This window comes from Lepidochelys kempii, chromosome 6 (assembly GCF_965140285.1).
Source record: "Lepidochelys kempii isolate rLepKem1 chromosome 6, rLepKem1.hap1, whole genome shotgun sequence".
Classification (NCBI taxonomy): Eukaryota; Metazoa; Chordata; order Testudines; family Cheloniidae; genus Lepidochelys; species Lepidochelys kempii.
Window position 1 is genome coordinate 82147923 of NC_136385.1, and position 72089 is coordinate 82220011.

The window sequence follows — 72089 nt, forward strand, 5'->3', positions numbered from 1 at the left end:
AGCATCTGTGGCTTCTGCACTTGGAGGGGTTTCTACATGATCCTTCTTGGAGGAACAGTATGTGTGTATGTGTGACTTACGGTTCAAAGGGAGAGGTGATAAGAAAGAGGCCAATGGTGCAGGGGGCTAATGATCCAAGTTGTAGTAATACTGGGTGTGATGTTGCACCCCATAATACTTTATAGAAATATGCTTATGAATGTAAATATGACATAACTGGAATATGTTTTATGCTACATATGCCATGCAATATATCTCTGCAATGGTTATGATCTACTGAATATATTCATCTTATTTGTATGCATGTATCATTTTTGTATTCAAAGTTATGAATGTTGGCTGTGTACTTATTTGATTTTAAGTAGCCTCAGTGAAGCATTTGTTCAGCTTCTTGAGAAACGACTATTCTCAGAAAGTGCCCAATCAAGAAACACTTAATTTGACAATAGACTTTGATAGACGCCAATCTACATCTGAGCTTTCCTGGGAACATTCCTGTAGAGAACTAAGTCATGCCTGGACATGTGACTTGCCCTGGTGACTCCAAAACTCCATCTTGTAGAGGGGATTCTACACAGGGGGAGGGAGGGGTTTTCACCCACAAGAGAGAAACTATATAAAGTCCTGGGAGACACCTCCATTTTGCCTTCAGCTGACTCAGGTGGTAGCCTCTTCCCCTGCCCCCCGAAAGAATACCTGAAAGAAACTGGAACAAAGGACAGTAACTACAGGGGTGTGAGTTATTGCTGGACCCAGACTAGAAGGAGGCTAGTCTGTAAAAGAAGCTTATTGGAACATCTCTGAGGGTGAGATTTCAACTGTAATCACTTTCTTACTGTATTAGGCTTAGACTTGCGTGTTTTATTTTATTTTGCTTGGTAATTCACTTTGTTTTGTCTGTTATTACCTGGAACCACTTAAATTCTACTTTTTGTATTTGATGAAATCACTTTTTACTTATTCATAGAATCATAGAATCATAGAATAACAGAGTTGGAAGGGACCTCTGGAGGCCATCTAGTCCAACCCCCTGCCCAGAGCAGGACCAATCCCAACTAAATCATCGCAGCCAGGGCTTTGTCAAGCCTGACCTTAAAAACTTCTAAGGAAGGGGATTCCACCACCTCCCTAGGTAACGCATTCCAGTGTTTCACCACCCTCCTAGTGAAAAAGTTTTTCCTAATATCCAACCTAAACCTCTCCCAATACATACTCTGGATTAATTATTAATTAATCCAGAGTATGTATTAATACCGGGGGGAGGGGGCAAACAGCTGTGCATATCTCTCTTTCAGTGTTATAGAGGTGAACAATTTATGAGTTTACCCTGTATAAGCTTTATACAGGGTAAAATGTATTTATTTGGGATTTGGACCCTATTGGGAGTTGAATATATGAGTACTGGAGACAGGAACACTTCTTAAATTGTTTTCAGTTAATCCTGCATCTTGTGGGGGACGTGGTTCAGACCTGGGTGTGTGTTTGTAGCAGGCTAGCATGTCTGGTAAAACCAGGCAGGGTTCTGAAGTCCCAAGCTGCCAGGGAAAACAGGGTTAGAGGTAGTCCCAGCACATCAGTAGGCAGTTCTCAAGGGGGTTTCTGTGCGCCAACCCATCACAGTGGGTTTAAAAGTAAACCTCAGACACAAATCAGAGCATATTTCTGATTTTTTAAAATATAGTAATAGGACAACTTATTTCTAAATAAACATTTACATACATAATTTATTAAATATTTAAAAGCTTTTCTATCAGACTGCTGGTTTAAAAGTAGAATGAATTTTCCAAGCACATTCATTATCTGAAATATATGTAGGCAAGGTAAAATTTACAAAAGTGCCCAAGTGACATAAGTGGCTATCTGCCATTTTGAAAAGTGACTACGGCAAGTAGAAGTCTAAATTTCCTGAACCTGAGCTCAGAGCCACCTCCCTTCTCAGAAAAGCCAGCCAGAGGGAAAAGGAGGAGTTATGTTGCAATTTGGGCCCCCTAAAACCACAATTTGGACCCCAAGTATCACAATAAGTAGCACTATAGTTATAGTTAACATGCCTGCAGTAATAGTACAGAGTAGCTTATTGGTCACTATAGAAAAACAGAAAAGAAGAAACACAAAATCTCAACACAAAATAAAAATAAGAAAGAAAAGGAAATTATGATAGCTGAATCAGCATTATCAGCTGAAACACATCTACAGTGAATATAGGGAAGTTTGTACAAGCACTTTAAAATGCTATAGAATGGAATGCCTTCTACAAATGGTTATTTTATTCAAATTTATTATGATTTACAGACATTTAATTGTATTATCATTGTTAGAGCTGTGCAGGAACTGGAATTTATGTTTTACAGAAAATTCCACAAATTCACAATTTGTTTTCATACTGAATCAGAACAAAACATCAACTTTTTAAATTTCTCAAAAAATAATTTTCAACAAAACTTCATATCAGGTCAATCAAAACAGTCTGATAAAATTGAAATGTTTTGTTTTGATTTTGAATTCTTTATTTTTACATTTTTTATAATATAAAATAAAGTGCATTTTGAAATGGAAAATTGAAATATTCCAGGCTCAGAATGCTGAAATTGAATGTTTTGACTTTATCATCTAAATGTGCATATTTCAATTTAGAAAAATGGTATTTTCCGATCGAAAAACATTCTGCTGGAAATTTTTAAACTAGCTCTCATCATTATCATAAAATGACAGCTGCCAGCTTCTTCTCTGGTGGTCATTTTACAGGACAATAAAAAGTGCACCCACACCTTTTAAACTCAGAGATTGGGTCAGGAGAGGGGGTAAAACCGCAGGGCTCTTTTGACAATTGCTCCCATTTATCCCCACCTTCTCCTGGTCACTTTAGCCTCCTTGTTGGCTTGAGGAGCAGGGGTAGTGAGAGAAGACAGGCTTCCTAGTTGATTGGTTCGATTGAAGGGTGCAGCAAAATCTCATTGGTTCCCCTGCATATGAGAGAAGTGCTTATATGCCCTTTCCCCTGTCTGAGACGTCATTTTGCAACTGAGAACAATACCACACCATAACCTTGGGATTAGAGTGGGGTCAGCTTTCCAGGCCTTTCTGAGGGCATCATACTAGTTGTCTTTTGGTATTGGGAATGAATTTTTCCCTCACTGTCAGATGGGACTGGATGGTGTGTTTTTCATTTTCCCTTTTGCAGGCTCAGAGACCTGGTGGACAGGTTAGATTGTAAGGGTAGGATGTCCAGGTGTCCAGTTTTTTACTGGAAAGTCCGGTCAAAAAGGGGATCTGATGGTGTCTGGTCAGATCTACTGACCAGACACCCAAAATCTGGTTACTGTGGGTGGGGGAGGTTGGGAGGCGCCAAATCATCACACACGCTAGCCCCTACTCAGCCAGGGCCACCTCCTACCTACATCAGGCAGCAGCAGCTCCCAGCCCTGGCTCTGCGGGTGAGTCCCTCACAACCCACGCAGGGAGGGAGGCAGTGGGGAAAAGCAGTGAGTGATGAAAGAAGGGGGAAAGAGGAGCTAATGTGCGGTGGGGCCTCAGGGGGAAGGGGCAGGGCAGGAGCGGCGCCTCCTGGGAATAGGCAGGGAAGGGGAGGTTCTGGCACTCTTGCTGGAGTGTCCGGTTTTTAAATATTACAAAGCTGTCAACCCTATGGAAGGGGTTCATTTTGTTGAAACTTGGCAGGTTTCTAGTGTAGGTATTTGTTATCTAGGGGAAGCCAGAATAAACCAGAATTAGAATCAGGATTAAGAGAGGGCATCACCAAAAACAGATGGGGCTCCTAATGTCTTGTACAGTGAGGAGCCACCCTTTTCCCCCAGACCTTCATCCCTTATATAAGCAGTGGGTAGTGGATCCCAGCAATGGTGCTAGGACAAATTAAAGTTTCAAAGGGACTGTGGACAGACCTTCCCCAGATGGTATGGATTACCAAAGGAAGATTGATCTGCGCTGAATGAGTTGCCCAACAATTCCCAGATCTGTTAAAGTAATGGGCTCGTCAAATGACATTTTTGGTGTCTTGTCTTCATTCCTGTGGTGTCTGGGACAAAATCTCTGCCATAAGGGATGATCCTGAATGCTAGCTGAAATGTTAAAAGTGGCCTTTACTATAGTCAGGTTTTTAATGTGTCCATTTCAGTGTTTATTCAGCATCAATATTCAGTGCACTTGGGAAACTGTTAATAGCCAGAGAGCAAGTGGGAGTACTGAACATTTTTTACAGTATATGCATAGATACTTTTCATCAAGAAGATTCTGCTGCAGACACGAATAATACATTCGCAGCACTGATATTCATGGTTTTGTGATTCATAATATCAAGATGAGGAGAAATTCTGTGAACATGACTCTCACAGCAGCAAGTAGGAACCCTGACTTTCTTAACAGATAAATGACTGGCCAAACAGATAAAGCATTGCTTGAAATGCCAACCAGTGATACTCCTTCCTTTCTATCATTGGCTACATTCCTAGTTTCAGGGTTGTTGCTTTTTAAATAATAATGTAGGTGTTGTAAATCTTGGAAGAAGAAATAATTACTGCATGGCTGTGCTGCCATGGGGTAGAAGCTATAGTACATAGTGTTAAATGGCATTTTTTGGTGGGGTATGCCTCATGGAAACAAAAGGCATCATGTTATCTAGCATGCTGTATCTATATTTATGATCCATCTACTTCTAGACTGTGCTGGGTAGGTGGCTCACTACATTATTATATTCAATTATTTACAGTATTATATATATATGGTAATGATCAGTAATAACTAATGTGTCCTTGTAAGTGATGTGAGATCACCCTCCCCAGATAATAATGTAGACTGCAGAGTTCCTTGATATACTGCAGTTTCCAAAAAAACCCTCTGTGAATTGCAATATTTTTCATATCTCTGCACTCTAATCAATTGCATTCCTCACCATGACATAACCGATCCCTTCCCTCACTGTTTCCCAAACTTTTGAAGGTGACGCTGAGGAAAACAAAACCAATTAAACCCTTTAATATCATACCCTTTAAGGGAGAGATGCTTTACAAATAAAATTATGGAATTTGTAAAACATGGATTTTTCCCATACTTTACTATCTATGAAAGGGCAATGGTTACAGCTTTCCCCACTTTGTTCTATAATTCTTGTAGGATATATACATGAACTTGGAAAATCAATTGCCTTCCTACTCTTTCTTTTTTAATCTCCAGGTGCTCCTCCTTCAAATTATGTTGCAAACCTAAGAAGTATTTCTATGATGCTGTTTCCAAAAAAAAAAAAAATCAGAATAGATCCAGTATGGTAACGCTACCAGATTCTCCTATAGTGGAAGCTTACTTACAGGACAATAACAAATGCACTTCTTCCCCTTCCTTGGCAGTGGGAAGCCTCAGAGGTGGTCTTGTTAAGGGAAAAGGGAATTAAAGGGGGGTATTAAAGGACCCCTGCTAATGACAGAAGTTCAGATTATCCCTGATTTAGGGTCTGTCACCTATGGTCTCAGTGAAACAGAAGAGGGACAAGATTAAAGGGGAATGAAAAGGCAGTTTATTGGGTACAGGTAAGTAAAGAACACTTGGTGGTTTGGAATGAAGAGCATGAAGCCCAGGCCTACTAGCCCTTACAGATATTATGGACTAACAGTCAAGAAATCTATACTTTACAGACGAGACACCAGTCCCAGAGGGAGGGTCGTGTCCGACTGATTGTCTCAGCTCCAGTACGATGGACAACCCGACCTTCTACTGTGCTTGGTGATGCACACAACATGGCTCCCAAAATACAACGTTACAGAATTCAAAATGGCGATTGTGAACAAATCTTTAAAACAATACCATGACACAATATACAGTTAGAATACATAATACAGTGGTTCTCAAACTATTGTACTGGTGACCCTTTTCACGTAGCAATCCTGAGTGTGACCCCCCTTATAAATGAAAAACACTTTTTTATATATTTGACAGCATTATAAATGCTGGAAACAAAGTGGAGTTTGGGGTGGAGGCTGAAAGCTCACAACCCCCTATGTAATAACCTCATGACCCCCTGAGGGGTCCTGACCCCCAGTCTGAGAACCCCTGACATAATATAGGTTTCAGAGTAGCAGCAGTGTTAGTCTGTATTCGCAAAAAGAAAAGGATCACTTGTGGCACCTTAGAGCCTAACAAATGTATTTGTTATAAATAAATTTGTTAGTCTCTAAGCTGCCACAAGTACTCCTTTTCTTTTGACATAATAAAACAGTTTTCCCATACAGTCTGGGCCAGCTTGAGGAAGAATAACATGAGGGTCCTTTAGGGATTGCTCCCACTTCTTCTCACTCTTCCTGACTGCTGAATGCTCTCATGGAAATCTATCAATGCCATGTGGACAGATGGATATAATGATGTTTGATTTTTGGTAGGGCAGAAAACAGAAAAGAAAAATAAATCAAAGGCAAGATGGTCAAGGAAAATAAATAGTCCCTTATAATAATTAGTTAAAAACAGGAATTTGGGAGTTGTAATAGGACATTTGAACTTGTATATAGGCATCTGTTTCCCGCCTACTTACAAGCTTGTGGTGGAAAATAGATTAATCCAAAACCTGGTATGTTTAGTAGTTAAACTGCATTCCCAGAGCCCCTCTTTTCCAACCCTGTTCCATGAGAGCAGTGGGGTTGCAAAACATCCTGGCTAAACAGGGCTGGACAGCCAGAAGAAACACTAGCCCTTCCCTATGTGGTGGGCCCTTATCCAACCCACTGGATGGTCTCTTCCTCTTAACTTCAGCTCCAGCAGTAGCAGTGTATCTGGCTGTCCTGGTTCACAGACAGTGCCTGTGCTTTATTACCCTTCTGAAGTGAGTCCCAGTGTGGAGGGCTAGTAAAAGTTGCTCCAAACAGACTTCAGTCTAGTTACACAGGGAACCCTGATGTTTAGAATGGTTATTTGCCTGTTCCACCCTTTTTTCCATGTGCAATTTTTGCAGAGAGGATTGTGGCAGTTTAATAGAGATGGAGGAAACAATGTGTAGCCATATTTCCTTTCATTGGAATTTCCATGGCTTTGATGTGTTCCATGCCATGCAGTAAAGATGAACATGGGATCCGACTTCATACTGGGACATGTATCTATACAAGCACTAAACGCCTCTATGAATCAGATATCATCTGCATGTACCCTCATACTAAAGTCCATACATGTCTCCTATGGTACCATACCATACCATACATGTCTCCTATGGTATAGTATTGCCGTAGTAGCTATGAGAGGGAGGGTGCCCTTCCTCTGAACGACCTAGCACTGATCACTATTAGGAACAGGATATTGGATGAGGTGGACCACTGATCTATTCTAGTGTGGCAATTAAACTATTCATAGCTTAGATAGAACACAATAACATAAGAATGGCCATACTGGGTCAGAGCAAAGGTCCATCTGGCTCAGTGTCCTTTCTTCTGGCAGTGGCCAATGCCACATGCTTCAAAGGGCCTGAACAGAGCAGGGAAATCATCAAGTGATCCATCCCTGCAATCCAGTCCCAGCAGTCAGAGGCTTAGGAACACCCAGAGCATGGAGTTGCATCCCTGACCATCTTGGCTAATAGCTATTAATGGGCTCATCCTCCATGAATTTATCTTATTCTTTTTTTTAATCCAGTTATACTTCACAACATCCCCTGACAATGAGTTCCACAGGTTGTCTGTGAATTGTGTAAATAAATGCTTCCTCTTGTTTGTTTTAAACCAGCTGCCTATTAATGTCATAGGGTGATCCCTGGTTCTTGTGTTATGTGAAGGTGTAAATAACAATTCCTTATTCACTTTCTCCACACCATTCATGATTTTATAGACGTCTATCATATCTCCCCTTAGTTGACTCTTTTCCAAGCTGAACAGTTCCAGTCTTTTTAATCTATCCTCACATAGGAGCTGTTCCATAACCTTCATAATTTTTGTTGCCTTTCTCTGAGCCTTTTCATTTCTAATATATCTTTTTTGAGATGGGGCAACTAGGACTGCATGCAGTATTCAAGGTTGGGCATACTATGGATTTATACAGTGGCCTTATGATATTTTCTGTCTTATTATCTATCCCTTTCTTAATAGTTCCTAACATTCTATTGGGTTCTTTGATTGCCACTGCACATTGAGCAGATGTTTTCAGAGAACTACTGACTCCAAGATCTCTTTCTTAAGTGATATCAGCTAATTTAGACTCCATTATTTTGTATGTATTGTTGGGATTATGTTGTCCAGTGTACATTACTTTTGATTGATCAACATTGAATTTCATCTGCTGTTTCGTTGCCCAATCACCAAGTTTTGTGAGATCCCTTTGTAACTCTTCATAGTCTGGTTTGGACTTAACTAATTTAAGCAATTCTGTATCATCTGCAAACTTTGCCACCTTACTGTTTACCCTGTTTTCCAGATCATTTATGAATATGATCCCAGGAAACCCCTCTGGGGGATACCTCTATTTACCTTTCTGCATCCTGAAACTGACCATTTATTCCTACCTTTTGTTCACACAGTTACTAATCCATGAGAGGACCTTCCTTCTTATCCTATGACTGCTTAATATGCTTAAGAGCCTTTGGTAAGGGACCTTGTCAAAGGCTTTCTGAAAGTCCAGGCACACTGTATTCACTGGATCACCTTGTCCGTATGTTTGTTGAGTCCCTCAAATAATTCTAGTAGATTGGTGAGGCATGATATTCCTTTACAAAAGCCATGTTGACTCTTCCCCAGCAAATCTTGTTAATCGATATGTCTGATAATTGTGTTCTTTACTGTAGTTTCAACCAGTTTACCTAGTACCAAAGTTAGGCTTACTGGCCCATAATTGCCAGGATTGCCTCTGAAGATGTTTTAAAAATTGGCAGCACTTTACCTATCCCCCAGTCACCTGATACAGAAGCTGATTTAAGTGATAGGTTACATACCACAGTTAGTAGTTCTATAACTTCATATTTAAGTTCCTTCAGAACTCTTGGGCGAATACCATCTGGTCTTGGTGTCTTATTATTGTGTAATGTATCAATTTGTTCCAAAACCTCCTCTACTGGCATCTCAGTCTGGAACAGTTCCCCAGATTTGTCACCTAAAAAGGAATGGGACAGGTGTGGGACTCTCCCTCACATCCTCTGCAGTGAAGACTGATGCAAAGAATTTCTTTAGCTTCTCCACAATGGCCTTGTCTTCCTTCAGTACTTCGTTAATATCTATATCTTCCAGTGGCCCCACTGATTGTTTGGCAGGCTTCCTGCTTCTGATTTTCTGAGGGTTTTTTTCTGTTAGTTTTTTACTAGTTGGTCTTCAAATTCTTTTTTGTCTTGTCTACTTATACTTTTACACTATACTCATAGTATATATTCATATGAATCATAGCCTTTTTTTGGAAAATAAATATATTTTTCTGTATCATAAAATAAATATTGACTTATTTTATCCACAAAGTGATAAAATTCAAAGAGATTAAATTAAAGGACTTATGCTTTTAAAAAAAATCTTATATTCACTTTTATCATTTTAAAATAAAAAATGTTTCCAGCAGATTTGGATTATGTCCCTCTTTGAAAAAAAATAATTTGAACAAAAACTACAGGGTTTTTTTTAAGCACTACAACAAACATGTTTTCCTATAAGAAAGACAACATTTTGTAGTCATCATAGGTGTATTCAGTATGCTATGTCTCCTCTTTTTATCATTACAATTTCTGCCTGGTAAAAAAACAAAATGATCACACAAATATAAAAAAATTACAATTTAAAATTATCTATGAAGTGACTTATAAAGAACAAAGTGAAAGCTGGACTTATCTGACAAATTGTAGATAAAAATTATTTAAACTGTCAGATCAGGCAAAGTTTGCATTGTTGAGCTGTACTGGCATATTTAATGATGTGAGGATAGAGAAAGGTAATGAATAAATGGAAAGTTAACTGACTAGAAGATACACTGAAATATCTAACCAGGATCCCCATTGAAATACTATCAGCTTATAAAAGACACTGCAAATACGAGGATGGACATAGTTTTAATCTAGGGTTGCCAACTTTCTAATTGCCCCAAACTGAACACCCTAGCCCTGCCACTTCCCCAAGGCCCCGCACCCTGCCCCACCCCTCACCTGAGGCCCTGCGCCCCGCTCACCACATTTTCCCTCCCTCAGCGGCTTGCTTTCCCCCACCCTCACTCACTTTCACTGGGCTGAGGAAGGGGGTTGGAGTGTAGGAGGGGGTGAGGGCTCCAACTGGGGGTGTGGCCGGGGATGAGGGGTTTGGGGTGCAGGAGGGGGCTCCAGGCTGGGGGGGTGGGGCCAAAGGATTTGGAGTGTGGGAGGGTACTGCGGGTTGAGACTGGGGGTTGAGGTGCAAGGGGGAGTGAAGGCTCTGGCTGGGGGTGCGAGCTCTGGGGTTTGGCGACTTGGATAAGGGATTCAGGGTGCAGGAGGAGGCTTCAGGTTTGGGGGAGGTTCAGGGTTGGGGGAGGGGTTGGAGCATGAGTTTACCAGGGGTGGCTCTTGGTTAGTGGCGCACTGAGGCTAAGGCAGGCTCCCTGCCTGTGGCTGGCTCTACACTGCGCCCTGGAAGAAGCCAGCAGGTCAGGCTCCTAGGCAGGAGGCCAGGAGGCTCCACACACTGTTCCTGGACAATGAGAGTGCAGAGCCAGTGCTCAGAGCGAGGGCAGCGCATGGAGCTCCCTGGCCCCCTTGCCTAGGACCCAGACCTGCTGGCCACTTCTGGGGTGCAGCATGGAGACAGGACAGGTAGGGACTAGCCTGCCTTAGACCCACAGCACCATTGACCAGACTTTTAACAGCCTGGTCAGCGGTGCTAACTGGAGCCTCCAGGGTCCCTTTTCAACCAGGCGTTCCAGTTGAAAACCAGATGCCTGGCAACCCTATTTTCATCAACTGTGGAAAAGTTCAAAAAGTTCTGAGATCTTGAGAAACCCACAACTGATCGGACACCTCGCCAAACCTTATCTGACCTCTAAAACGTTGAGATCTTCTCTCTCCTATCCTCATTTCCAACCATTTTCTTTGATTCTCCCAAGTCTTTCTCTTCTCACACCCTTTCTCCTCAAATGTGGATGCCACTCAGTGAACCCCTAATTCGATTGATCCCTGCCCTCACGAGAACAGAGAATTCACTGAATGTCTCCTGTCTAAAGCACCCAAAAGTGCATTGCACACAAGATTTTAATAGAATAGCCATCTGAATCCAGAAGAGAAGGCCAAATCTTTTGGAATAAAACAATATAGGGGTTCTGTTTGTAGACTCCCACAGCACTTAACCAGTCCTTCCACAAAAGGTTTGGTTGATCTCCAGGAAATGGTTGAACTTCAGGGCATTTTGTAAACTAGAAGATTTGGTTTGCACTTCCCTGGTTTCCATTCTAAAAATATCCTTCCTAATCAGTAGGTGAAAGTCACCCTTTTGCAGGGATCCAGCACTATGCCCTGATTTGGTGGCTTAAGTGGTGCCTCCTCTTTGTGCAGACCTCCGCACAGGACTGAATTTCACCCTGTCTGTACACAAATTAAACTACGCATTCTCATCTTGACCAAGAGATTGAAGATAGCAGCTAATGCATGATGATGACAAAATCTCTTTTTTTTGTCTTTTTTTTAAAATTTATATAGACCTATTTTAGCATGGCTTGAAAAAGTAGATACTACTAAGTATGTCAGACTACTTGCAAAGCAGAGTTTCAGTATTTGGCTAGATTATCGGGCTCAACGGGTAGTGATCACTGGCTCCATGTCTAGTTGGCAGCTGGTATCAAGTGGAGTACCGCAAGGGTCGGTCCTGGGGCCGGTTTTGTTCAATATCTTCATAAATGATCTGGAGGATGGTGTGGATTGCACTCTCAGCAAATTTGCGGATGATACTAAACTGGGAGGAGTGGTAGATACGCTGGAGGGGAGGGATAGGATACAGAAGGACCTAGACAAATTGGAGGATTGGGCCAAAAGAAATCTGATGAGGTTCAATAAGGATAAGTGCAGGGTCCTGCACTTAGGACAGAAGAACCCAATGCACAGCTACAGACTAGGGACCGAATGGCTAGGCAGCAGTTCTGCGGAAAAGGACCTAGGGGTGACAGTGGACGAGAAGCTGGATATGAGTCAGCAGTGTGCCCTTGTTGCCAAGAAGGCCAATGACATTTTGGGATGTATAAGTAGGGGCATAGCGAGCAGATCGAGGGACGTGATCGTTCCCCTCTATTCGACATTGGTGAGGCCTCATCTGGAGTACTGTGTCCAGTTTTGGGCCCCACACTTCAAGAAGGATGTGGATAAATTGGAGAGAGTCCAGAGAAGGGCAACAAAAATTATTAGGGGACTGGAACACATGAGTTATGAGGAGAGGCTGAGGGAGCTGGGATTGTTTAGCCTGCAGAAGAGAAGAATGAGGGGGGATTTGATAGCTGCTTTCAACTACCTGAAAGGGGGTTCCAAAGAGGATGGCTCTAGACTGTTCTCAATGGTAGCAGATGACAGAATGAGGAGTAATGGTCTCAAGTTGCAGTGGGGGAGGTTTAGAGTGGATATTAGGAAAAACTTTTTCACTAAGAGGGTGGTGAAACACTGGAATGTGTTACCTAGGGAGGTGGTAGAATCTCTTTCCTTAGAGGTTTTTAAGGTCAGGCTTGACAAAGCCCTGGCTGGGATGATTTAACTGGGAATTGGTCCTGCTTCGAGCAGGGGGTTGGACTAGATGACCTTCTGGGGTCCCTTCCAACCCTGATATTCTATGATTCTATGATTCTATGATTCTATTTGCCTCCTATCCCAGAAGAAAATAATAATGGAGCTGAGTACAGCACACTGTCTAAAACATGGTTTTTCATCAGGATTCCTAAGTGATCCTTTTTTCCGATCCCAGTCCTAGAGCTGCACATTTAATAGCATAATGCACTGTTAGTCAAATCTGGAATTGCTGATTTTCAGTCCAGTGCAGATTCAGGTTTAGAAAGTTAAAGTAATTCCAATGAGTTTCTTCTTCACTTATGTGACTTTTATATCTGTAATATTTTTACAGTACTAATGTCACTGTCCAATGATTATAATCACTATACATTTAAAGAGACAGAATGATACTGCGGTAATAAAACATGGCAAAAATTAAAACCAACGGGACAAATTCATTCCTAGCATAACTGTATTTGGATCAGGGAGTTACCCCCAGGGTAAACTGACCACAGTTCCTACACATGATTCTGCTTTCCAATGAAATCTACAAACACTTGTAATATGAGTTTCTTTATATGACTTTGCTAGTATTTAATACAGGCATATGACTTGTAACAGAACAGTAGTTATCTCCTTCGGCAATGAAAAATATGCTGTATATGGTTTAAGCTCTGATTGCACCTTCTGCTAAAATAAAACAGAGTTTATAGGATATTTTCAGTTTCTGTTTTTATGTTAGTAAAATATTTTTCAGTCCCCGTGGAAGTTGACCTGTTTCACTGTAAGAGAAAAGCTTTTCTGCTAGAATATGTTTCTGTCATGCTTCTTTCCGCTCGTCACCCAACTTGCCAATTTTAAAAGTGTGCCTCTGCTCCAGTTCCATCTGCTGTAGATTCTACATGAAAATCTCAGATGAGAGAAAGGTCTTATGGTCAGTTCTAGACAGAAATGAGACAAAAAACCCTGGAATCCCTAGAATAAAGACACTTGGGGACTGTTCTTAAACTGGTCATTGAGATAAAAAAGAAGATAAATGCTTTGTTTCTTAAATTCATATAATAATTCAGGTTTTTCATCAAGGCATTTCAAACCCACATTCAAACATTAGGCCTATAATACAGCCCAAAACCCTTTAAAGGATTTCTAGGGTTGTTGCCCCAGCCATATACATGCTCTGGTTTATTCTAAACCAAAAAGAAACCTTTTTTAGGCTTGGGAGCTGTTACTGAAACATTCTCCTCTACGTCCTACCTCGTGAGGATTAGCGGAAATGGCAGAGATTTAGATAGATCCTCTACAAATGGGAAGAAATAATAAATAAATTATAATTAATACTACTAATAAATAATATCCACTCATTCAAGAGAAAATTTATTTTTGTTCTTCATCAGAATGAACATGAAACCTTTCTAAGTTTTTCAGGCAGCAACCTAAGAAGCCCAATTTCTCAGCCGCTAAGGCACTCCCCTACATTCTCGGAGACCTGAGTTCAAGCCCTGGCTTGGCCTAATTTAATCTCCCCTGTTGGATGTGTTCCACTTTATATAAATAATTAAATATTCATAGGGTCCAAAAGATAGATGCTCTACAGCAAGGATGGGCAAATGTTTTGGCCCAAGGGCCACATCTGGATATGGAAATTGTATGGTGGGCCATGATTGTTCACAAAATTGGGGGTTGGGGTGCAGCAGGGGGTGGGGGCTCCGGCTGGCGGTGCACGCTCTGGGGCGGGGCTGGGTATGAGGGGTTGGGAGCGCAGGAGGGGGAGCAGGGGGTTGGGGCATGGGAGGGGGTCAGGGGTGCAGGCTCCGGGTGGCGCTTACCTCAAGCAGCTCCCAGAATCAGTGGCATGTCCCCTCTCCGGCTCCTATGCAGAGGTGCGGCCAGGCAGCTCTGCGCACTGCCCCATCCACAGGCACTGCCCCTGTAACTCCCATTGGCCATAGTTCCCAGCCAATGGGAGCTGCAGGGACTGCGCTTGGGGTGGGGGCAGCGTGCAGAGCCCCCTGGCTGCCCCTACGTATAGGAGCCAGAGGGGGACACATTGCTGCTTCCACGAGCCGCACGGAGCGGGGCAAGCCTCTGACCTGCTCCCCGGCAAGACCTTGATGGCCAGATTAAAATGTCTGGAGGGCCGTATGTGGCCCTCAAGCTCTAGTTTGCCCACCATTGCTCTACAGCCTGGAGTTTAGGGTGATCGTCTGAGATGCTGGAAACCCACATGACTGTCCTAACTGCCAAGCTATTGGCTATTCTGGTCTTTCTCTCTCTCTCTCTCTTGCTGGTTTCTGACCATTAATTCTATCCTGAACCTGAGAAATCTTCCTGATTAAAAAGTTTTATCAAAAATTATACATTTCTGTGGAAAAGTTTCAATTTTGACAAATCAATACTTTCTGACAGAAATATTTCATCAAACAAAATTCTTGACCAGCTCTATTATTTATTTGTTTGTCACCTGAGGGCTTACTTGCTGCAATAATCTTTAAGATGGAGTGACACCTGACAACAATTTGGTAATGATAGCTTCTGCAGAATATGGGATAATAAGTGTTATTTCATGTAAAGTGCATATTACACCTGTACTCCATAGTCTGCACTGTCTTCCAGTTGGTTTCTGATTAAAGTTTAAGGTTTTGACCTAAGTGGTTTGGATCCTGACTATTTTAAGGACAAATCTGGTGACCACATATTTACCTTTCATAGTGCTTGCTTCCTTGAACAATCATCTTGAGAGAAAATTGTAAAGAGCTACATCACTTGGTTTTTCATTCCCTCATATGCTGCCCTTCTTTTAGAAACATTCAGCACCTTTGTTGCTATATCTTTTTGTTTTTTTAAAGTATCTCCATTTCTGTGTCTTATCTTTAGTATCGTTTAGCCTTTGTCTGAGTTTTTTTCAGTCTTTTTTCATGTCTATTAATTTATTTTTTGTTCCCAAACTCTCCATTTTGGACCATCTTTTCATTTTGGATCAGCACAAATCCTTTACTAATTAACACTGAAAAATACAATAGCGCTAGTTAAATGTATCCAGGAAAGAAGTATCAAGGAAAAATCTGATCTGGAACAGCAGACAATAAGGTCTGATTTAATTAGTCCTACATAGAGTAGGGTCAGATTTCTTCATGTATGGTTCTATCCACCTGGAGTTAAAACATTTAGTGGAACACCAATGTGACATGAAAATGTCTACAAGACTCAATCGAATAGAATTGATGCTGGTTGGCTTGGGGAAAGCAACAGAAGATATAGTAAGGGTGACATCAGCCTTCTAACTGAAGGGGGATGCCCACTGCTGGTTGATTGGGTTTGCAGTCTGGGTTTTTGGTTAGGCTCCCATCTGCTATTTCCAAACTACTACTAGGTGATCAGGTAGCAAAAAGCCAGGGTGGTTTTTTTTAACCTATGTATGACCAAGAGACCATTTCTTCAGATGTGGACCAAGCATGTCACATCTACACCTTTCTCACTTTAAGATTGACTTACTGTGATGTGCTATGTAAGATAATGCCTATGTGATTTGGGAGCAAAATCCCTATTAACTTTCAATAGGACTTCACTTAGGTAATTTTTAAAAATTCCACCTTGCATTCTTAAAACCTTTCAGAAAATAAAGCTGGTGATGAATCTTTCTTTTTGTGAGCCCATATGTCAGTGTTGTATGATCTGCACTGGCTGCATATTGTTTTTCAGGTTGATTTTTTTCAGGTACTTGTTTTGACTAGAGCTGGTCAAAAACTGGAATTTCTGAGATTTCAAAATTGTATTTTTCCCTAATTAGGATGAAAAGTCAATCTTGGAATTTTCATTAAATGAAATATTTCAAAATATTTTGATGGGGTGAAATGTTTCATATATAACATAATAATAGTTGAAATATCTTTTACTTTTATATTATATTTTGCTATAATATATTTAAATTGGAATACAACATAAAATAAAAATGATGAAGTTGAAAGGAAAAGTTTTCATGTTAGCGAAACAAAATGTTTCAATAATTTTCTGTCACATTATGACTAAATTAATATTTTGCCGCAAATGTATACATTTTGTGACATCAGCTTAACTTAAAATTTCCATCAGAAATTTTTCAAACAGGTCTAGTTTTGACCTATAAAACCTCAATGCCTGGGACACAATATATAACAGGACACTGCTCTTTCTCATGCAATACTGCCACCATTGTGGTTAGCAGAGGTGCCCACATTTGAGTCTACAAACTGAATTATGGGCACAAATCTCAGTAACTACGCTTCTAATACATGATTTGCACCAACTTTCACAACATTAAGAGGTGCAACTACTGAGATTTCCTCATGTAATTCAAATGATAGGTTCAAAAATGCAGCCATATATATTACCTGCAAAACGAAGGCTACCCTTCTGACAATTTACCCTATTATACTTTGTATGCAAGGTATATTCATTATTTAAAACATTGTAATTTTTCATATGTGATGGCAAAAAACCAATTCAGTATCATGATTAACTTTCAGTCTCCCAGGGAAAAATATCACCTCTAAAGAAAAAGAAATGATTAAAAAACAAGCCATATTGCTTCCTGATGATGCAGTGAATTACACATTGAAATTAAATCTATCCAAATAATTTGTTGCAAATACTTCTGAATGTTGGCAATTTTTCATTGAATAATTATTAACAAAATAATTCATTATTCAACCACCCATACTAGTAACAACTGATATTTTTTTAAGAAATAATTTTGTATTATGATGGGCAAGAGTTCAGAAAGAGTAGGGTAATCTTTTACATTGGGATCATCAATGGCTGTTCTCTTTTGTTAAACTGATCAAATTTATTGAGTTTATTTTTCCATGCACATTTAACATTTTTTTTACTCTTAGAAGATATATTGACATGATGTTTAGAACTAGTAAATCTAGCTTTGCTTCAAGTTCTAGTTATTGTGAGACATATGGAGAATTACAAACTTCAACGGATTTTATGGACATATTTCTTACAAATACTGAACTCGTGTTTATTATTATGATGCTCTCTCCCTGCTATTATCTTCCTAAAGGACTCTTTATAGAAGGCAAAAAAAGGCTGCATTATATGCATCTTCTTTTCAAAGACTCTAGCAGTGAAAGGAAAAATTTGCTACACAATACCAGCTATTTCACTTGAAAAATAGTGTCCTGAATCATCAGAACCCAGTCACAGTGCATAGTACTAGCTATGCTCTCTCTTTGTGTATTTTATGAAATTTTAAGAAAAATACACAAATCTAAATAGTTCCTCCTTAAATTTCTTCCAAATTCACTAGCATGAATAAACATTTATAACCACACAAATACATGTTGTCTAGGAATAAAATATACTATTTTTCTGTGTGTGGACATTCTCTAATTCAAGACTGATTTGAGTCACAATTTATCAATATATCTACCATGTGTCATAAAGGGCTGAGGAAACAAATAGTCTGGAAATACTGAGCCAAATTCAAGCTTGGTTTGAACTGCACGCCAGTGAAATTATGCCAGCTTACACCAGGTCTAAATTTGGAACCACTGTTGCTGATATCCTATATATCAACATTGGCACTTTGCAGCTCATGGATCACTGATACATAGAATCATCATGCTAGAAGGGACTGCAAGGGTCATCTAGTGTAACCCCCTGCCAAGATGCAGGATTTGTTGTGGCTGAACCATCCAAGGCCGATGGCTATCCAGCCTCCTTTTGAAAGCCTCCAGTGAAGGAGCTTCCACAACCTCCCTGCACATGCATGTGCAGGAGACAGAGTTTTCTTGGCAACTATTTGACAACTATGGAGCTCACCACTAGAAGAAAACCAAATGATCATGGATCTCAATGGCCTCTGAGCAAAATCCAAAGCTCATTTTTTTGAAATAAACTTCTTTCAATAACTCCACCAAAAGTGCATAATGAAAAAATAAAAACAGAAATAATGTTCCTATAGTGGGCCAGACTGTTGCCTACAGTGTGCAACAGTTCAAGGGAATAAGGGGGCATAAGGTGAAGGGATGCAGAAATGATCCAAACATTATTTGAGGGATGGAGAAAATGCCTCATAGTGAGGGATTTATAGAGCTCAACCTGCGCCTTGATTACGATGTATAAGTATTTTCAAAGGGAGAAAATACCAGTTACTAAAATGCTTTTTAAATCTAGCTGAGAAAAGCACAAGAACCAATAGCTGAAAGCTGCAGCAAGACAGATTCATAACAGAAATTTGGCCCAAAAATTTTAATCATGAGGCTGATTAACCATTAGAACAAACTACCAAGGCAAGTGGTGGATTCTCCATCTCTTGATGTCTTCCAGAAAGGTATCCGGACTTGATTTGAAGATATGGTTTAATCAAACACCAGTCATGTTTTAGAGAAATACAGTTTGGGGTCTCAATAAAGGGGTAACAGTGAAATTTAACGGCCAATGATTTAAAGAAGGTCAGACTAATGGTCTCTTCTGGAGACTCCATGAATTCATGAAGATGCCTCCTACCTTCTTTGTGCCAGCTATCTGTACCATGGAGAGAAGAGCATCATGAAGTACATGTGCGAGGTATAGGTTAGGTGAAAATTGCTTCCATGTGGAGCAGGGGGAATCCTGGAGACAAACTGTGACTCTCTAAGTCACAGTCTACCTTCTAGTCTGTTCCAGGGCAGTGCAGAAATGCATTACGCTTTAATCAGAGCATAGCCACTAATGAGGCCAGTGCGTGGAAGAAGCATCTTAATGAGACACAGACCTTTTTGCGTATATATTAATAAATTTGAAAGGTAAGATTTGAATTCTCACTGACTCCTGAACCCAAGGGAGACAGAGAAAATAAATAAGATCTCTGAGCCAAGTTCATCCCTGGGCCAGGGCCAGCAGATGGACACAGGAGAAGATATAGCTTGTGCAGTCCCTGTTCACCTACTACCAAGGGCCAGTTCTGCCTCTGATTCAGACTAGGATAGCCCTCACATGTGTTCTAACTTTCTCCCCTCTTGCAATGACCGCTATAGGCCTTTGCAGAGGTGCAGAATCACAAAGCCATAAGAACATCCTGGAACACACCCCTATCTTTGAATACTCTTTGCTTCAGGGACTCCTGCAGAGGTGGAACAGAGCTAAAGGAGCTGGCTTTACACTTGGTATAGAGACCCCTTGCATGGGATTATTTTCCTCCATGGCTTACATGTGCCCTATAGCCCCTTTGCACTAGCCTAGCTGATGCAAAGGGGTTAGAGAGCAATGCTGACTTGAGCCCTCTGCATATTACTAAGAAAAAAGCCTCCAAAACTGAAGTGAAGAAGGAAGCTTAGCATAGGCCTCTTCACCTATCGCTACAAGAAAGGAGAAAAGCACTAGAGGGGGACAACATAAGGTAGAGGAAAGCAACACAAAGTGGGTCATCTTTAGTATTTTGGGAACTTGCCATGCAAGGTCGATAGTAGTTAAGAAGTCCCTTTAATCATGTTTATTGATTGTTCTTTGTGTTATGTTTACAATACTACTTTATAGGTATTTATTACTTTAATGACCGATTTTACTTATTTCACAGCAGAGAACAAAAATATTGTTAAAATTTAATTAAAATACTTAATAATCACAGCAACCAACCATAGTTGTTGCCAGGTGGTAGATTGGGCACAAGTGAAAAGTTAATTATTTACCAACTGAAGTTTTAAAACATTTACTGAAAAACTTAATAAAGAAACAGTGAAATATATGGTATGAACAGAGACAAACAATGTATACAAATCAAGAAATGTCAAAAAATTAAACTGAGTAATATTATGGAAACTCCTTTTTTTTCCCATTAGAACAAATCTCATTCAGTAGAGGCACATCATTCTTTTGTTTGTCAATTTGCACAGAGTTCATCAACTTTACAGAACATATCATTAAGGTCCCACCAAGACCACAGCTACCATTTGAGTGACCCAGTTTAACTCTGTTGTGCTCATGGGACTTAATTATGGCCTATCCAATTGCATTGTTCAAAGACTGGTTAAAATACAGGTAAGTTCCTTGTTTAAATAGTGTTGGGAAACATCAGTGTTTTTATTCTATTTATAGATTGGTGCTAAGACCCCATGTTTGCTTCAACAACAAAGATTAGTATTAAGAAAGAAATGCATCACTGATACAACACACATTATGCAAAAACACTTCAGGCTCCATATATGTCTCTCCAGAGGCTGGACCTCACTTCAGATGATAAGATGCAATGCCCCAATGGTGCTATCTGGGGACATTATATATCAAAGAACTCATTATCTCTTGGGTGTTTTGTGTAGGAGAGTAGTGCAGAGTGGCTGTTGTTACACCTCCATAAGGGTGCAGAAAGTGCTCCAGGACAGTCAAACAAATGTAAATATATTGAGAACAGCAACTTCCATGATGCACAGTGACTGCTTAGGAGGAGGGTGGACTGTAGTACCTCATGGGAGTCCTGCCAGAAAGTTTAGTCCATACAAAATGAAAGCATGAGGCAACAGATCTACAACTCACATGAGGCACTGCAGTTGGATTTCCATATCAAATATTCAGTTTCAGCTAAAAGTTCTGGGGGTTGGGCCAAAAAAAAAATGTTTCTGATTTTTTCACTGAAACATTGAAATTTTCCACAGACAAAAGCAAAAAACAAAAACAAACAAAAGCATTTTCTGACCAGCTCTGTGGGGTTAAACAAGTGGTATTTTTTTGGTTGTTGTTTCTTTTTGTTGTTTTTACCCTTTGTTTATTTCTTCACTTCCCAGTTTCAGAAATAAAAATATAGAAATAGCACCAGAAAAATCTATGTATACTGTACTGTATTTCCAGAATTACTATATGTCAATGAGGTGTGGATACTTATCTGAACATGGCTTGTTAGTCTGGTGATAAGTTTAGTTTTTTTCCCTCCTAGAAGTACATTTTTCCCCTCCAAGAGGCAAATTCCAGCTTTTACCTTTAATATTAATAAATGCTTGTCCAAGCCAAATTTCCAAATCTTTTAGGCCTCCCTTTGCCAACACTTACTGATTTCTACAGGTTTTTGTAACAATTATAAATAAAAAATTATAGTTGATCATGATTCAATGAACACTTAGTATGCTAATGGATTTCAGGGAAACAGAATGCTATGGCTCAAATTCTGGCCTTGAACCTCAGTATAGCACTTAAGGGACACTCTCTGGAGCCAAATAGTATAATTATAAATAACAGATTTATTTATGTAACATCATTCCAGCTGTGAATCCTAGTGTGTCTCTTTCTCTTCATCATCTTCATTTTGCATGGAACATTGTCCTGCCCTCCAAGTTAATGAGAGGGTTATCACTTATTTTTACTATGATGTTTGGAAATTTAATTGGCTGTCTCCTTTATCATTATAAATCGATCTGGCCAAAAAACTGACCATGTTGCAAAAATTTTCAAACAAAATTTTTCCAGCGTTTTCATCAGAAAATGTTGGAATTTGAAAGTTTTCAACCAACTCAATATGTCTAGATTTCTCTTGCTCTAGGTTACAAAGTCTTAAGGAAAAGGAGTACTTGTGGCACCTTAGAGACTAACAAATTTATTTGAGCATAAGCTTTCGTGAGCTACAGCACTCTGAAAGTCTTAAAACTGAATCTTAGAAAATGTGTGTCAGGGGACATCTTGTCATATAGCTCACTAATCAATAATTGTATATTTTCCTTTCCAGACAGACGGTTCCTCACTGTGCGTTGTGATCCTATTGCTAACTTTGGGCCCAGTTCTGCATTATTGTCACACTTAAGTGCCTTTTAACTTCAACTGGATTTGTAGGTGCTTGGGAAATGCAGAATCTTAGGGAAGGTGCAATCAGAGCTTATTTTCCATTGTGAGGTAAAAAAGTAAACTAATGATGAAACTTTCTCTGGAAGTGGAGAGGCTGATGTTACAGTCATGAATCCCTGAACTATATTGTTCCATACAAAAGCACTAGGTAACAACAAAAGACAAGCACTTTAGCTACATTGATATTCAATGAATGTACTAACTACTTTGATGCAATTGTACAGTGTTCTTTAGTGTGTTACCTTTATCATGCTAAGGGCTGCATGAAAATGAAATGTCATACTTCAATACCCTTCTAGTCGGTCATATAGTTTATTTTCTTGTACTCCGATAGAGTTAACAAATTTAATGACTGTCCTTTATTGTTGTCTGTATTCTCTTTCAGCTTTGTATTCAGCTTTCTTTCTCTGATGGTTTGCAAGAAACGCTTCATCTTTCTATGGCAGACATAGTAGAAGGAGAAAAAGAAAGAGAGAAGAGGCTATTAGCTGTGATTTAGAAATGGATGTGGGGAAATCAGACCACTTCAATGGTCACAGAAAAAGTTTAATTGTTATTCTTCTGTGTATACGTTAGCCCCATTAGACATTTGCTGCCTGAATTAATTGAGTGGTTTAAATAGAAAAGTTTATTATGATTCTTATTAGCTGCACTTCAAATTTTGTGGAAAAAAATATAATTTATACTTAATCAAAAAATAATAGGGTTATTTTCAAAGAATTGCTGATAAGAGAAGAATGATTTTTCAACTGATTAAAATATACAATGATGAATTCTTGCCTTTCTGTTTTGATGCCTGTGACTATAATTAAGAATGACTCTGTGGGTCTCTAAATGACAATGAAAATATCATTAATGGTGTGCTTTATTATGCAGTATAGGTTCTTTCCAGAATATTCATAAATGAGAATAAAGTGAAGCCATGTTAGAACAGAACTGAAAGTGCTTCAAAAATTACAAGTGCAAAGCAATATTAGGTTCACATGTATGATTCTGATAGATGTTGGGCCCTGCTCCTGTGAGGTGCTGAGCACTTCTAGTAAGTGAGGAGTATCCTTAACTCCCATTTATTTCAATGGGATTTAAGAGTGGTCAGCTCCTCTCAGGAGATGGCATGTTGCCTGATTTTGAGACTCAATTTAAATGTGTTGCATGTTTGTGTTCCGATCAGTGGTCTGTCACAACTGCGGGGGGAAGAGATTATGTCTGGGTATTTCTGGTCCAATCAAATTGTTTAAATGTCAGTCATCTTTTCCAGAAAGGCAGGAACCTCTTTAATTTTCCAGTAAAGTCAGAATATGTTTAGTAGCAACTTTTAGTGCCTTGGAGATTTAGAAGCATCAGTTTCTTGGACAGTAAAGCTCAAGGACTGCAAGTTTATTGAGACATCAACCTTATTTTTTTCATACTTCACTTATAACTTTTCAAACTTTAATTATTGTAACAGTGTATTAGAGTGAATTTTTGTTAATCTTTGAGAAAATTATTTCCAGTGTTGGATTATTTAAATAATACTGAATGTAGCACATTATTTACGAATAAACAACTGGAACTTTTCACAAGATGACATTTGCCCCCCCCCCGCCCCACCCCATCCCACCCCAATACCAAGTGACTCTCCTTGTTGCTGTTTTTCTGCATCCAGAGAAGGTATACATCAAAGTATAGCATGGCAGCTGAGAAGGACCATGAGATAGACTGTCAGCAGAGTTAATTGGATATCATATCCCATTCTTAGTACCTGTCATTAGAATGCAGGAACATAATGTCATTTTGTGTAGCCATTCAGATGCCAGGATTATAATAAAAGCAAAAAGTCACACCAAATGTATCCAATCTTCAGATTTTCAGCAGAACAGATTTCATGCTGATTTGCGTTCTCAATAGAATATTAAAGTTAGAACAGGCTCATCATGAGATTTTGAAATAGTTCAAATTTAACCCATTCTCGTGGCAAACATTGTGAAGAAACTGAAGAAGAGATCAGCATTATTTTAGAGTGATGTAAAAAAGAAACACTGCCGTGTTCCAGCGCAAAACGACAGCCTTATGATTAAGGCCCTAGACTAGATTTTAGAAGATCTGGTCCTGGCTCTGTCTCCAACTTCTCATCTGACCTGGGGCAAATTGTTTAATTTCTCTGTGCTTATTTCCCCACCTGTAAAATGGGGATAATAATGCTCCTTTTGTCCCTCTATTTGTCTGCTTCATTTGTATGCTCTTCCAGACATATTTTATATGAGTCTGCACCGGGCCTTGCACAAAAGGCCCTTGCTCCTGGTTGAGACCTCTAGATACTACTCAAATATAAATAGTAACAACAACAATAAATATGGGCACTCACACACAGCCAGATGTCATGAAAAGACTGCAAATGCAAAAGCATTCATATCTAACAGGAGCTCTTTTTTACTTATGAATTATATTGCATAGTAAATGGAATAAAAATCATGTATTCTCTTTTCCTCATTACAAGTTCAGGATTGAAATAATAAGATCATTTTTCAGTACTATGGCCCCAGTATTGTAAGCTGCCAAACTGCTTTATAATACAAACTAACTTCTAGCACTGTGACAGTCCCAGACCTTCTCTCTAAACAAGTCGTATTTAACTGAAGGGTAAAGTGACTTAGAGGTCATTATACTCCTTGGCATTTCCATTGGTAGCAAACATGCCATCACTCTCCATATTCATTATTTTAGCTAGCACATTGTTGACATTTACTATAGTAAACAAAACAACAGTAAAAAGCAAATATAATGAAAGGTACCAATCTAAAATAAGTAGAATGCCTAGTAACACGATATTTACAAAAAAGTGATTCATGTCTTTAAATGTTATTTACATAAAAGAAATATACCACTATCTCATTAAGCTAGCAATCTGCTGTTCTTTTTATTAACCAGAGAAAGACACTTACAAATATAGCTGTTATTTTTTGAAACTATTAGATTAATTTGTTTCCTCCTACACTTCGTAAATATTGCAGCCTGACACAGGGCCTGAACCAAAAGCCTACTGAAATCAATGGAAGGGCTCACTTAGACTTCAGTGAGCACTAGATCAGGTCAGTACCACAAATAACACTTTGAAAGGAGAATACTATTTAAAAAGCACACAGGGAATCTGGGGTCATCTATTTTTTTAGAGTCTGATCCTACAAGCCCTTGCTCACAGAAGTAGGGCTGCTTTAGTGAGTAAAGGTTTACAGGATTGGAGTCCTGTAATTGGATATTCATATTCGCTTTCTAATTCTGGGTATCTGATTGTAAATATTTTTGAATTTTTAAAGTAAGGTTAATTTAGGAATCAGCAGAGACTAGGAGTGATCCAGCAGTGTGCATTAATGCTACACTAATGAGATTTGTTTAAAGTTATATACATAGTACATACAAAATCTATGTTAAAAGAATTATATAGTTGCAAAGTGAAGCACTCAAAATTAGGGAAGGCTAGAATTAAGCTTGTCTGTGTAACCTTAATTCAGCCCCCATGTACATATGCATTATGATACCATTTGTAATCTGTATATGATGACATATTTTTTCCAAAGGTCCCCTTCTGCTCCTGTCCTCCCAGCTTGTTCTTGTTTTTCCTCTTATCATCTTCCTATCTCTCTCTTCTCTCAGCCCCTAGTCTGCACCTATTCCCCATTTGCTCCTCACCCCTCATCCTCTCCCCCCCCACCCCACCCCCCTGCATTCAAGTCAGGTCCCTTTCTCTTTCTCATTCATGCTGCCTGAATGCCAGCAAACGGATAATTGAAAGCAGAGGGGAAAGTCTCTCTGCTTTCATTTACTGGGCCCAGCACCGCAGTGGTTTCTGGCAACCAGGACAAGGCATTGTGGGGAAAGTCCCTCTCTGCCCTTGCTGCCCTGTGCTGGAGTGTGCTCAGTGCAGACACATTCTTTGAAGACTGTCTGGCAGCCACTCACAAGCCTTTACTGAGTATGTGCAAACAGCATTTTTTCAGACAATTATAACTCAACCAGATTAGGTTGATTTTCACAGAGAAAGTGCAAGGCACCTCTTTGACCTCAGGTTGACCACCCTGCCAGATTTCAAGACCTTGCTATAAAATATGAAAGCCCTAGAATTGAGTTTCTCAGAACTAGGTGGTGATTCTGTTTTAAGCCTGAGCAAACCAGCATATTATTCCCTAAACTCGTTTTCAGAAAGAGTTTACCTGCTTTAGCTGAAATTTCCAAAAAATGTTTTTCCTGAGCTGTCACTGCCAGATCTGCCCGTACCATGAGGGAGACTTGTGGCTAGCTCCATTCAAAATATAGGTTTCAGAGTAACAGCCGTGTTAGTCTGTATTCGCAAAAAGAAAAGGAGTACTTGTGGCACCTTAGAGACTAACCAATTTATTTGAGCATGAGCTTTCGTGAGCTACAGCTCACTTCATCGGATGCATACCGTGGAAACTGCAGAAGACATTATATACACACAGAGACCATGAAACAATACCTCCTCCCACCCCACTCTCCTGCTGGTAATAGCTTATCTAAAGTGATCACTCTCCTTACAATGTGTATGATAATCATGGTGGGCCATTTCCTGCACAAATCCAGGTTCTCTCACTCCCTCACCCCCCTCCAAAAACCACACACACAAACTCACTCTCCTGCTGGTAATAGCTTATCCAAAGTGATCACTCTCCCTACAATGTGCATGATAATCAAGATGCACCATTTCCAGCACAAATCCAGGTTTTCTCACCCCACCCCCACCCCCATACACACACAAACTCACTCTCCTGCTGGTAATAGCTTATCTAAAGTGATCATCAAGTTGGGCCATTTCCAGCACAAATCCAGGTTTTCTCATTCTCCCCTCCCCCCCCCCCCCCACAAACTCACTCTCCTGCTGGTAATAGCCGATCCAAAGTGACCACTCTCTTCACAATGTGTATGATAATCAAGGTGGGCCATTTCCTGCACAAATCCAGGTTCTCTCACCCCCTCACCCACCTCCAAAAACCACACACACAAACTCACTCTCCTGCTGGTAATAGCTTATCCAAAGTGACCACTCTCCCTACAATGTGCATGATAATCAAGGTGGGCCATTTCCAGCACAAATCCAGGTTTTCTCAACCCCCAACCCCCATACACACACAAACTCACTCTCCTGCTGGTAATAGCTCATCCAAAGTGACCACTCTCCCTACAATGTGCATGGTAATCAAGATAAGTAGCTTTGGAGTGGGATTTTCTAAAGTGTTCAGCAATGGCCCAATTCTGCTTCCGCTGAAGTCAATGTTAAAAGCTGGATTGATTTCGGGGGGGTAGGGGTTGGAGTTTGGCGAATGCTGAATACTTTTGAAAACCCCATCCTTAAACACCAGGTGAATGTGCATTATCTGACAAAGACTATGGCCCTTTACCCAATATAAATCACTGTCATGCCACTGAAGTCAGTAGTGCTGCACTGATTTACAATGGTTGAGGGTCTGGCTCAATAAATTTTAAAGTGATGTATGCTAAATTTCAGAGTAATATGAATATCTGAAATGTCCTCTTAATTTCTGAACAGCATTTCCAGAAAATCTTTCGTATTTTATGTTGTTACTAATAGGTCTGATATATTGTTAGCTTCACAAATATTTTAAAGCCAAATGAATAAATGTAAATTCTCACATTCTCAATTATACCTTAACCAATAACTGCTCCAGACTGACATCCTCATGTGGGCTTCTTAGCTAGATAAAAGTGTCTCCAGTGAAGAGTAAACAAACATCCTAACAAACCCCTAAGAAATACTGTAATTCCAAATTGATTTTTCAGTTACTCAACTGTTGCATCCATGGACTTTGATTGTCTCAGTCTAGAAAGCCTTAATTTGCAATGCATATTCTTCCTTCTAAGCAAAAATATGTCAAGATGTGCTGAAGTCCATAATATAACTCTCAAGTTAAATGAATTAGTGAGGGGAAGGTTATTTTTCAACAGGCACAGCTGTATACAGTTCTGAGGATCATGGAAAATGTTCTCTCCCCCTTCCACACTGTGCGCAATTTGCATATTCAGACCATAGCATTGCTCAATAGAACAAGGTTTTTTTTTAATTAATCTATGTACAGAAGTAAATTAATAATTTAAACTAACAAATGTATTTGAACATATGTGAATTTATTTTAATTTTGTCCTGTGTTGTATTTCCTATCTAGCTTAGAGATTCTCACACACCAGTTTTGTGTCGTATACATGGCAAAAACATATAACATGGTTTTCTCAATACATTATGTGAAAATGCAAGTTAGAACCGGTTTAGTATCTTAATTTGATAATGTAAGGGTAACCTTGCAGAAGTTTATGCAGTAAAGGTAAAAGTCTGGCCCCAATTAAGTCAAAGCTCCCATTCATTTCATTAGTGTTAGGTTTTCACCTCCGGTATTTAGAAAGATGATTTTGGTTATGGGGACGAAAGATGAAAAAGGGAATGTACTGTTTTGGGTCTAAAACACAGGACTCAGAAACAGAAAATCTGGTGTGACAGACACTGTAGCTCCATGAAATCTCTTTAGGGACCATTGTGTTCAATGTATGAATATTCTATATATGATTGTGTTTACTCCATGGGGGAGGGTTACCACAGCTCATACAGGAACAAAAAATGGGAAGAAGTGAGTACACCAGGGGTAGTGAACAACTCCAGAGATGCACCATCCTCTGGGGTGGTTTGCATATATTGGTTCAAGCTGGGTATTCCAGAGACTAAGAGACAAAGAAAGGGCTTTTGATATAAAAGGTAGAATTTAAATAGAATCATGGCCTTCCTTTTGATTCATCAAATGGACAGGACCTTTGATTCAACAAACAGACAGGACCTCCTAGGAAGGCTTCAACCCTTCTTGAATGGGCAATTTCTGGTACATTTAATAAGTATGTAAATCTGTTTTTTGTTTTGTAGGTTTTCTCTGTATGCTGTATCATTAAGTAAATGTGTTTGCTTTGGAAGAGTTGGGTGGTCAGTGATAAAAAACACTGTCATTGTCATCAGAGAGAAACTAAAGAGCAGGGAGCTGGATATTTCTCAGACTTACTTGGGGCAATTACAGTAAAGAGCATGAGGCTGTAGCCTAAAGAATCCCACTCAGAAGGAAATGAGACTGGGGGCCCTGCTGAAAGAGAGGTTAAGGCTAGAGACTTGAGAATGCAGGAGCATTCTAGCATTCTAGGAGCATGGACCACTAGGGGTAAATGGGTACGGGGTTGGGGGACAAAGGTACCTTTACCCTTGAAACTTTGACATCTGAATCTAGCTTTTCCACAGACCTGTTGTGTGGTCTTGGGCAAGTTGCTCAGTTGAGCTGGGTGGGAAAAAGGTTTTGAGGTTTTGAAGTTTTCCCCTGTCCTGAAGCAGGATGAAGATTGACATCGCAAGCATATTTCTGAACCAAAACTCAGAAAAACAATTTGATTTGGTCAATCAAAACATATTGTTTTGATAATTTCAAAACTTTTCATTTTAATTTTGACTTTTTTTTAACTATCAACCGACTTACATTTCAAATAAAAAAGGTGCTTTGAAAAAAATGGAACTTTAATTGAACTTGTGACTTGTGGCCCTTCAAAAATTGCCATAGTAACTTAAAATGGAAATGATCTATCAGATCATCAGTTCCACCCTTTGCAAAAGCAGCGCTGAACTCCTAGAAAATATATCAATTATTAAACTGATACTATGCTCAAGTCCTTAGCCAAGAGCAGTTACTTTCCATCTTAAAGCCTCTACTCAAAGTAGCAAGTTTAAACAAAAGCCATACTGGAGAAGAAAACTCTGGTTCATACAGGAGTGAATGTAAGGAATACAGTCGCAGAATCCTGGCTTGAAGTAGCATGCCTTCCTCTAGTTGAAAGGCAGAAGTATCTTTATAAGAGTAGTCAGCCTGGCTGTTACTTTTCTCCATAATCACAGAATAAATTTCTCTATGCACTGCACGTCTTTTAGAAAGATGCATGATGGTTTCTGGTCACAAATTGCTGGATAGTCTCTTAAAAAGAATTACACTTCTGCTATATAAAAGAATCTGTACAATATAGGTCAAGACAGAAGATAATAAGTTCCCTTACAGAACCCATTAAAGGATAATGTAGTCAGTCTTAAATAGCATAATGTGCAGACAGCAGGAATAAAATATAAATCCATTTTATATAACATTATATAAAAATGTACCAGATTATATGTAGGATGCTGTAGAGAGGTGTTGATGTTAATACACTCATAATCAGTAATGCAAAATATCTAGCTAATATTATAGAACTGTGAGAATAAATGTTGCATTTAAAAATTATATGGGTGGAACTCCGCTGTGTGATAGTTTCGATACAGGTAGCCCTGCTAACTCAACACAAAATGTATGCAAATACCACAATATGTTTCACAGTAGATGATATACACCCCCTTAACTCAACCCCAACCCACCCACTCAAGTCCTCAATGATACCGAACACATGCAAAGTCCAAGGACATGACTTTGTATGTGGAAATTTCACAGGCATTGCAGAGGATAGCACCAACCAGTTTATTTCAGGTAAATTCCTGCTAAGTAATTATCTAGTTCAAACACTGACACAGGCGGATGTTCATGTTTATACATCAATGTCCAGCTTCACACTGCTATGCCCCACACTAGGTTGAAGAATATAATAATGAGCAGTTAGGTTAAAATGAGCACTTCCCTGCAGGTGTCTAAAAAGGTGAGAGTAAAATCTGATATATAGACCCTTGCCTTTACATTCTATATAAATGTCAGGGTCCTGACAAGGGCAGTCATGACCAAGGGCAAGAGCAGGGTCAAACCTGAGGCTGAGAGTAGTGGAGGAGATTGTAGTAAAGTTCCAGGCTGATACCAAGGATCAGAGTATAAGTTAGGTTTCAGGTTGCGGGTCTGGAGGCAAGGTCCAAATCAAACCAAGTTTGAAGCCAGGAGTTCAAGATCAGGAATAATCATGGCAGCTACAGGCGATCCATGTTGTTGTTTGGACACTTCCCAGAATGCCCCCTGGGTATACATAGGGTAGGGAGCCAATCAGGAGCCATAAAACTGCTGCCTGTCAGACTCTTTGAGGCAGGACTTCCCATGGTCTGTGTCCGCAGTGGGTCTGGGAAGTGGAGCATGAACTGGTTATAGCTGCTCTTAGGTGGCAGCATGGCCATGTCCGCTACTTGGCAGCTGTGTAGGTCCACATTTGAGATCTTCTGGGCTTCACATTACCCCACAAGGGCACCCTCTGCTGACCTAGATTTGTCTGGATGCATGGCACGGATGGCTGCCATGAAGTCAGGGGCATGGACTTGGGACCTTTGCTCCAAGGTTCACTTTTCTGAGTCATAGCCCTCCCAATCTATAAGGTACCAGAGGGAGCAGTGTTTGATTTTCCAGTCCAGTATCTCGTGGACCTCATACTTGTTGTGTCTTTGGATCCACACCTGAGAGGGTGGTTGCTGGGCCAGGGGAGTGAAGTGGTTGTAAATGTAGGATTTAGAAATGGTACATGAAACACTGGGTGTATTTTGAGGGATCTCGGTAATTGAAGTCTCATGAGCACTGGGTCAATTACCTGATGGAGGGAATATGTCCTGAGGTATCAGTAATCCGGTTTATGACATGGCCAGTTGGTACAGAGGTTTTGGGCTGAGAGACACACTTTTTGCCTGATGGTGAATGCTAGGCATACCTTGCGCCAGCAGTCAGCATACCACTTGTAATCTTCCTTGGACTTGTCCAGTTGTGCCTTGAGTTTTTCTTGGACCTCATGAATCAGATTAACCCAGTTAGCGCTACAGGAATGGTGGAGTTGATGGGTATGGCTGGATAGAGATGGGGGTGGAAACCAAAGTTTATATAGAATTGACTCTGCCCAGCAAAGATATGCTCAGCACTGTTTTAAACAAACTCTGCTTGGGGTAGGAGGGTCCACCAGTTTTCTGATGGAAATTCATGAAGCAGCGCAAATATTGTTCTAACACTTGATTCGCTTGTTTGGACAGACCATCAGTTTGTGGGTGATAGGCTGCGGATGAGTAAGCATGGACCCTGACCAACCATAGGGTTTCACACAAAAACTGCAACACAAACTGCAGACCCTGATCAGTTGAGACTGTCTCCAGGAGTCCACGGAGATGGATAAGATGAGTCACCAGGTGCTGGGCCATTTTTTCTGTGGAGGGCAGGTGCACAGGGAGGATGAAGTGGGCCTTTTTGTCAGTTTATCGACCATGGTGAGGACTACAGTGTTAAGCACTGGGAGCTTGACTATGAAATCTAGGGTAATGGCTGCCCAGGGTCTGGACAGGGTCTTGGAAGGCAGTGGAGTGCCAAGGAGTTTCCAGCACGCTGTCCTGGTGCGGCCACATGTCTCACAGAAATCAACATACAAATCTATTGTTCAAATTCAGGGCCACGCGAAGGAACATGCAGCCAAATGAAGGGTCTTGAGGTGACCCAGATGGCCTGCTAATGGCAAGTCATGACAGAGCCATTGTACTGCTAACTGAGGGAGTCTGAATGAAACACACAAGTGCCTTTGACATAGATCAAGCCATCCTAGACCTGGTATTGCCCCTTGCTTACTGCTTTATGATCCGTGTAAACCCGTACTAGGTACTGAGCATCCTCCAGAGAATGGCACCTCTCTTCCAAGGCTTTTTTGATGGCTAGAAGCTTCTTATCTAGAATTCTTTGGCTGTAGTGAGCTTCAGTGAATAGTAGATGCAAGGTGGATGTGCTTTTGGGGACCATGACTTTGAGAGCCATGTTGGTGGAGCTGTTATTCTCCACTCAGTATCAGAGACTAGTCATCAAAAGTAGGCAATGTGGAAGAAAATCAGTCCCTGCTGCTACTGGAGTTTGCGCAGGATCACCTCTACCAAGCTGGCATGCTAAAATTATTGTCAAGTATGGCAAAAAAACCCTGAAATTAGATAGAATCAGTCTCAATCGTTCGAGCGGGGGCAAGGCCCGACCAATGCATTCCCAGTCAGAAAGCTAATAATGAGTCCTACTCTTGCTTGGTCAGTGGGATAAGGCTAGGGGCAGAGAAGAAAGAGCAGGTGACATTGGTTAATAACTCCCCTGAATAGTTCCCATTAAAACATTCTTGGAGGGTAGTAGAGGCCCTGGGTATGTAGCCACAGTGCAGCATTCTCATCCTACAGCTTGTCAACCCGTTCATGCATCTCCACCATCCGTTGGGGCATGCCAGGCCGGGAGTGGCTACTGTGGTCCAGACAAACTGTCAAGAACCTTATAAGGGTAGTCAGGACCCAGGGTAAGAACAGGGCAAAGCTGAGGCCGAGAGTAGTGGAGGAGTTTGTAGTCAAGTTCCAGGCCAGAGTCAATACCAAGGATCAGAGTCCAAGTCAGTTTTCGGGGTCTGGGTCAGGAGATGAGGTGCAAACCAAACCAAGGTCACAGCCAGGAGTTCAAGAGCAGTAATGGTCATGGCAGCTACAGGAGATTCATGCAATTGCCTGAATGCTCCTTGGATTTATATAGGGCAGGGAGCCAATCAGGAGCCATAAGGTTACTGCCTGTCAGACCCATTTACGTGGGATTCTCTGTGATCTGTGCCCACAGCAGGTCATAGAAAATGGAGCATTCGCTAGGTATGGTGGTAGCATGGAGGTACCCACTACTGGGCAGCTCTGCAAGCCTAGTTTTGAGACCTGCTGGACCTTACAAGGAAGTACCTCAGTATCCCAAACAACAGAAGAGTGAAAGACTGAGTTTCCTTAACGCAGTAGTTGGTGTTTGTTTGGTTTTTTGCTATTAAAAGTTGAGAGGAAAGAGTAAAATAAAACTACAATTAGAGTCCTAACTTCCTAACAAAAAAGAAGCTTACGAGAAGTGGAAGATTGGACAAATGACCACGGATGAGTATAAAAATATTGCTCGGGCTTGCAGGAGTGAAATCAGGAAGGCCAAATCACACCTGGAGTTGCAGCTAGCAAGAGATGTTAACAGTAACAAGAAGGGTTTCTTCAGGTATGTTAACAAGAAGAAAGTCAAGGAAAGTGTGGGCCCCTTACTGAATGAGGGAGGCAACCTCGTGACAGAGGATGTGGAAAAAGCTAATGTACTCAATGCTTTTTTTGCCTCTGTCTTCACGAACAAGCTCAGCTCGCAGACTACTGCACTGGGCATCACAGCATGGAGAGGAGGTGACCAGCCCTCTGTGGAGAAAGAAGTGGTTCGGGACTATTTAGAAAAGCTGGACGAGCACAAGTCCATGGGGCCGGATGCGTTGCATCCGAGAGTGCTAAAGGAGTTGTCAGAGGTGATTGCAGAGCCATTGGCCATTATCTTTCAAAACTCATGGCGATCGGGGGAGGTCCCAGATGACTGGAAAAAGGCTAATGTAGTGCCCATCTTTAAAAAAGGGAAGAAGGAGGATCCTGGGAACTACAGGTCAATCAGCCTCAGTCCCTGGAAAAATCATGGAGCAGGTCCTCAAGGAATCAATTCTGAAGCACTTAGAGAGGAGGAAAGTGATCAGGAACAGTCAGCATGGATTCACCAAGGGCAAGTCATGCCTGACTAATCTAATTGCCTTCTATGACGAGATAACTGGCTCTGTGGATGAAGGGAAAGCAGTGGACGTGTTGTTCCTTGACTTTAGCAAAGCTTTTGACACGGTCTCCCACAGTATTCTTGCCAGCAAGTTAAAGAAGTATGGGCTGGATGAATGGACTATAAGGTGGATAGAAAGCTGGCTAGATTGTCGGGCTCAACGGGTAGTGATCAATGGCTCCATGTCTAGTTGGCAGTTGGTATCAAGTGGAGTGCCCCAGGGGTCGGTCCTGGGGCCGGTTTTGTTCAATATCTTCATAAATGATCTGGAGGATGGTGTGATTGCACCCTCAGCAAGTTTGCACATCACACTAAACTGGGAGGAGTGGTAGATACGCTGGAGGGTAGGGATAGGATACAGAGGGCCCTAGACAAATTGGAGGTTTGGGCCAAAAGAAATCTGATGAGGTTCAACAAGGACAAGTGCAGATTCCTGCACTTAGGACGGAAGAATCCAATGCACCGCTACAGACTAGGGACTGAATGGCTCGGCAGCAGTTCTGCAGAAAAGGACCTAGGGGTTACAGTGGACGAGAAGTTGGATATGAGTCAAGAGTGTGCCCTTGTTGCCATGAAGGCCAATGGCATTTTGGGATGTATAAGTAGGGACATTGCCAGCAGATCGAGGGACGTGATCGTTCCTCTCTATTCGACATTGGTGAGGCCTCATCTGGAGTACTGTGTCCAGTTTTGGGCCCCATACTACAAGAAGGAGGTGTAAAATTGGAAAGAGTCCAGCGGAGGGCAACAAAAATGATTAGGGGACTGGAACACATGACTTATGAGGAGAGGCTGAGGGAACTGGGGATGTTTAGTCTTCAGAAGAGAAGAATGAGGGAGGATTTGATAGCTGCTAGATAACAAGTACCTGAAAGGGGGTTCCAAAGAGGATGGCTCTAGACTGTTCTCAGTGGTAGCAGATGACAGAACAAGGAGTAATGGTCTCAAGATGCAGTGGGGGAGATTTAGGTTGGATATTAGGAAAAACTTTCACGACGAGGGTGGTGAAACACTGGAATGCGTTAGCTAGGGAGGTGGTGGAATCTCCTTCCCTAGAAGTTTTTAAGGTCAGGCTTGACAAAGCCCTGGCTGGGATGATTTAGTTGGGGATCGGTCCTGCTTTGAGGTCCCTTCCAACCCTGATATTCTATGATTCTATGATTCTGTGGATTTACTTCCTATAACATTTCATTTCATTTTTTATGCAGCTCAGACTTAATTTTAAAGCACCTCAGCTCTCATATTGAAAGATAAGATGAAAAAACAACAAAGCAATAGGCTGAAATCAAGCACACCATGTTATAAATGTTAACACAAAGTCAGCCCAGTAACCCGTTGACAGATTGCTAAGCTGTCATGTAGGACACCTGTCACTAGTAGACACTTTAGAGCCTTACATGCTGAGCCAATGAATACTCGCTGATTATTTAGCTGTCTGCAGTTTCCTGCCCAGGAAACAATAGTGGTGCTGGTGATTTACACTATACCTCATGTGTCTTTAACACTTGGATAAACAATATTGATTAGATAGCTTAAACAAGTTTGACTTTCTGTTGGTACCTCCGAAAGTAGAAGTGTGTGGCATGGTGGGATGTTTTCCTTTCAGATGAATCCAGACAATTGCAACTGGAAGTAATTTGTTTATTCTTGATAACGTATTGAGCAGTTCCTCAATTCTTTAGAATTAAAGAAAAATGAAGATATCCGATAAGCTTTACATGCAGGTCAAATAATGTGAATAAAAATAGCTATAATATCACTATATATATATACTTTACACCTTTTATCCCAGAGTAGCCCAAGATTTTTAACTACTTTTTGTAGAAATTGTACAGCACCACTGAAATTCAGCCTCCCCTGGAGGAGAGGGCAACAGCAAGGTGAATGTATGACAAACAACATGTCCAGGGGGAAACTTTTGGCCAAAGAGATCAGACCAAACCTCTTCTTTTAAGGGAAGTACTATGGGATAGTTGGGCCAGATCTAAAGCTCACAGAAATTAATAGAAAGTCTCCCATTGACATCAGTGAGCTTTGGATCAGGCCCTTTATTTCCATGCAGGACCTCTGTTTTTTTGAGGTCTTAACTGAAACGTTCACATACTACAGTAAAATGAATGGAACTCGTTTTATCTATCCTTGAGCTCTCTCTCTCATTTAAAAACAAATCTGATCAGTTGAGGCTGTCTTCAATATCACAAGAAAGTGTTGATTTCACATACAATGTATCCTCTCCAGTTCCCTCTGATTTATGTTTTTTAATGAAAGGAGATATCTTGTCTCCATCACTATTGTCTTGCTTTAAAAATAAAACAAAAACCCGAATTTGCTGTTCTCAGCATAAGTTCTATTAAAACACTAGCCTCCTTGGAGGTTCAATCTGAACTGCACATAGGAAAAAGCAGCATTTGTTAATCAATATGTTGTATGTGGGTATTTTTTTTTCATCCTACGACAGATTAAATAGAAATGAGGTGCCTTTGTATGAGAAAGAGAAAAAAAGGCTTTGGGGGTAATCTGTATGGGGAGAAGCAAAGCAGTGCAGTTTTACTAATGTCAGCAAATCTCCTTTTGCAGCTCCTGGAAGGCTGGGCCATTTTGCATAAGCCATTATCAACGCTACACTTTCATGTATAATTATTGGTGAGCATTCATATAGTGATATGGCTCCTTGTATCTTGTCATCTATATTTTGTTCACATTCAGACTTATCTGCAAATGATTCACATTCAATGCCAGCAAAATACTTTGCCATCGTTCTGCATAAATCTCATCAATAGCTGATGAAACATCAACAGTCTCTGTTAAATGGACTGTAGTAGCTTCTTCAGTTTCAATATGAAAAGTACAAGCATAAATGGCAGAATGTGTCACATATAGTGCAATCAATAGATTTGTCATATTGTAAATATTCTGCTGAGAAGCTGTGGGGAAGCATCTCTGTGGCTTGGTAATGAGTCTCTATCATCTAAATCACTGCATCAGGTCTTGCTAGTTTTGTAGAGACAATGACCAACGTGGTTGCCAGATAATGACTCTTTGGTGGCCTGTGTAAAATGAGCTGGTGGTCTCAGTCCAGTTCTTATTAGACACAGTTTTTCATTAAAATTGGCTCTGTTTTGATCCTCCTTTGCAACCTCAATAATGAAGTGCAGGATAGAATGGGCATGGAGAATGAGCTGCTCCCTCCCCTTTTAAGAGCTCCCTGTAGGTCAGGATCTTTAGCAGTGATGGTTGAACTATTTCTTTTCTTACAAATAATAGGTCTAAACTTAGGGTTCAACTGATTTCTACTTAGTTCAAGACTTGGTGGAGAGGAAGAGGGGAAATTAAGCTATTATTTACTTCTGTGCCCCCTATTCCTGCTGCTAGTCAGGGTTTGGTTTGGTCCCCAGTGCAATTTAGTGCAGAAAATACTTTAAGTTATGCCAGACTACAATGGGCTCTTCTAGCATCTGGGAATCACTGGAGCACCTATGTCCTTGACGTGCCCCCGTAAAACAGGGGCTGTGAAGGTAGAATGTAGCATTGGCTACACTGTCTTTACAGTTTATCCTGTAACAAGAGAACCATCAGCTAATTGTCACGGCCACCTATCAATCTGTTTTGTGCTGCTGGAACAATTCAGCCCCTGTTCTTATCACAAACTGATCCGGATTGTATGCTACCTTGTTTGTTATGGCTAAGAATTTACCAGACAGTATGGATGTATAATTTTCAGAGTATGGGCGGATAGTGAACTGTTTGTTTTGACTGTTCCCATTATTCATATCACGTGATTGGTTGCATCAGACTATTTGAGCTCCCAGAGTGGATGACTGAAACATTTTAAACAGCAGAATAATGAAGAGTGTACAATGAATAATGAATAATGCACACATCTGGTCTGATTTTTCAGCTGAATAATAACTGAACCAAACAGTGGTTACACCCAAATAAAAAACAGTCTGACCTCCATGAATCACAACAAACAAAACTTGGTTCTTTTATTTATTAAAATATTCACACAAAAATAGGGTTGTTCTTTAGTGTTTTCCCAGGATTACAGCTGAGACCTATTGGGGGGCAACCTATGGATATTGAAGCCCTCTGTTCTCTGGTTAAGGTATCAATTATGAATTTAAAGTCTAAGCCTCCCTTACACTGTCAATGCCCATATTATCCTCAATCATTGCTTGAAAACTGACCTCTGTAATTTCTGGCAATTGCTAATGAGTTTTCATAGCTGATGTATTTGTTATGTGCACAAGCTTATATCAGACAACCTGACTTTCCTCTGCGTTGCCCCCTTTGGAGTCATTCATACCTGCACAAAGTGGGTGTAAAAGAGTAGCACTTTGATGTCCTCATCTCCTTTATCTTCAGCCATCCAGTCCCTTTCTACCCATTCTGGGTAGCCACTCTTTCTTGGTATCCGAGATATCTGTTCTTTTGTTTTTCCATTTTAACATATTAATGCTAGCCCTGTTGGCTTTATTTATTAATTATTATTATTAACAATAATAATAAAGATTTTTTTCAGTAGATGGTTTTGGTCAGTTCTAATTAAAATGAGGCACCACAGTGACAAACAGTGGTACAATAATCTTAAAGTGCTCAGTGAGGTACACCAGATTTTGTTGTATGCGCAGCCTACACTTATTTGTCAGGGACATTTCTCATCACAACTTGCTAAACTAAAGGTTTAATTGGGGCTGTCAAACTAATCTGTTGCTTCTTTCTTCACCCCACGAAGATATGCAAAGCCCAGCAACCTCTGCAGCAGGCAAAATGCCTCCCTTAACTTGATCTAAAAGAGATGGAAGATAGAATATACTAGGCAGGCCTCAAGAACAGACCTGGGCTCTGCAAAATGTTCTCCTGAATGACCAGTATATCTGCTAACAAAATCACTGTCAAAGGCCAAATCACAGACATTCTGTCCTCAGCGCATTGACACACAGGAAACCCGCTATTTGCCTGCAAGCCCTGTGAACTGTGTGGAGTAGCTGTTATTGTCATGTGAGAGCACTGTGTGTGGCTGCAGAGACCAAAGGCTGTTCTCCATTTTGGAAGGTGGGGTTCTACATGGCAGGCTTTAGTCAACATCAGGTGGCTGCAGTCAACACCAGTGTGTTAAGTGTTATTTAAAGTTTAAATAAAAACAATGTAAGTATTAAAAAGTGTTCTATGTTTTAATAAGGAGAACAACACAGGCACTAGCTATTTATCCCATTATGACTAATTGGCTCAGAAGAGGAGTGCATGGACATTATGATTGCAGGGCCATATACCTTCCATTCCCCACCACCAAGCACTGGCAGGAGCACACAGGAATGAGAACAGGTCACGTATTTCTTGCCGAGGTAGCAACAGCTACTGTTTGTTGCACTCCCCTATTACATCTGGAGAAATTAGCATTTCCAGTCATAATACCTCCCATCCACTACCCCTTGATTTCAAAAGGTAATTCTCTTCCTCCAGCACTCAGAGCAATGGCCCAAGATTTATTGTTGCCCATTCTGCCACATGGTAGGTGGTTTGCAGGGCTTCCTCCTAGTCTATTTTATTAAGCGGACTGTATCTTGGTCCATGCTCCAATGGCACAAACGTGCCATATAGCTGTCCTAACAGTAAATACATTAGAGTCAAATTGTCAATTGTTAATGAGAGCTCGGATCTGGTGCTGGTGTGGAGGCATATTCCTGTTTTTCCATTACATCCCTTGGAAACCACATATATCATGATGTGGAGCCAGCACCCGCTGCTTCTTTCATAGGAGGTGGAAGAAAGTACTATAGCCAACCTCAGAGATTAGAACTAGGAGGAAACTCTACTAGAAAAACCTCAAAGATTTTCTCCCTCCCAAGTCCCTGCCTAAAGAAGGAAACAATCTGGTTCCAGGACCCCCTTCACTGAGAAATTAAATTATCTATTCTTTTATTCCATAAAAATTGAATTACTTAGCAAAAATAACATTAAATAATTCACTTAGTATATTTATCACAAAGTACTAAATACTGCCACAAATTACGAACAGAAGAAACACATTATTTCCGAATCATCATTAATTGAATTAGTAATTTTAATTTATGTATTTTACTGAAAAATATCTCAATTTAATGTACTGCATAATCTAAGCACATCAGCAAGTAAACAACAAGGGTCAAATCCTTCAAGGTGTTCAGCACTTCCATCTTCCATTAACACTAGTGATAACTGCAGGAGTCTTCCATTTCTACGAACACATTACATGAACCCAGGTAAATAAAATTAGCTCCAATTACAACAGAGCTTAATATGGAAGATCAAACCATAAAGGTCAAAACCAAATTACAGCCTCAGCAGTTATCTGAGTTATTTCAATTAGGGTCACTGATCTACTTTCCTGCTTTCTCTGAAAAAGATGCAAACCCCAAAACATTACTAACTTAACCAGGATAATATTGTATAGCCAGTGCGTTGTTTTTAGAAGAGTCTATTTTTATGTATAAAATACTTTCCAAATTCCAGTCCCAGCAGTACATCCTATTGGTAACTTCACATGCTGACTTTCATCAGTGGAGGAGAAACCAAAAAAAGTACTAGTTTATAACCAGTGCTAGTTCTTAACGAAGGAACAGCTGCCCACAGAACAGTTATTTGGATCCGTATTCAATGATATTATCATAATTATAGGTTTCAGAGTAGCAGCCATGTTAGTCTTTATTCGCAAAAAGAAAAGGAGTACTTGTGGCACCTTAGAGACTAACCAATTTATTTGAGCATAAGCTTTCGTGAGCTACAGCTCACTTTATCGGATGGATCATAATTATAATGTTTTAAATTAATCCAGTGAAGCAAATTCAGACCTGGCATGAGTTGGTTTATCTTCAAGGACTTCAGTCATCTTCCATTATTTAGTAATGTCATTACTTTTAAACAGTAAAACAAAGAAACAAAACCCCTAACTAATGCCATGGGACAAATTCTAGCACAATCTCAGTTGCTACCAAAGCGGGCCCATATGTTAATAATGAAACAGTAGCACTGATGTGTGCCCAAATTATGTCTTGCTATGGTTCCAGGTATGCAGAGGCCCTTCACCTGATAAAATATTTTTGTTTATTTCTGTGCAGGTAGACAGTTTCTGGGTGTGGGATATGGGCATTGAAACACATATATCATGTCACTGTACGTCACCTTGGAATGTTCTGCTACTCCAGAGGCAGGACTCTAAAGCCTTCAAGACATATAGAGTTGATTTTGGGATGAGGCAAGATTGGAGCAGAAATCATCATTCCTGCCCCCCTGCCTTTCAGGCTGCCATCTCGTTTTTGGTAAGCATAAACATCAGCAAGAAGTTTTTCTCCAGGGTTTATTTCTAAGTTTAAATACTGGGAAGTTAAAATGTAAAGAAGTGAAAATTATTAAGGGATTCCACATGCCTTCCCTTGAAGAAACCTACAGGAAGGGGCATAGGAGCTGGGAAACTTCTTGAGATTTCCTCACTGAGTTTCTAGGAAATCATCATTCCAGGTGAAGACAGGATTTGTGGCTTCTCAGCCTCCCACAGATCCTAGGAAACTTCTGGGGAGCATTAAATCCTTCTGGAATAACAGGATGGGTATCTGCAGGGCCAGCTGGGTATGATGCCACAGAAAGAGCTGTTCTTCACACCTCCTCCTGCCCTGAACTCTATGGATCTCACTTCTAATGGAACATTCACAGATGGATTTCCACAGGGATTCTAGAGATGGGAGAAAATTACAAAAAGAAAAGGAGTACTTGTGGCACCTTAGAGACTAACCAATTTATTTGAGCATGAGCTTTCGTGAGCTACAGCTCACTTCACGAAAGCTCATGCTCAAATAAATTGGTTAGTCTCTAAGGTGCCACAAGTACTCCTTTTCTTTTTGCGAATACAGACTAACATGGCTGTTACTCTGAGAAAATTACAGAAGATGCACCCCCACTACGTGCATCCCAAAAGGAGTTCTTCACAATTTGAGTAATGTCTATTCATATAAGTGGAAAGGATAATATGGGCCACATTTCTCTTCATATAGAAATATTTATATTTTTTGTCTCTAGTCATCTAAATACTTCCAAGAAATGTTTATTGATTGCCAATAACTTTTAGTAGATAATAAGTAATTTCCAACATAGAACAAGTAAGTCTAAATAGTCACAATTACACATCAAGATATTATTTTACTTGGTAATATTAATTTTAAATTACTCAATCATTTAGAGCAATAATTAAGAGTAATTTTAATTTATTTTTGATGAATTCACAGTACATTATTGTTACTTCTTTTTGGTGATTTAAAAATTTTTCTTTGACCATTAAGCTCAAAATGGTAATGCACATATGTAAATCAGAGATATACCAGTAATGAAGTAGTCGGGCGTGGGTACTGACTGATATTGAAGATATAATGACCTCCTCTATGTCTAACCCAATTTTACTCATGGCAGAAAAAGTAATTTTCTTCAGTATTTCAGCACTTCTGTATTATAACCTTCATCCTTCACTGCACATACATTTGCCCTATCTTATGAAGCTATAAACCTTGTAGAAAGGGCGTGGGGGTAAGCTAAGCAATACATTCCCTCGTCACTTTTTCTCAAAGGTGGGACATAGGGTGGTCTTTCTCATCACCACTGGTACTATATATGCTGTTGCCTGTCTCTTAATCTGCAGTATGGGATGGTGCTAATAATAAAGGCTTAGCCAGGGTGACTGACAAATATCACCAACTAAGTATTGCTTTTACACTTCAACCACATGTCCCTGTATCTGCGAAGTATATTTTAGAATATAATTCCTCTTAAAAGTCCTCAGCACTTTTTGACATAAATGTTTATATATATAAATTGTTTTGCAGTGGCTTAGGGCAAAGTGCTACATAGCTGATATAGCCATTTTATATGTCAGTATCCATTGACGGTTGTGTCCTTTGAACAGATATAAACAAAGATCTTTTCATTCAGCTATCAGCCAAATGAGGAACTCATCCCTAACTCCCCACCCTGTGCATCATGACTGCAGTGCTTTGGCTCACTTGTTGTGTTGCTCGATGACCTGTCATGTTTGGATACCCTCTGAAGTGCTATTTGTAAGGCTGGTTGTTTATTTGCTATGCAGCCTGCCAGATTGAAAGGGATTAGGAAGACTCTTACAGGTACTTGTAAAGTTGGATTTGTGTTACTATAGAAGATGTAGCAATGGGAGGCTGAGAGCCAAGCAACAAAAAGGTGGATATGTCTGATATGGTGCACACTGGTATTTGAAAAATATGCAACCATTGCTCTGTTCCCTACTGCGGCTGCTGAGAACCACTCTCCTGTGATTTATGTTGCTTTCTCTGGTTAGAGGAAGTTATTTTCAGTACCATAATGAAGTAGAAGCAAAAAGGCTAATTGTAAGTTTGTTTCTCTTGAAAATCCTTTTCATTGTGCTGCTTGTTGCACAATAAGTATAATTTGCATGTATGTGAAATTTTTACTCCCAGGCATTCTTTTGCACTGGCCCAGCATGTAGGCACACCATTGGTATTTCTATATATGGCAGGAGTTCATAAACTGAATCAAAAGCTACTTGCCCCTTCACACTCCCTCCCTCCCTCCCTCCCTCAAAAAAAAAAAAGCAGCAGAGTCAAAACTTAAATCATTAGGGCATTTTTTTCATTAGCCTGACCCTTAATACTTTTCAAGCAACTGGCTCATCTTTGTTCTCTTTTTTCATGGCTAATTTAACTGCATATTTGCTGCCACAGCTACTATTGCTCATGCTGGGACAGCATAAAAATGGAGAGGTTGGTGCATTACTCTATGGTTATCATTTGAAAGTCTGTAGGTGATATGAATTTCCAATGTATTTGCCTCTGATAATATCATAGCCCACTTACCCTTTCTTTTCTGAATAACAAGTAGAACGTTAGACATTTGTTTGATACCTTCTTTTCTTAAGTATTGACTGAACTATAACCACTGTAGTCAGTAGTTTTGGTCAGGTCAGTTTGATTAATATAAGTGATTTGCTCCATTGACCAAACCCATCTGCTTTTATATATTTTAAGATATACCAGGGGCTGTGTTATATACCCACAAAGAAACCATAACTATAATGATAAAAGAATGGAATAGCATTCCAATATTGCATATCAATATTGTACAGAATAGAAAGAAAGAAAGAAAGAAAGAAAGAAAGAAAGAAAGAAAGAAAGAAAGAAAGAAAGAAAGAAAGAAAGAAAGAAAGAAAGAAAGAAAGAAAGAAAGAAAGAAAGAGAGGATGCAATCAAGCCACATTCAGTGCTAATATTGCAAACATTTTATTTCAGCCCAAGGGCCCAATTCAGGTTATGCATAATTCTCTAGGAACAGCTGATCCAAAGACCATTGAAATAAAAAAAGAGACTCTATTGACCTTAATGTGCTCTAGATCAGGACCAAACCATATATTGTATTGTACTATACATACATGAAGAGCAGCTGATTTTACAAGCTAATCACCAACAGAATTTACATACGTGAGATTAGAACTAGGTCCTCTAATCTCAGTATACAATTCTGAACACTTTTCAAGGAACTAGTATTAGCAGTAAATGGGAGTGACTTTAAATCCCAGGCAACAACAACAACAACAAAATTGAACTAAAAGTTGAAATCAACCCTCAATCTGTTGATAATCATTTTAGTAATTATGGATGCATTTTCAATAGCACCCAAGATTTTTGGAGCCTAAATTCCATTTCCAAAACAGATTTAAGCATTTAGGACTCAGAGCCTAAATCTGATTGACAGTCAATGACACTTAGGCACCTAAGGCCCAGATCCTCTAAGATATTTGGATACCTAACTCCCATTGAAATGAATGGAATTTAGGCATCTAAATACCTTTGAGGATTTGAGGGCCTTAAGGGTTACATCACACTGAAAATGGGATTTAGGAGGTTTGGAAAAAATTACTCAGTGTCTATTTTGACACAAGGAAACTAAAAGTATATCAACGTCAGCTAATTAAGGTCAATTTCCCGATATTATCTATGGATTGAGATGGCTAAAGTCAGGCACCCAAGTGTGAATATTTTAGTTTAGACACTTAGGGTGATGTTTCAGAAGCATCAGAAGCATCTAAGTGACTGAGCGCAGGGCTACACTTGCGAGTTACAGCACAATAAAGGAGCCCCAGGCTCAGAAGCTCACTATCCATCCACACTGGCAAGGCACGTAGAGCGCTCTGACTCCACGGCTACAGAGCGGCTGGTACTCCACCTCGGTGAGTGGAATAACGTTTGCTGTGCCCTCGCTGGAGCGCCGCGGCGCCAGTGTGAACAAGGTGTTGCTTTACTGCACTCTGATCAGCCTCCGGAAACGTCCCATAATCCCCTTAAGTCAAGTGGCCACTCCTGTCATTGTTTGGAATCGCTGCAGGAATGCGGAAATGCCCTTTGAAAGCTCCGTTGCTGCTTATCTGCTCCGAGACAAAGCAACCACTAGTGGAATGCTGCGTGTGAAAGAGAGAGGCGGTGCGGGGGGGGGGGGGGTCTGCTGCTGTCTGAACTTACAAGACAGCATGCTGCCATGCTCTCAGCCCCCCAAAAACCCACTCTCTCTGCTCTCACATACACACAACACACTCCCTGTCACACTCTACACCCCCCTCCCACATTTGAAAAGCACATTGCAACCACTTGCATGCTGGGATAGCTGCCCATAATGCACCGCTCCCAATGCCGCTGCGAGTGCCGCAAATGTGGCCATGCCAGTGCGCTTGAAGCTGTCAGTGTGGACAGACTGCAGCGCTTTCCCTACTGCGCTCTACAAAGGCTGGTTTAACTCAAAGCGCTCTACATCTGCAAGTGTAGCCATGCCCTTAGGAACATCAGTCTCATTACTTCCAATGGGATTTCTTCTCCTAAATTACTTAGGCACATTTGAAAATTCTACCCCATATTCCTGTACGTCCTTTGTGTTCTTCCCCTTTTATTTTGGCTTTGTTACCAATGTAGGAATTGTACAGTCAGGAGAGCACTGTGAGTCCTCTGACATAACAAAGACTGGTGGCATGACATTTCTATCTTTGGCCTTGCTTTAATTATGTTCCATGCTGACCCTCTTGTGTAGAGGCAGTACCAGAGAGCACAGCTTTGACAGCAGTGTTTACATGAATGTTTGATAAGCATCTGTCAGCCTGAGCTCTCTACGAGACTGTGTAACACAAAAGGCAGCCAGGGACCCCTGGAGCTTTTGCCACCTGAAAGCATAATCTAGTGTGTTTACTGAATTTCAAATCAGCAGAGAGATTACATTTTAAGTTACAAAAGAAAAATGTATGTATTATTTGCTATAAGAACATATTAATCAGGGAAGACAATTGCTACTTTTTGTAAAATGTGGCTTTAAGGAGCATGGTCAGGACATCTTTTATTGCACACTTATCATATATAATTGTATTTGATCCCACTGGATATAAAGTGGCACACAGATGAAATTGATTTGAATGTTGACTAGACTATTGAGTAGACATAATGAGAAATTACTCACAAACATTTTGAGGACTTCTGATTAGATTTTCATTTTTACTGTCTTCTCACACCTTCTTATATGCCCTTTGGGAACATGTCTACAAGCAAAGCTTTGTGCTAATATTAGGGGAGGCTGTGGGGCCTACTGATTAGGGAACATGAGTCCTAGTCAGGATACCTGAGGTCTATTGCCATCTCTGCTACAAGCCAGCTGTATGGCCCCTGTCTACCTTCCTACCTTTTGCTTTCGCTAGATAGACTGTAAGCTGTTTGGGGCAGGCACTGTCTTTTACTATGTGTTTAGTTTAGCATAATGGGGCCTCAATCTTAGCTGGAGCCTCTACACATTCCTGTAGGACAAATTAATAATATGAAACATAAATTTCAGACCTATAGCGGAGATTAATTTAAACACAAAACAAGATGAAACTACATTCAAGATGAAATCAAGGGAATTTTTGCCATTGACTTCAATACGATCAGGATTTTACCCTCAAAGTTCAGGTCATCCATGTAATGGGAACAATACCATGAGACTTTTAGCTGATCATTCACACACCTTGAATATTGAATTGTGAATACTGAACATGCACAGAGAACTGTTCATGAGAAATCAGTAGGCTGAAATTGGTCCATACAAAATAATCACTGAATGATGCCCTCCATATTCCAGTCTACCAAACAACCATTAATTCATCATTCAAATCCCTCCTAAACACTAACTTCTTCTGTGATGTCCAAAACTGAGATAATCAAATATGTTTTTAAAAATCCTACTCACTCACTCCTCTTGACTTCCCTGTGCATCTTCTCTTTTCTATACCAGTCTTTTGTCATGAACAGAGTCAAGCACATTGTCAGTTCCTAAAAAATAAAGAGTATTAATTTCACTGAGTGAGCAAATCAATAAAAATCAGTCTGTTCATAAACAATGGATGGTGGGGGGGGAGAAAAAGGACTGAATTCTAACTAAATCATTTGATACAAACTGTTTGCCCAGATTTACTTATTTTATTTCTTTTGTACTTATTTATTATGTAGGGTGTTCTGTACCTAAGTGGCATTTCATGGAAACATGAAGGGGAAGAACATTATATTTGTTGATTTACCCTTCATATAGCTGTTCTATAGTATAGACATAATAAACCAAATGAATCTGTGGTGTAACTCCATTGATTTCCACTTAAATTAGAAAATGCACAGTAGCTACCTTCAGGGAAATTACACCAAGGATTAATTTAGTCCTATTTCAACAGGCACATTGAAGAAATTTGAATCTTTTCACACAGTGAGAATAAGCATTCAGATTATTCAGCTATGTTGGGCAATAAAACGTGAGTGAGTATTTATCAATTTAATTGCAATGTTCCAATTTCCTTTTCTTGGTAGGTTCTCTGTGTGACAGGATCCCCCGGGATGTAGCCTGGGACCCCAATGTATAGAATGTCACACTATGTTCATGACAAATATGAGTACAATCATAAATACAAAACTTATTTCCTGAAAGGAAGGAGGTGTTGGGAGTCCAAGAGGAGAGATATCAGACTTGATCTTGCTCAGAGCATGAGCAGATTGTTGTGCATATGATTGAAAGGTGCAAAGTACTGAGCTGGACAGAGAGTTGAGAGAAACCCAGTCTGGCATTAATGAGAATGCTGCTACAAGGCCACTAAACTATTCCTGCTTATTTATAAGAGTAAAGCCAAAAAAGGGGAGCCTATAGTAAGGTGCTTCATTTACGTGTCAAAAATGAGACTTTAACTCATGACTCTAACACATCTATTCTAATCTCTATCCACATACTCTTCTGAGATTATTTTTACTGAGTGTGGAGGGCTAACCCTAGGACATGGGCGTGTCAAGTTCTGGTCCCTGCTTCAATGAATAATTATTTTATACTAACGGGGGCACCTCTACCATGTTTTGTGACAGTGCTGATCTGTTCCAAGGCAGCCTTCTGTAGATGCCTAAATTTCCTCCCAGATCAGGCCCCGCAGGCAAGATAGGTGGGTGAATGTCTAGCATGAGGACACTGCTGGGGTTTAGCCACTGAGCTCCTTGACAGCATCAGGATGTAGTTGGCTTTGTGCATGGATACCAGCAGACATTTAGGCTTGGTCTATACTACCCATCTATGTCCATATAACTACATCACGCAGGGATTTGGAAAATCCATACCCCAGAGTGATTTAGTTATACTGACCTAACCCACAGTGTAGACTCCACTAAGTTGATTGGAGGGCTTCTCCCATTGACAAAGATACCGCCTTTCAGGGAGGTAGAATACCGACTGAAGAAGCTCTCCCATTGGTGTAGGTAGCATCTTCACTAAGCTCTACAGCAGTGCTGTAAGTGTAGACACGCGCCTAAGGAACTTTATTTATTTATTTATTTATTTATTTATTGATGGAAATTTAGGCATCTACAGGGTTAGGTAGCAGCTGGGCCAAAGTTTTGAGGATTTAATATTAGACATCAGCACCTAAAGTGGCAGTAAATTGCCTAAATTACCCTTAGTTAGCTGCTTTGCTAAGCAACAATTGGCTCACTTGCACCCCCCAACCACATTATGTGGGATTATGTAACATTAATGGAATCATGTCAAAAATGATGGAAATCCACTGCTACCAGTTATAAAGAAAACCATGTTAGGATATAGATATTCAGGCCTGTCTGTAAAGCCCTATACTCTAAGAATTTAGGTGTATTCTTATCACTTGGCTAGTTATAGAGGTATAAAAGAAAGAATCAAAATCACTGTCTGCCGGTGTAAAGTCCTTCTCTTACTGTGACAGTCTGAGGCCCTGTTCTTAGGCTAAGGCCTTTGGCTAAGCAGCAGAGGCAGCCATAAGCTGGGAAGCGACCAGTCACCTCCTCACATTCCAAACTAGTCACATTGAAATAAGGTGTTCTTTGGCTGTTAGGAATACACTCCTGTCCTGATAATGCCTGTCACCTCCAGAGAAAGGGAAGTGCTTAGAAGATGTAAAAGGAAACTTAGTCTGATAGCATCCTGTCTGGCAAGAACTCACTTATCAATAGCTGGGATGTGAAATCCTCACTTCTGTATTGTTTTGTCATTATAGTTCCCACTTTGCCATTGTTTGTCTGTATAATCTCTGTCTGGTTCTGTGATTGTTTCTATCTGCTGTCTAATTAATTTTGCTGGGTGTAAACTAATTAAGGTGGTGGGATGTAATTGGTTACATAATCATGTTACAATATGTTAGGATGTTAGTTAAATTTCAGGAAAATGATTGGTTAAGGTATAGCTAAGCGGAACTCAAGTTTTACTATATAGTCTTCAGTCAATCAGGAAGTGGGTGGGTGTGGGGGGGATGGGGTGGGGAAATTGGAATCATGTTTTGCTAAAGGGGAAAAGGGGAACAGGAACACAAGTGTAAGGCTCTGTGGTGTAAGAGCTGGGAAGGGGGACACTGAGGAAGGAAACTGGAATCATGCTTGCTGGAAGTTCACCCCAATAACCCCAAATTTTTTGCACCTTTAGACTTCGGGTATTGTTGCTCTCTGTTCATGCGAGAAGGATGAGGGAAATATGTGGGTGAAGGAATAAGCCCCCTAACAAACCATGAAAACTTCCAAAAGACAAAAGGGAGAGTGAATGAAAAAGCAATCCAATGTTAATGAATGTTTAGCAATTCCACTCAGTGCTTGAGGTGCCATTGATTAGCCTTCCTAGCAAGTGGTCCTTTACTGTTCCCAGTTTGAAGCCAATTGGCTTTTTCTTTCAGGCAGGAACTCTTTAGGCTCAATTCTTATCTCAATTACAACGGTGTACATCAGGAGTAATTCCATTACCCTCTCTCTTCACACCAATGTAACTGAGTTTTATAACAAGAGATCTACAGGTGCATTGTTACAGGCAGTGTGAATAAATTCTGTAGAAAACATGTTTTTTTAAGACAGAGTGTTGACACTTAGAACTCTTAGAAACAGTTCTATGTTATCTTTAAAGCCTATTTTCAGTTGACCACATTTTTTTTTAAATTGGCACATGTGATTGTCAGAAAGTGTTACCCTGAAATTAATTTTCATTCCGAGGACTGGATTTTCCTAACATCTTAATCAGTCAGGAAGACATGTTAGTTTCTACTCCCCAAGGCTAGATACATATATTGACTTTATGAGTGTTTTGAGTGCTCAGCAAATCTGAAAATCATTCCATAAATGACCAGGGACAAAGACAATATAAGAAGTCAGTGACAGAGCCAGGAATATATAACCCAGGAGTAGTGGCACCCAGGCCCCTACTCTAACCCACATGACATCAGTCTGATCATATCAGAAGCAACCATTTCAAGCAAAATCCAAAATAACTTATAAAGGTGCAAACCCCAGAATGGACACTTTTCTGCCCCTCGATAATCTAAAAGCTTCATTCTGCCACTGCACCAGGTGACTTCAACAAAAGGTCATGATGAACATATTAATTGAGTCATCACTGATGTGAAAGCACTCATATTAATACAGTGTTATGTTGGCATTCCTGAAGCAGGAAGTACCGTCTCACTACTCATTTTTGTCTTTCTGCCTCTTGGCTTGCAAAGTGCGCATTTTGCTAATCTTTGCCTGTGGTACAAATAATACCCTGACTAATCTTTACAAGCCAGCAATATCACAGTGGCAGAGGCTGGCACAGACTGAAGCTCAGCACTAGCACAAAAATTGATTGCTGACTTATTTCAAGCAAACCAACCCTATAAAAGGATTTGGGTTCAGCCTGGCTCTTATTTTGAGCAAACAAGTTCATCTACTGCTGGTTAGGGGAATTTATTAAAGAAAAGCACATTTTCCCATTTAATCACACCTCTCCTGACACATAAGCTCTTGGCAATTAAATTCTCAGCTGCTCTCCATTGTGTAGCTGACCAGAAATAGTGGAAAGCTGACAGACAGAGATGTGCAGATCCAAACAAAAGCATCCTTTATTTTTCCTCTTAGAAGAACATTTACTTCTAAAATCTGCTTTCTATTTTAAAGCAGGTTGTACCAGCAACTTAAAGCTGCAAACAGGGGCCCTGTCTAGTAATACATTAATGAATGCAGTTCCACATCTCCTGGCTTGTCAAAAATGTTGCCTCCTGTGTCCCCAGGGTGACAAAACTATTTAACTTCACTTCGGAGTTCTCAACCCTAAGAGTGTATGAGGCGACATTCTTGACAAGCAATGCAACTTGGAAGCAAAACAGTGAGAATCAATTGATTCTGATTCGAATTCTGATTCTTGATTGCAGTAGCTAATACTGATAAAATAATATTACAGAAAGAACATACGGTGACCCTTATTCAAACCCTGAGATCAATCTTTTGGGCCTTCCTCAGAGCCTTAGAATTTTCAAACAATTCTGATTATAGTGTGGACAGTGCTAAATTTTGAAAGAATTATCTCACTGTCCTCCAAAAATCAGGGCATTATAGATTAAAATAGAAATATTCCACCATCTCTGTTTATGGTTCCGCGTTTGAGAGGAGAATCCCATATGCTTGATTTTTAATGAACTTTTTTCCGTGCTAGGATAGTTTCATAAGTATATCTGAGTTTTGAAAGCAGTGTCCCACTCTCTCCATTCCATCAGTGGCATCTTGTCATCTGTACGTCTGCCCAATTGGTTCATTAAAACTTCTTTTGAACACTTAATTTTCATCTGAGCACTTGAAATTACTTTAAATTCATGAAACAATTCCTACTTCAAGAGAAGGGAGAAATTTTCAGTTGCGAATCCAAATTGAACCTTCTGACGTTTTTCCCCCATCTCCGAACTATATATATATATATATATATATATATATATATATACATACACTAGTTATGTTACAATAAGGCTAGTTTACGGTGACCTCTTACATGGAATTTTGCATGTGTGCTTTCTAGGTGTAATTTTCTAGGGTAATGCCCGTGTTTGCAAGCTTCTTTAATTTTGTTCCTTTCTTAGTCATAGCGTACAGGCCATAAGGATCAGTATTGCTCTGGGAAGAATGTGAAATGGTGGGAAACAGACTGGCTTAGATATCTGCTGTCACAGCAATAACCAGCAGCAGCAATGTTTATGGTCTTGGGTCAAACTTGCTTCCCTTGCTTTGGTTGCACAGGATTCTGGTTTCAAGTCATCCTGCTCCTCTGCTGGCTCCCCTGTTGGTACCCGTTGCATCCATGCGTAATGTCAGGGAAAAGAGGATGAGTGGAACTCACAATGACCAGAAATAGGGCCAGAGTTGGTGCCCACGACTTGTGATTTAGACTGCGTTGGTCCCCTCTTCCCTTATCAACCAGTCACACCAGCAGCTGCAGGACATCGGCTTCTGCCAGCACTGCGGTGAGAATCCTCCGGGTCTCCTGATGAGCAGTGAGAGTTCCTGGTTTACGTGGGCCCACTCACACTTGCCTGTTACCCAACCATGTCGTTTGACAGCAGGCCTAATATGACCGTTTATTTCTTAACCCCTCTCCAAAAGGGAAGATAGATCTCAGGAACCTGAATGTTAAAAAATAATAATAATAATAATCCCAACCACAACCCACATGTCATTTTGTAGAAAACACAATATGTGTCGCATCTGTGAGAGAGAAGCACTGGGCAATATGCCTCACACTGAAGAGCTTGCATATGTACAAGCTTCTATATTAAGTTCAGGGTTTGAAAACAGAGACTAGATCATTCCACACTTGCCCACTTGTTTAATTTGTTTCTACTGCAGTCATTTTACATTTGAAACAAGAAAAAAATGCAATCTTTATAAAAAGCCTAAAGCTGGGGATCAGCTGTTCATTTTCTGTGCTGCTCTGATAAGGCATGCTGTGGCCAACTGTGGTGGAACATCTGCCAGGTTTTCTCACCACAGTTGTTCAAACCCAGAGGTTCACAGTCTCGACTGAGAAACTGGGGCTCATTCCATAATGCCGGCAGAGTTCAGGGAATAACATGTTAGCGGTGGTATACCAAGCACAGGAAAGTGACACCCACAAAAATAGACAGTGTATCTCAAACATTTTCCTGGCACTTCCTAAAGAACACTAAGCGACATTAATTCTTTTACCACAACGTTATCTTTCACACAACAAAAGCTTCATGAACATAGTATTAAAGGTCTGGCAAAACCCAGGAAATTCTAGAGTTATTAACCTTCTCTATTGTGCCTCGGTATTACAGAGTCCCAGGAACAGCAGGTTATTTTACATATAGACTCATATGTGCTGCAATAGCTTAAATATGCACAGCAGAGTAGGTAAATGTTCAGCTTTAACCCCGTGTTTCAGTGATAATGATCCTTGTCTGTATGTCAAGTGTGCAGTAGTATTGGAAGTTTTGTATATTTCTGACTGAGAAATAATGCTTTTGGAGAAAACATGGATCAATGTTTCATTATGGAATTGAATTCAATACCTGGTATCTAAACTTACTATAATACTAGACTGTTAAAAAAGGGGCAAACGCTTTGCTATAGTATGGTAAACAATGCACTGAAACACCCCCATTTTCATGCATGTGTTCTACTTAGCAAAGCTCTTGGTAACATTTAGTGGACAATCCCACAACTTCCAAAGCCCGGAGGACACAATTACATTTGTACGAGTCAGGAAGTTAGACAAACAAGCAGCCTCCCAAATGCCATCCAATTAGGTAGAAAACTTCATTTGAACTCTGCAAAATTAAAAAAAAATGTTTTTCTCTCTGTTAATAGCCATTAAGAGCTCTTTAGAGAGGTCAGACTAGGCAAGGGATCTCAAACTCAAATGACCACAAGGGCCACATGAGGACTAGTACCTGGACCGAGGACCGCATCACTGACCACTCACCCGCTGCCCCGGCCCCGCCCCCACTCCACCCCTTCTGTGAGTCCCTGCCCCTGCCCTGGCTCTTCCAACCCCTTCCCTGAAATCCCCACCCCAACTCTGCCCCCTTCCTGCCCCCACGGGGTGCAGAAGAGGTGCAGGGTGCGGCAGGCAGCTCAGGGCCATGGGTTGGGGTGCAGGATGTGTGCGGAGTGCGGCGGGGGCTCAGGGCAGGGGGTTCGGCTGCAGGAGGGGTTCGGGGGGCGGGTCTGGCCCGGCATGCACCGGGGGCAGGGCAGGCTCCCCGCCTGCCTGCCCTGCCCCCGTGCCGCTCCAGGAAGCGGCTGGGACCTGGGGGGAGGGGGGCACAAGGGTCTGTGTGTTGCCCTGGCCGCTCCTCCAAGTACCTCCCCTGAAGCTCCCATTGGCTGGGAACGGGGAACTGTGGCCAATGGGAGCTTCGGGGGAGGTACCTGGAGGAGCGGCCAGGGCAACACACAGACCCCTGTTCCCCTCCCTCCCCCAGGTCCCGGCCACTTGCCAGAGCGGCACAGGGGCAGGGCAGGGAGGGAGCCTGCCCTGCCCCAGTGCATGCTGGGCCGGAGCTGCTCTAGGTAAATGCTGGGGGGGTCGCGGGGAGCTGGCGGGCCGCAGAAAATAACCCCGTGGGCCGCGTGTTTGAGACTCCTGGACTAGACAATCTAATGGTCCTTTCTGGCCTTAAACTCTATGGATCTGTTATTTCAGAGAATTACTGTACTAACCCTTTATGGTTTCAAACATGTTTCATAAATAGTATCTTGAATATATTTTCTATATGTAAGGAACTAGATTGGGGATTGCATCTTTCAAAGAGAGAGTAAAGCAAAGCAGAGGTGTTTTTTCCTCATAGTCAACATGTGTGGTAATCATGGTATTATGGCAATACATTACTGAAAAAATGTATTAAATTGCTTGAAATGTGCAGTGTGTGGCTGGTCTGAGGAATCATGAGGATGTGTCTATTGCATTCGGTTGTCCTAAACAGAGTCCTGCATTTACTCAGGCTATGATCTTTGGAGAATACCAGCACTCATTTCCACGCATGCTTTATGGATGAAAGGATTAAATAGATAGCTTATTTACAGTTTCTAACCAATAAAATCCCATGTGATCCTGTCAGAAGATCTAACGGAGCATTTTTTCCCCTTTTACTCTTATGCTGATGGTATAGTTTCTTACCTCCTTTGGCTGTAGAGCTGCATTGCTGAATAATTCTGACAATGGGGTCTGCCTGTTGAGCTAGCCAGCTTTTATTTTACCTGGAAATATATAGACAAGTGTAAATTCATAGATTTGGAAGGCCAGAAAGGATATTAACACAGGCGGTGGAATTTCCCCTGTGCAGCAATGTAATGTTCATTATATTTGCATGGTGGGGTCAGCCACGACTTGAGCGCCCTCTCATAGCCAGAGGGTGTCTCAGTCCCTGTTTTCCCCTTTTTTAGATCTCCTTCAGCAAAATCCCATAGTCTTTTTCAATCACAGCCCTACCTTAGGTCTGTGTGTGTGTGTGTGTGTGTGTGTGTGATTATCATTAAATTACCAACATTCTCAAAATGAACACAACCCCCCAAGGCTTAAGCTGCATTGCACTGCATTCCATTGTGCAGTACCCCTCCTCCACAAGGAACTATACCTTCCTCAGGGACCACTGTAGGAACAGCTCTCTCCCTGCAGCTTTCTGACGCCTTTGACCCTGGGATCACCCTGGGACCACCAGGTGTGGTTCATCCCGTAGTCAGGGCAGCCCAGAGGCAAGTCACCCTCTTACAGTTGGAATAAAGAAAATTATTAAAGTTGTAACTAAGGCAGCGACTTTCATTTTGATTTTCAAAAGGAGAGAGCAAATTTTATTTTTCATTTTCATTTTACAATATTTTTGAAAAAGAAGGGATTCAAACAAGTGAGCAAAACCCCATATGTAGAAGTTAAACATATGGCAGCTAGTAATATCACATTGGGAATTAACTTTTTATTATTTATTTTTGTTTGTTTATTATTAGTTTGCAGTTCAAAACAAAAGTGCCTACTTCTTGATTCAGCATGGAAATCTCTCTCTCTCTTCCCCCAGTAGTCCTGGGAGTGCTTTAGCTCAGTGCCTCTTGAAGTAAAAATATTAATATCTCATATGGTTGGCTACGGATTAAATGCTGTAGGTAGAGAAACATGTGTTACTCATAGTAAATGCATATGTTTTTTTCCAGGTTGTAGAGAAAATGCATAGAAAATAGATATGTTTTTTCCTTATATTTGGCAAAAAAAATAGTCAGTTGGCTGTGAGAAGTGGGGTTTGGATATTTTTTTTTTTACTTAAAACATTTTCCAATATGCAGATCTATATGTTGTTTTGTCACCCCAAAATGGTGACACATTACTTTTGGCATTTATATTTCATACATGACTCGTAACATGCTGCAGTGATTCTAAAAAATCACACAGTCTAACCCTCTGTTACACAGACATTAACACAATTTGTTTTTGCATTTGTTTCTTTAAATTTGCTTGGGTAAAATGCGTGAAACAAAGTCCATGTGACTGTGATTATACTGATGACTGATTTCAGCAAGGGGTACTGCTCAATATAGCACCCTCACATAACTGTTATTATCCGAACACATTGGGCACAGATTTCTTTTACTATTTCACTAGCTACCAACCCATCATTGTCATTGCCATTTTTCACACATCTTTCTGTTAAGTGTCAATGAAATCTTGCCTTCCTAGAACACTGCCATAGGCTGCATGTCAAGAAGGAAGCTGAAATAAGACTCAAACATTGCAAAAGAAAGAAAAATACGTGTGAGTAAGTCACAGTCACAATCACCCATGAATTTCCTCCAAGTTCAGGAACATCAACCAAAGGATAAATTTGAATATTGCTCAGTATGTCTGCTGCTGTTATATTGAATGACACTAAGAAAATGTCCACCCAAATAACATCACCAATTCCTGAGCTGAGCATAGCAACTAAGGTGACAAAGCCAGTCTGACTACTGTACAAATTAAAAGTGGTCTATCCTTCCCTTATTCTCTATTAAACAAATTATCTAGAGAAAAACTATTGGCAGGATGTTAAATTGAGTAATACAATGTCCTCTGCTGGCTACATCCTTTCCTTCAAGCTCATATGAGGTCAAGGGAAGATACATAGCAATGTCCCAGGAAGTTCATTACAATATGGGGTATGAAAGGAATTAACAGTCTTCAGATACTTTCTCTTGAAAGCAAATGTAGTACCAGAGAAATGAATGTGATTATGTCAGTGCCTCCAATGGCAACTCTTTGATATCCTGATTCATACCTAAGGGGTCTTTTATTGGATGTCCATGGAGTAATGGTAGTCAAAAATGGTTTTCTCTATTTGTGCTTGACAGTAAAGTTTCAGATTTGTCTTTCAGATGTTGAAGTGGCAACTGTCATCCATGCCTTTGTCACCTGGAGACAGATTAACTGTACAGACTTTAAGATTTATTATAAGACATAATAATACAGATTTTAAGACTTGCAGGAAAGTGAAGCTTGTTATACAGGATTGTCCACAGGTAGTGCACTGTTTTCCATGATCTGCAATGTTTCCCAGTGGATTTCTGGGAGAAGTTTATTATGTTGGTTGGTACCCATAAAGACTGTTGGGACATTGCTTTGCTTACAGATTCCTTATCTCCCCCTGTGTTACAGAGAGGCTGCTGAAAGGGCGTTCTGGCTGAAGGTTCCTTCACTGCAGAACTCATTTCCCCCATGGTCCTCAGGCACCCATCAGAATATGAACAAAGGTCTCTCCCTCTTCAGACTTATCCTTGGGGAGGGAGAGTGGGGATGGGGGAAGACAGTGGCAATGTGGGGAAAGGGGCTGCTCATTACTGACTGGAGGAGATAGATGTAGAAGAATCTTTTGTCAGTATTGTTCCAAATCTCTATTTTTTTTCTTTAATTGGTCATAAAGGGCTTAATTGGCTCAGAGTGTGAGACTATGCAGGGATATGAGGGGCAGTAAGGCACGCTCTGCTTTCCCCTACTTTTGCCTCTTCACGGTCTCCCCCCTAGCCTAAGTGCACAGGCACGGGTGAGTGCTGTGCTACTTGCTCTTCCATTCAGGAGCATCTGAGGAGGAAGCAGGTAGTACTACCTTCCTGGAACAAGTAGGGAGCAGGAAGGGAACGGTGTCTCTCCAGATTCTTCCCTGCTCTGCTCTTGGGGTGGCACACCTGCCCACCACCATCTACTCTGAACTCAAAGTAAATGAAAAGTCTAGCTCAAAGAAATGTAAACAAATCAGATATTTGGTCCATCTCATTATCAGGAAAAGAGTTCAATGTTTGCAAAAGTGTTCTTTTTAACCAAGAGTAGTGCTGACATTGAAGTTTATGGGCTCAATAGTCTCCTAGGTCCACTCAGTACAGGAAGCAAGAAGGGCCACCAAAGAGCCAGTTACAACTCCCTGACCCAACTTTGACATGAGCTAGGGCCACGTAGTGACTTCTTTATCCTATCCCTCTGATATAGGGTTTCTAGAAGACATTAGGGCAGTGATGGGTTGATATAGCAGAGTGAAGCTCCACTATGCCCCTACCCTTGATCTGTCCCATACATTGGGGTGAAGAGTGTGGGGATAGATGGTGCAGGAGCTGGCTTTGCTGAGTTACAGCCAGAATCCAGCCCCTTTGCATTGCTAGGAGGCACAAAGGTGCCGGAGCATAACACAGAATCTGGCCCTTTATTTTACTATATAAGCTCATTCAAAGAAAAGGTTTGTAGCAGGTCAGTGGTTTAACTGAAGACTTTGTCTGCTGAATATGGAACAAGATACTGTACATCTGTGAAATGTGTTCCTCCAGTATAAACCTGGCTGCCAGAGTCTGAATGTCCTGATGTTTCATTTGAATGGACATTCTATAGAAACCTTCTGCCAGGGCACATGCAGTTCTAGCAGCAATGAAGGGGTAATAATATAAAGAGAGTCTTCAGTCAAAGTACTGCGTGTACAGATTGCTTGCACCCAGGGGTCATATGACCTAACTCAAGACGTCTGCCACTATTGTGAGATACAACTGTTTTCAATTTAAAATAACACATGTTTGAAACAGAAAATGGGGAAGCAAAACTGAAGGCAAGATTTGTCTTAGAAGAAAACAAAAAGGTAACTATTCATAATAACTGTTTGTCACAGAGAAAGATGAATGACTCACTTTTATGCTCAGACTGTTCTTTTGGATTTTAAATCAATAAACACAATGGAAAACAACAATATTCGCAAAGCATGAAATATCAGAGAGAGAGAGAAATACTTGGCTAAGATCAAACATTATGAATAGAAGAATAAAAAGGAACAATATACAAATGCGGAAGGAACTATCCTACCGAGATTCAGAGGTTGCCAATATTTTGACAAGGGCCTCCCACATTTTTTTCCCCCTTTTTTGTTATAAACCAGGAATGAGTATGCTCCACTGTTAGCTGGCAAGGAACATGCATCTAGGGCAGGGGTCTCAAATGACCATGAGGGCCACATGAGGACTAGTACATTGGCCCGAGGGCCACACCACTGACCACCCCCCTCTCTGCCCTGGCCCCGCCGCCACTCCACCCCTTCCATGGGGCCTCACCCCTGCGCTGCCTCTTCCCACCCCTTCCCTGCCCCCATTCCAACCCCTTCCATCTGTAAGAGCCATTCACATGTGCAGAGAACCTTCACAAGGACCAGGCACCATCTAAATCTGACTTAAGCCCAGGGTGTGATATCCTGGCCCCACCTAGGTCAGTCAGTGAGTTTTGCTATTCATTTAAATTGAGCCAGGCTTTAACTATGACATTTTAAGTAAAATTTATGTCACACATAAGCCTTGCGTGAGCTGCACAGGAATGTATTTTGCTCAAGGGTAGGTCTGTGAAGTGTTATTCTGAGCTTGGGTAACATACTAAAATTAGCAGTGTGTAAAAGCCTACCTAATGACCTGAGTATGTACTCAAGTGGCTCGCCTGAGCCACCACCCACCCCAATCCAGCCATGCTGCTAATTTTAGCATGCCAGCTCAAGCAGAGCTAGCAAGGGTATATCTACCTGAGCTGGGAATTACACCTCCCAGTTGCTGTGTAGAATGCATCCACAGAGAGAAGGGGCAAAACACTAGTCAATCTATTTGTGTGTAGGAAGTAGGCAGCATCCCTGTTATTATTGGTGAGCCCTCTAGTGGCCCTCAATTTAATTTAATTTATTTGTAAAAACTAGGCCATGCAATGTTGTATATAGTTAGTAAACACAGTATTTGGCATATAAATGTCTTGTGTTAAGATTGCAAAAGACACAAGACTATGCATTCGTTTCCATAATCAAACCACAACAACAAAGCTCTCTGTCATGACTATAACCAAGAAGGAAGCAACATCACTGTTTAGATGTTGCTTGTAATTATTAGAACTGGGAGCACTGGCTGTTCGGAGTCTGAAAGGACAGGAAACAGGAAGGAGGGGGGAGGAGTTGAGAGGCTGGGAGAAAGCTACAGAGGGTGCAGCAGCAGCTTGGTAAAGAGGTTTCCATTTTGAAAATAAAGTCCTGTTAAAGCTTGTTAGTACTTTGCCTGTTAGTACAACAATCAGTCGACAAATGAATGTATATTAAGTACATTTAATGTTGTTCCTGAAAATTATACCGGGTAGATCTAAAGTATAGCAGTGTTCAACTTGAATAATTTGCCATGGAGTGGAGATGAACACCTTGTAGGAAAGATCTTGGGATCTCCTCCACATGGGGAATATTATTTTTAAACACCTGCCATTTGGTGAAATCTGATTCCTTCCAAAGGCAAAAAGGAAGTGCTCTTTGGATGTATTTTAATGAAGCTGCCTGTGCAGGATGATTTATCAGTACCCAGAGGGGAGGAAGGTGGGGGCAAACTCCGTCAGAGGCAAGGAAATCATCCAAACCTTCCCTTCAGTTTGATAGAATTTTAACAAGTACTCCCAGGAGTCCTGGAGAGCCCCCTCCAGCACTTCATGGCCTTCAAAGATACTTAATAAGGTCACTTTTAAAAGAGAGGTACTTTATGTGCACTAACTTCTCACTCTTTTCATGATATGCATGAAATAAAGTTAAGTGGATATCAGAAATGTAGCATATACACACTCCCGTGATAGGGGCCTTAGAAATCCCTAGTATAGAAAGAGATAAATAGATTTTAGCAAGGATTAGGGATATACAATTTTCATAAATCTAGGGATGATTGTTTTTCTGCACATGGAATTATTTTAGAAAAATGTGTCTTAACTCATATGACATTTGGAGGACATCGTTATAAAAGCAAATATAAGCACCCACATGTACTCAGTTTATGAGGATGACTTTTTCTGATCCTGCTTTTTGGAGATGAATATGTAAAACACAACCACAGAATGTAAATATAATAAGGGGGCAGTGAATCCAGGAATGGAAACAATTTCTTATTTGTTTCTGTTTACATAAAAAGTATAATCCTACGAGTTCACAATGAGAGGGGTAGACCAGTGTACTGAGATGTACAGAGAAGCCTTTTTCTAGATGCCTGGCTGGTCAATCTTCCTCACATGCTGAGTCATACTGATTGCCAGATATGAGATAGGAATGATCTTTCTCCCAGATCAGACTTTCACTTTCTTTTGCAACATGGGGCGTGTTTTCCCTGCTGGGCTCTTATGGGAATATCTGACCTAATCAACTCCTTGCCATTGTCATGTCCTCAGACACTGGTGGCACCTTGGTATCTCCCATTCTCTGCCTGTGGCACATGGTTTGGTCTCCTGAGGACTGAAATCCTTTAGTCTAAGGCAGTGGTGGGCAACCTGCGGCCCGTACTGGGCCCGTGCCGCTTCCTGCAGCTCCCATTGGCCGGGAACAGCGAACCGCGGTCACTGGGAGCTGCGGGTGGCTGTGCAAATGTAAAAAAACTGTCTGGTGGCCCACCAGCAGCTTGCCCTGATGGGCTGCATGCAGCTCACAGGCTGCAGGTTGCCCACCACTTGTCTAAGGGGTTGCTGAGTGAAATGTAATGTCCTGGAAATCAGACTAGATGATCTAATGGTCCCTTCTGGCATTAAACTCTATGAAACTATGAAGTAGCAGCTCCTTCCATGGTTTGCAAGAACAGTCCGAGAAAATGACCCATCAAATCATAAATAGTGGGGATATGGCTATGGTACAGAATGTAAAGCTACTTTTGAGTGAGAGAGGTGGATTAATATGACAGGAGGAAATCTTAGCCCACTTTTCACAGTAGATATCTGATAGATACCGATTCTTAAAAGCCAAGGAGAAATATCCATATGGCTAATATTACAGCTGGTTAAAGAGTGAAAAAAATTCATGAAAAATTTCAAAACTGTTTCCATTAACAAGGTTCAAAATTGGGCCATTTAAAAATATACCAAATTTTTAAATGAAATTTTGATCAAAAACAGCAGAATCATTATTGAAATCTTCCACTTACTGAAAACCCAAATGAAAAATTGATAACCATTTTGAGAATGTTTTTAAAAAGATGTTTGATAAAATGTTCAATAAAAAAGTAGCAAATTTGAAAAGGTCAAAAGTTTTTCATAGGTTTTCTTAAGGACACATTTTCACAGACCCCCCTCCCATTAAAAAAAAAATCTATCACCAGTTGTCTATTTAGCTATGTCTGGTACAATTCACAATAGAAAGTGAATGTGCTGTATGTATCTCAGCTGTGAGCATTATCTGTTTCTACAGCTGCTATTGCATTTCTTCTCCTGGTGTTTCTGATCTGGCCAAAAGCAGGATGTTTTGGAAATCTCGGAAGTGAGATTTCCAGTCTGACATCAAGACCAAAGAAGCTTATGTAAGTTCAGATACGCATCCAGACCTTTGGATTTTTATAGTAACTGAACCTAACCTCTGAATGCTTGGAAGTGATCTCATCATTTGTAGATTACATGCTTTTTTATAATCTCATGCATAATACATTTATTTGAATAGTTAGAAATTTGTTTGCTAACTCTTAACTGTTGCATGGGTAATTCCTAATAGAAACATTATTGCTTTGAGTGAGCTTCTAAATTCTTATATTGAATTCAGTCACAGGAACAAATTGATTCGCAATTTTAAAGGCCAGTTTTTTGAATACATATTCACATTGAGTGTTACCTTACTTTGTATGGATCTCATTGGGCTGAATCATGCTTATAAAACCTACTCATTTTAAGGAGGCGCCAGACTGAAAGCTCCCAGAGGATACTTCTGACCCATATGACTTTCAGATTATTGCCCTGTCCATGCCAGTTCATTTCTGGTGGATGTCTTTTTAGGGAGGAATCAGAGCCAAGTCTCCAGCTAGTCCCTGTTCCTTTCTATTCACTTCCTGCCACCTGTGTACATGGGCATAGCTCATGATTATCTTACTTTTTCCATCCTGTATCTGCAAGAGAAATGCAAGGAGGACATGCAGGAGTTGTGTGTGCGTGTGTGTTACACCTTGTGCCATTGTGTGGCCACAAAGGGTGGGCTAAAATCTAGTCCATTGTGACTGCTCAGCACAAATAAAAGTGACAGAACCCTAGGTCCTTAATGTGCACATATGCCGTATGTATCTAGTGTTAATGGGAAGATGAGTCTATCATCATGCATTCAGGGAGCTGTGGTTAATAGTCACTATACCAGCTAAGAGTCGAATTACAATATATCCTCCGTAAATCACTCCCACAAGAAATATATATTTAATATTCTTGGCTGTATCCAGTTTTCAGTGGTCTTTTCTACACAGAACACTAAGAGGTAAATACTCTTCTCTTTATAATCCAATGTTCATAATTCTGATTTAAATTAATTTTTCATATCCTGATCTATTTATCCTTTTTTTTTCTACTATACTAAGTGATAGTTTAAGTTTGAACCATTCACTTGAATATTTCAATTATAATTCAAGGCTAGCTTGTGTGAAATATGCTTGCCTTGGTGAATTTGAGAATAAATATCTCTGGGAATGTTTTATATGCAAAGTAGAAATATTAATTTGACAGTACAAACTTTGTCACATTGTGAATTAAAATAAAATGCCAGAACATGAGTCAGACTTGCTGCAAAAAGATGTCAGTTAAATGTTTGCTTAAAACTTTCATTTAAATTAAGATTTAGCCATTTAAATATTTCTAATCTTGAACTCGGGGTGCTGTGTTGTGTAGAAAGAGTTGCCAAGCACAATTTCTCTAAAAGGGTACTCACTCAGCTAAGTGTCTGGGGTTTTTTCCTTGTGTTTATGTTTGCTTGCTTGTTTTAAGGAATAATGGCAATATTTTAATTCGCTGGTGAGTTAGCAAAATACTTAGCACTGTTTACTGACCTTTTCCAGAAGCACAATTCTCACCAGAGTCTTTCTCTGCATTGTCACAGAGTTAAGTTGCTCACTGAGTTAGCGGTCATGGCCCAAGCTGCATCCTCTGCACACCTGTAACAGGGTGCACTCACCTCTTGTGAGCACCACCTTGGTTTAGTGCACGTGCCAGCACACGCGCTCTCAGATTGTCTCTGCTCTGGGATAGAGCGGTGCCCCAAGGCTCCCTCCCTGGAGACAATGTCTTTGCCCTCTTGGGGCTTCCTGTCTACAGCTCTCCAGCTGGGTCACTATAGTTCAGTTCCCCCTTTGGGGTGCCTCAATGTCCAGGCGACTTTCCCCCAGTGGCTAATGGGGTGTGGGGGCAGGACCTGGGCCTGCCCACTACTCCAGGTCCCAGCCCGGGATCCTGTAGATCGCAGACATCTGCTGTGTCCCTTTAACTATGTCACACAGCTTCTCTAATTCCCTGGGCCACTTCCCCATGGCCCCATGCCATCTTCACCCTTAGCTCAGGGCCTTGTCCTATGGAGTCCCAGCAACCAGCTCAGGCTCATTCTCGCTCTCCCCAGCTTCTGGCAGAGCTGCCTTGTCCAGGATTCTGCCTTGTCCAGTCTAGGTCCATCAGCCAGACACAAACCATCCACACTGCTACAGCTCCAGCAGGGAACTGAACACCCTCTGGCCCTGTAGCTCTTCTTATACTAGGCTACTAGGCCCTTATTGGATGTGTTCCACACAGCTACTCTAGGCAGCTTTGAGGACCCTCTCCACTGACCTTTTTTGGGGTGGTGTGTGGCAGGGCCACGAGGTTTCCAGTAGGCCTCAGAGGGTCTGGTATACCCTGTCACAACACCCCAAAATTTCATTGAAGTCAATGGGAGTTTTGCGTGCACAAGAAAGGAAAATATGAAACTTCATGGACACATTCAAACCATGATCCTGCAAAGCACTTATGTACATGCTTACCTTTAGGCACTGGGTGTTTCCATTGAACTCATTGTGTGTGTGTTGTTAGATTTCCAGGATTATTTCAATTAGGCAATGAGGAGAGATCCTCTACATTTAGACCATGGAATACTCAGAGTGGAGAATCCTATGACCTTTCCCACTCTCCTTCATATTCCCTCTGGGAATTGCTGTGGTACAAGTCCCCAGAGCTGTGCTCTGAGCTTCAAAAAAGGTGGCACTTCTGCAAAGCTCCCTAAACCATGTCAAATGGAACTACATTGGCTGAGATCATGAGGGAGGAAAACCACGATTTGAGGACTTCAATAGCTCAGACATAGGTGAGAGGTTTTTCGCAGGAGTGGGTGGGTGAGATTCTGTGGCCTGCATTGTACAGGAGGTCGGACTAGATGATCATAATGGTCCCTTCTGACCTTAGTATCTATGAACTTCACCCCATGCAGCATTGGGTAGCATTTCACCTTGCTTCCACCTCCTTAATAAAATACACAACTCTGTATCTCCAGTAAATCAGAGATTTTTGAGAACTGCACGGACTAGTAAATCAACCATATATGCCTATGGGCCATAGCATCACATGTTTCGTGTGATGCTTTCTCAGCATGCGTGTAAGAGTCACGCTTAGTCTCAAACAGAGCATAGTTTAATTAACACCTTTTCATTTCATTAAAAGCTTGAAGACAAGGATGCATAGCAGCATTCAGGTCCCAAGCCCCTCCTTATAAAAAGACACCTATTACTGAAACAAAGATACAAAATAGTTGTATTTTACTTCTGTAACACAATGGAAATGCTGATCATGACTCCATAGTAAGGGCCTGTCATAAATATAAAGGGAAGGGTAAACCCCTTTGAAATCCCTCCTGGCCAGGGGAAAGCTCCTCTCACCTGTAAAGGGTTAAGAAGCTAAAGGTAACCTCGCTGGCACCTGACCAAAATGACCAATGAGGAGACAAGATACTTTCAAAAGCTGGGAGGAGGGAGAGAAACAAAGGGTCTGTGGGTCTGTCTATAGTCTGTCTTTGTCGAGGATAGACCAGGAATGGAGTCTTAGAACTTTTAGTAAGTAATCTAGCTAGGTATGTGTTAGATTATGATTTCTTTAAATGGCTGAGAAAATAATTGTGCTGAATAGAATAACTATTTCTGTCTGTGTATCTTTTTCGTAACTTAAGGTTTTGCCTAGAGGGGTTCTCTATGTTTTTGAATCTAATTACTCTGTAAGATATCTACCATCCTGATTTTACAGGGGGGATTTCTTTATTTCTATTTACTTCTATTTTTTATTAAAAAGTCTTCTTGTAAAAAACTGAATGCTTTTTCATTGTTCTCAGATCCAAGGGTTTGGGTCTGTGGTCACCTATGCAAATTGGTGAGGCTTTTTATCCAACATTTCCCAGGAAAGGGGGGGTGCAAGTGTTGGGAGGATTGTTCATTGTTCTTAAGATCCAAGGGTCTGGGTCTGTAGTCACCTAGGCAAATTGGTGAGGCTTTTTACCAAACCTTGTCCAGGAAGTGGGGTGCAAGGTTTTGGGAAGTATTTTGGGGGGAAGGACGCATCCAAACAGCTCTTCCCCAGTAACCAGTATTAGTTTGGTGGTGGTAGCGGCCAGTCCAAGGACAACGGGTGGAATATTTTGTACCTTGGGGAAGTTTTGACCTAAGCGGGTAAAGATAAGCTTAGGAGGTTTTTCATGCAGGTCCCCACATCTGTACCCTAGAGTTCAGAGTGGGGGAGGAACCTTGACAGGGCCACAAACAAGTTCCAATATAAAGCTTATTAGAATAGTATAACATTAATTATACTATCTGCTTATGGTTGAGGAGGCACTTCCATTACAATTCTCTGTTTTCAAGTGTTTGAATCCCAGCTCTTCCAGGGACTCGTGTAGCCTTGAGCAAGTCACTTATGTATTCTGTGGTTCCATTTCTACATCTATAAAACTGCTACTTTCTTGCCTGTCAGTTGTGAGGACTACATACAGCAGATAACATGCATAGCACCAAATCCAATAAGCAGTGAATAGTCTGAATACCTCAGCTATGTGCATCTCTTAAGGTCTAGAGGAAAGAAATTCTCCCCTGAGGTCTTAGAGGAGCTGCAGAGCCCTGATGTGGCTATTATGGAAGCTTTGTGGTTGAAGTTTGCACCCACGGCCACTGCACACCCTTTCTGCAAATGGCTGAAGAGCCATCAGTTTTATCCTTATTCCTCCTCAGTGCATTTGAGCATGGGGCCCTGATGGAGCTGAGGTTTGCTTCATGGAGGTTCCACAAAGCCCACCTCTTTCCCATGAAGTAGAGCTACTCTAGTTCTGCTCCATCCATGGAGTTTCTGTGAAGAGGGAAAATTGGCTCAGCACTATAAAATGTGGTTGAAATTTGTTGTGCTTTTATCAGTCTTTAGAGGGAAGTATTTTAATAAGTCTGATAACGTGGAGAAATATCTTGGCATGAAAATGTTTTTTCACCAGGAAAGAGATCATTAGGATGCCTTTTTTTTTAAAAAAAAAGAAAACATACTCAAAATAACCCAGACGTGGTGTTTGCAGGATTTTGTAATTATTCACTTGGTTTGCTACCTCCTTAAAGGATGGTTGTGTGCTCATGCCTGCCAATTATAGCTGCTAAGGTAATAAAAAGGTGTCTTTAAATTGTTATCTCCTAAGAAGCATCAGTTAAAAATGCATTGTTCATCAATGTGTTAATTTGTCAATTTAATTTGTAAGCAGTTTATAGATACATGTGAATGAGGACAGACAATCTCTATTAACTACTGGCTTGTATCTTCCCTCACCTGCAGGACTTGCTAGACCAAATTCAACTCTCATCTTAGCAATGTGAGGCTCTGATAAAGTCAACTGGAGTAGCATTTGCTTACAGAAGGGATTAATTTGGCCCATTGTTACTACACCACTTGTTACCTGGCTGTCCCTAGTACAATTTTGTCCCTAGTTCTTTCTTTGAGGAACCTTGACTTTTCCTCTAACTCCCCCACAACACTGTTTTTCTGGTTCTCTTGAATTTTCTTGATGAGCAATATTTTGTAAAATCATTTGATTTTTTTGTTGATTAAGCATTAATTTTAGCTGTCAACATTCCAAAAAGTTATCTTGCGGTGTCAAACCTCATTTGAAGGAGGATTTCTGTTTCTACTGGTGTAAATGTGGGTGTTACAAAGTTTCTGTGACCACCCTAGAAATTGTATGACGTCCATGAGGAAAGCTGAGTAAAGTTACAGTATATTCAGTCTGCTTAGTTCAAAATTTTGGACATATTGTTACACAGTCCGTGTTTGTCACTGAAACTATTGCTTTTGCTTGTTCACATAAATTAACATAAGCGAATAAAATGATCGCCAGTTGAGGGTTGAAATGTAGGCGCCAGTTTGCATACTATGTTCTCTTGGGTATCAAATTAGAAGCTAACATCTTTTGCTGGACATCTTTTGCTATTCTGCAGCTTGTTGTGCTGCAGCTGCTCCTTGGACTGTACCCAACCAGTATTTGAGACTGTTTATCCATGTTGTTGTGGCCAGTGTTTTCATGGTCTTGCAATCCGGATGGTACAATAGATTTTCCCAGCCAGACATGGGTCTCCCAAAGAGCATTAATAAGGACTAAATCCTGTCATGCAATTTGGGCAGCTCGAAATCCTCATCAGAACCTATGGGAGCACACACACAAAGCCAAACATCTGAAAACAGCTGCACTGCCCAAGGAATAAACCAAATTGTGATTTGTGACTTAGTCACAATTCCAGCCATTCCGCCTCTTTGCTTTGGGGAGGGAGTAAATTACTTCACCATTTGTCATGGTGTACCTTACTCCCCTCCTGAGCACTTGTTCTCAGTGAGATGTAATGGGTGTCAAGTCCCTGACCATTCCCCATAGCCAGATTCACAATCTGAGTGGGGCTGGGCTAGGGACTAGTAGGATATTATCCCTCTACACTGTTGTGTATAGTCAATGAAGTTAATAATGAGTCAAATTTTCATCTGTTTGCTATTAATTGGTCTCTGTTTTTACTGGTACAATTGTAAACCCAGAATTATTTGCAACTGTAATTAGATCAACTAGATGGCAAGCAGTGATATGGGCATGTAAACTAAGTTGTTAGCACAAAATTGTAGCTGCTAAAACAGAGACCAGTATCGGAAAATTGGATTTACATGTTGAATGATGCATTTTTCATAATTTCTGAGTTATGTATTATCTGGAAGTAGTTTCTCTTGCCTCTTATCCACCAAAATGTATTAATATAAATAAAAGAATATTAATTAACATAAAAGCACTTTGATATCTGGCATACAAATTTCTGCTCCCTGCACATACTGCTACTATGAATTTGATCTTTCTTTCATTGTAGTCAGTGACAAAATACCCATTTATTTCTATGGGAGAAGAATAGGATTATTCATGTTGAGATTATTAGTGAAATACTGGATATGTTGCGAACATAGTGAAAGAGGATAAATTATCCATATTCAGACAATTGTATGTAGCTAAATGAATACTGTATCACACAATATTTCTGCACTGAATGTCCTAGGTCCTCAACTCAGATAAAGTAATCTTTCATGGTTAATGTTATCTTTTTCAAAAGGCTGGATTGTCCTCGGACATCAAATGTTGAAAAAAAAAATCTTTGGTCTAAAGGCAAAAAGAAAGGATGAAATAGCTTCAACTCCTTTTTCTCCAAACATTGCTGGTAATTATTTTAATTTGAATTGAGGTTTCAAGGCATTAACCAATCTGTTGAGGCTTCCTGGATTACATTTTTTTTAAACTATAGACAAGATTTAGACATTTATAAAAATGATCAATCAAAGCTTACAAAGGAGCCATTGTATACAGTAACAATATTCCAACTTCAGAGTGTATTGTAGTGTAGCATTTTATTAATTGGATTTCTTAAATAAAAAAAGAAAAAGTGTCCATATATTTCTACCTGATTCTAAGAATTTGATTATCTTTCTGTTTCTATTGATTCAATTCAGATAAACTCTTGGTAAAGACAAAATAATGATGAAAAATATTTTTTTAACATTTTATCATTTTCACCTCTTTTTTTCATCAAGAAATTAAAATTTGAAAAAAAATTCAACCAGTTCTATAACTGGTGGGAAAATGAGGGGGAAACTCATGACAATTTAACTGAAAAATATTTTCACTGGACTTAAAATTAGGACCAATTTTAATTGAAAAACTGATATTCAGATTTTTTTAAAGAGCTCTACTGAGAGGTCTTTATGGCTCTGTGGCATAAGACGTGAAGAAGCAAAACCAAGCAGATGGTACCAGGCTTTCCTTTTTACAGACATTTAAAAAAAGGAGCACAAAGGGTTAATATTACAATCCAATATCACTGCAAGTCAATACTAGGTAATCAGAATGTGCATGTGTGAGAATCATCAACAGCAGCAATATCCACAGGTGT

The 72089-nt window shown here is 40.6% G+C and overlaps 1 long non-coding RNA gene across 1 annotated transcript; it reads right to left on the bottom strand.

Annotated features, from left to right (window-relative positions):
• Positions 1-22674: 22674 nt before the first annotated feature.
• LOC140913877 (uncharacterized) lies at positions 22675-53867 on the bottom strand. The gene is made up of 3 exons (XR_012159681.1): positions 53743-53867; positions 48313-48395; positions 22675-22896 (listed from the first exon to the last, which is right to left on the bottom strand). It is a non-coding gene; the product is annotated as an uncharacterized LOC140913877 (long non-coding RNA).
• Positions 53868-72089: the final 18222 nt, after the last annotated feature.